This window comes from Gadus chalcogrammus, chromosome 16, assembly GCF_026213295.1.
Source record: "Gadus chalcogrammus isolate NIFS_2021 chromosome 16, NIFS_Gcha_1.0, whole genome shotgun sequence".
In the NCBI taxonomy this organism is placed as follows: domain Eukaryota; kingdom Metazoa; phylum Chordata; class Actinopteri; order Gadiformes; family Gadidae; genus Gadus; species Gadus chalcogrammus.
This window is the reverse complement of record NC_079427.1, coordinates 31,725,553-31,797,641: the sequence shown is the minus strand read 5'-3', so window position 1 is coordinate 31,797,641 and position 72,089 is coordinate 31,725,553. Positions and strand designations below refer to the sequence as shown.

Below are 72,089 nucleotides of genomic sequence, written 5' to 3'. Positions count from 1 at the left end.
TTGCACACCAACAAAGGTGGAAACAAACCTCAAAGTAAAAAATATAAAAGAATAAAAGAATAACTAACAAATTTCCGTAGACAGCAAAGAAAATAATTTACCTAAATAGTTTCTCTTGCATTTGATAAAGAGATACAGAAGAAGATGTGTTCCTAACGTTTCACCTATTCGGCTTCATCAGAGGATACAAGAAAAGAAAACAGAAAGAGCATATATAGGGTATGTAAGAGCAGGTGATGTGAATCAGTTGATTGAGATTGGTGATGGTCTGTTCTTTGTCCAATGGGTAGGCTCCATAAATCCGGGACCAGGATGTAGCAAGGAGGAGGGGCCGGAGAGTGGAGAGCTACCATGAAGGGGGAGTAGACCAAGGCACTTTTAAAGGTACTAAAAAAGAAAAAGGCATGTGAATAAATCAAGCATAAAGTTAAAATGATATGGCTAGGCTCTGGCAAGGTTAGGTTGAGTAGAAGACATGGGTCATGAAGAGGTCGCGCAGGTGACCCTGGTGCTCCTTTTCGGAGGAGCTGGCAACCAGGATGTCATCCAAATAAACGAAAACGAAGGGCATCTCCCTGAGCGCCGAGTCCATTAACCTCTGGAAGGTCTGAGCTGCGTTCTTGAGTCCGAACGGCATGCGCAGGAACTCGAATAACCCGAACGGCGTCACCACCGCTGTCTTGGCGATGTCCGAGGGATGCACCGGCACCTGGTAGTAACCGCGCACCAGGTCCACCTTCGAGAAGACCCGCTTGCCCGCCAGGTGTGCTGAGAAGTCCTGGATGTGCGGGATTGGGTAGCGGCCGAGCGTGGTAGCGTCTTTCAGGCGGCGGTAATCCCCACAAGGTTGCCACCTGCCGTCTGGTTTGGGAACGATGTGGAGTGGTGAGGCCCAGGGGCTGTCCGAGCGGCGGCTGATGCCCAGGCGCTCCATGTTGGCGAACTCCGACCTAGCGACCTTCAGCTTCACACCTTCACCGACCTTCAAAAAAATCGGGGTTAAGTCGTCGGGCCCTAGCGTAGACGGGTGGGCCCTTGGTGTCTACATGATGATCTACACCATGTTTCGCCGTGACCGCGGAAAAGGTAGGTCGGGATATACCGGGGAACTCCCTGAGCAGGCGTTGATATTCGTCCCCCTCTGAGAGGGAGCTGGAGAGCCCGCCGTAAGCCGCTCGACCGCGGCCACATTCAAACGAGTAGAACGTCTGTGCGTCCACCAGGCGGTTGTTTTTTACGCCTACCAGCAGATTGTGCGCACAAAGGAAATCCGCGCCAAGCAGGGGATCGGCCGTGAAAAAATCCCACCTGAATCGCTGGCCTCCAAAGCACAGGTCCGCAGTCTTTGTACCATATGTGCGGATGGGTGTGTCGTTAGCGGACCTCAACTGTGGACCGTGGACGCCAGGGGCGGTGTCCTCCACCGTAGCCGGTGTGGTAGAAATTACTGATTATATTCTATGGTCAACTGTGATTATTATGAGGTCTTTTATACCTAATAGTGGAAAACACACGGTGCCTAGGTGTCTGGGTTTAGAACAGATGGAGCCCCCCTAAAAGGAGCAGGGCTATCTTTGCAGACCATTTGTTGTCTATTTTCTGACCATTCAGGTTAAAGTGGATTTATGACTGAATGGAGGCAGACACCTCAAGGAGAAGCTGTTCTGTTTGTGTGTATAAAAAGACGCCGCAGTTTGTGAACGGCAGTGACTTTGCAAACCCACTCAGGCTGTTGTCGTTGTTGTTTTGCTGCACGATAGTCTTTTGTCAATTCTTGCTCCGGACCCCTCGTTTTCATTTTACTCTCTCTCTTGAATTAGTCTAAGTGTTTTAAATCTCGATTAATCCACGACATAATTTGGCGTCACGACCAGGAGGAAATAGGGACTCGTCAGCTGCCGGGCCAGAGGACGGGACGCGAACGGATCATACGACCAGAGCTCAAGGGTAAGTTGTCTTGCCATATATAGGATAGAGTCGTTTGATCTGTTCTTGCCCCGTCTGAACGCCGAGCAGCAGGTAAAGTGTCTCTTCGATCAAACGAACCAAAATTATAGATAAATGAGCGAGTGAGAGATACGGGGGCTCCGGGAGAGATTGACGTGCGCGCGCACATTGGCCATTCGCGCTCTGTGGTTCTAAATGACCAAGACGCTGTGTGTCTCCCTATTTTTGATACGAGTTGTTGTTATTTTAAGTTTTGAGGTTTTGGTCAAATAGACCTATTATAAAGTCCTGTGGCTGTATTCTAGAGGATCGAATTAGTGGGAAAGTTCCAATAGGACAGTAACAGGTCCGCAGGTCGATTGAAGTGCCTGTTGGATGTTTGAGAGTATCACAGAGAGTTGAGTTGGAATTCATTGCCGTTGATGAATTCATTTTTATTTTAGAGGTCTGCTTGGGATGTCGACTGGTGAATTTCTAGTTCCGATGTTGGCATTTTTGAGAAAGCAGATTCTCGCACTTTTGAATAGATAAGTTTCTTGTCTGTTGGAATTCATTGCCGTTGATGAATTCATTTTTATTTTAGAGGTTTGCTTGGGATGTCGACTGGTGAATTTCTAGTTCCGATGTTGGCATTTTTGAGAAAGCAGATTCTCGCGCTTTTGAATAGATAAGTTTCTTGATTGGAGTACCGTTTGAGTTGGTATTTTGAGGAGTCTCTTGTTTGTTCGTGATCTGGTCGAGTGTTTGTGTTCAGCCATTATTTTTGAAGGAATAGACTAGTTGTGCGAAGCATCGTTTGTATGAGTTCAATGCCCTAAACGTGATTCAATTAAGCTGCAGATATTGGATCTGGAGGTGGGGCCAGTCTTTAATTCTGATCTTGGTGCTTTGTGGCAATCATTCTTGTTTGGAATTCTGGTTGAATCATTATTCATCCGACTGTTCATGTGTTAACCAAAAGGCCAGTTTCTACACTCGGTCAACCTTTTATTTGTAATTAATTACAAACAATTCGGACATTTTTCAATATAAGATAAAGAAATTGTATGAACCGGCTTATTGTCTGTATTTAAGTCGTGTTAGGATTAAGTTACCTCGGAGGTTTTTACGACCCGGTTCATTTTTGTTGTTGTTGATTCTGTCATAAATAAATTAGGCGGACAGAGAATAGTTCATTTGTTTAAAGTAGTTGATAATCATAAATAAATTAGACGGATAGAGAATAGTTAATTTGTTGAAGTATTGAATAAATGTGTAAATCTTCTTTGACATCACCGCGCTGACTAACTGCACGTGCACGAGCAATCACACAGGGGACGAGCAGGAGCCTGCAAAGCAGGGAGGGAGACGAGCGCCGGGGAGGAGTTCACGTTTATAGCTTAGAGATAGTAAAGTATAGAAAATAACTAGCAGAATAAACTCAAATAAATTGTATTAATAAATAGTGTACTTCAGAATAGATAAATAAAGTAATAAAGTAATAATTAAAAATGGTACCAACAGCGGTAGAGATTTTGAGTAGAGACCGTCTATTGCTCAAAGGTGAGATGAAAAAGATCTCTGAGAATTGGGAAGAAAGGACAGAAGCAGCAGGTACTATATGGCCCATGGGAGGGACTTTTGATCCAATAATGTATCGGGACATGGAGGTAGTGATAAGGAACTACATAGATAACAGAAGTGGAAAAACGGCCTCAGCAAAGAGGGACAGGGAAAAGTTAGTACTAGCTTTGTTCTTAGAGGAAGGAGAGAGATGGCGAACATTACAGAGAGACAACAGAGAGAAAGAGATTGAATTTGCATTGTGCTTAATAGATTATTTGTGCGTTTGGTTGTACTCTGTAATTGGTTCCTGAATGTAACCCTTGTCCACTGTTTTAGAAAAAACGTAGAACCACCACTGGGATTGGTGATTCTGTGGCTCTTGGAGACTTTGCATCGCGTCGGAACACCATGTGGTATAGATCATTACATCTTGGTACACAGAGCACTGGTGAGACAACGGGTTGGATCGGAGAGGGAAGGTGTTTGGAGAAGGGAGAGGAATGTAATGACAGCAAAAAGGGCGGACACGGACCGACCCGGAGGTAATAAATCAGCGAAGAGGTGGCTGGGGTCGTTTAGCTCAGGAGGTAGAGCAGTTGTCTAGTAACCGAAGGGTTGCTGGTTCGATCCCCATCTCTCCTAGCTGAGTGTTGATGTGTCCCTGAGCAAGTTAAATGGTGATTACAGGATTTAGGAATAATTATTTAGACTCAAACATGAGCAATTAGCGTTAAAAATTGTCTGCACACCACACTCCACAGGAGTCAATGGGTTCAATGGCGCCTGGGTAAAGTGACTCATCAAACGAGGAGCAGACCCAACCCATGGACTCTGCGTGGATAGGTGGATGTTATTTTGGTGCTTGGACCTGACGAGGTCTAGGTGCTAAGATAACAACACAAATAAATTACTAAATAGAAACAATGTATCAATTCAGTGTTGAATAAACTAGTTAAGAACAACATAGAGGATTTGGGTTTGGTATAGTAGTGAATCAAAATATGGAAAACACTAAATGCAAGCAATAGGTAGAATAAAAGGTTTAATTAGGTCGTCCAATTTGAATAGATAGTGAAGGGCAATCGGGTAGGATTATGAAGAGAATTGTGATTTTGAGTAACGGTTAAAACAAAAGTGAGTCGCCCAATATTGAAGATGCAAGTTTTAATATTGTGATTTTTGTTTTCTTTCACATCTCCCTAGTTAAGGACAATAGGTGGATTGACGCTACATCTGCTGGGAAGGAGACATACATGCTATGTTGTCAAATTGGATTCGGAAGTAGTGGGTTTACCTTCAAATGCCACTAATACTGCTGCAACACTTTAATAATTTCAACTCTGATAAATTATCTTTTGTTTTATAGTCGCCCTGATGTGCATTCATGACGCACACATATGGCTGCGTAAGGCAGATGCGGCTGAAGACTCTGTCTCCATCCCTCCACTTTGCGATCTATACCACCATATAGGTGGGGATTGATCGTATCCCAGGTACGGCATCCTGCAGTAAGCCAGTATGGAAGGCTGGTTAGCCAACGACGGGTAAGATCCCACCTTGAAGCCCGGGACAACCTAATTCAGGCACAGTCACGATTACTTGGCAGAGTCACTGTGAGCACTGGCTCACCTGATCATGGAGTGACGGACTGCAACCATCATAGGAAAAGCCGGCTGATGAAAGGTGGAGGGGGAACAGGAGTCAGATATGTCAGCTCTGGCAGCAGAGGTCGTCTTGAAACGGGGCATGTCGCGTTTTATTTCATTTTATTTTACCTTTGTGGCATAGAAGGCCACTAATGCATGTATGTTTTTTCGGTTTAGTGCATGACTTCGGAACAGCGTGGTTTCGGGCGGCTGATGGTAAACCCACCCATATTGGGTTTAGGATTTGGACATACTGGTTTCGATTTCCCTTCCCAAAAGATTGGTTTCAGTTTACTGATGCTTAAGGTTAGACTTTCGACGTTGGGTGCACCAACGGCGTTATTAGATTTGTTTATCATTTAAAGCGCATGGTTTTGACCATTGCGCAAGGGGGGAGGTATTAGGAAAAATTTTGAAAACAAGGTTTTTCTTCACCATACTTGCAAATAATGATTAACATCCAGCTAAATAAGTGTGAAATATTTGAAAAAACAGTGTTCAACAGATGGGTAGAAGCAGTCCCATCAGAAGACCAAAGTGCGGCTACGGTAATCAAGGTTCTGACTAGAGAAGTCATGCCAAGGTTTGGAATTCCGTCACAAATTAGCTCAGGCAATAGAGCTGCGTTTATTCAGAAAACACTCAAACAAGTGATTTAACATCTGCATGTCAAACAAAGATTAGGCTGTGTCTACATTCCTCAAACCACAAGGTATGGTGCAGAGAGGAATCGGACACTTAAGACAAAGATTAACAAAATTAAATTAGAGTACTAAATTAAAAGACTAATGCACTACGACTGACACTAATGAGTTATCGCATGAAAACTAACAGAACGACGCATCTAACCCCGCATGAAATGTTTACGGGTCGACCCATGCCTTCACCTGTCATTCGAGGGCCTCATAAAGGACCTCCATTAGAACAATTGGAAACTGAATTAAGACGCTATTTGGGACAACTAACTGGCATACACAGGCTTATTTTTCAACAAGAGAAAGACAGAGTTCCAGAGTTGGAGAAGGAGCCACCAAGGGGGGTGGAGCCAGGTGACCAAGTGTATCTCAGGATGTTCAGGAGAAAGTGGAACTAGCCCAGGAGAGAAGGACCATACAAAGTCACCAGCGCAACACCAACAGCCATCCAAGTGGAAGGAAGTGCCACGTGGTATCATCTCAACCACTGTACAAAAGCTGCTCAACCCAAAGCCAGAGACGATCGTGAGGAGGAGGAGCCAGACGCAGACACACGTGGGGCTGACCAGCTGCCCCAGGACCAGATCCAGTCGAGCCAAGAGATACAGCAGCATGATGATGCTGAAAACGGGGAGCCTGTTTCTGATCCTTTACGGGTTGTGCCAGATTTCGCTGGCACAAGCACAGACCCCGAGGAAGGATGAAACCACGGGGACAACACAAACCTGGAAGGGCCAGGAATTAGGGGGTGGTAGGCCTACTGAAGAAAGCCAGAGAGGAACACAGGATAATCCGGCCCAAAATCATTCAGGACTAATTGACAACAAAGGGAAAACAGTCTTGTCTGCTCACATACCACCGCAAGACCAAGTCAATGACTTTGTGTTTACTGTTATGTCGGATGACCAACACCTATGTGCATTAACCCTCATGCATTAAATTATGAACATGCACATAGGAAAGATCGGTGTAAATTACATATCCAATTTAATCCAATGAAATGGTGTTTAACAGTAACGTCAGGAATGCATGTGGCTATAACAGAAAGTATAAATTAAATATGAGAGAATATATACTTCTTAAAACTGTGGCTTGGCAGAACAGACAGGCTTTAGATTGGCTTTTAGCAGAAAGGGGGGGAGTTTGTGATCTTATAGGTGAAATGTGTTGTACCTTCATTCCAAATAATACTGCCCCAGATGAATCATTTACACTTGCGATGAACAATTTAAAACGTTTAAGAAAAGAATTAAAGGAAAACGCAGGCCATGATCAGGGAATGTTTGGATGGCTTGAAACAAAGTTTGGTATGTGGGGAATGATGTTCGCAAAGATAGGTGTAGTGCTCCTAATAGTACTAACAGTGATGGGTCTGATCTTCTGCTGCTGCATTCCCATTGTCAGATCCGTAATAGCATCCAGGCTTTCTAAAGAGATGGCCCTCATGGTGTCTGGCATAGAGTCGTCGGGTGACTGGGAGAGGATGCTCTATGGGGAGATAGATTGGAGTGAAACTAGAGAGGAGACCGGAATGTGAGAATCAGACCCCTCATGTGAACCACAACCATTTCAGACAGTGTGAACAAATGGACATTGGACTAAAGGTGCGGCCACACCAGACGCGTATCTCGCGTACTTTTTACGCGAGATACGCGCGTAAAATGTTGCTTGACCATTTTGTGTCAAAAATGGTCACATACGCGCAATACGCGCCATACGCGCATACGTCACTCGCCTAGATGAGTCCAATGTCCATGCAAGTGAACGGAGCGTTCCCTCTTCGTCATAACTATCAAACCAAATGTTATGTTATGTTACTATTTCCAACCAGAATAAAGAAAGTTGTCGGCCGTGGCTGTGTGTGTGTCTTGCCCCAGGAAGAGGCTCCACACGGTAAAGGCTCCAACACTTGGGTGTGTGTGTGTGTGTGTGTGTGTGTGTGTGTGTGTGTGTGTGTGTGTGTGTGTGTGTGTGTGTGTGTGTGTGTGTGTGTGTGTGTGTGTGTGTTGCCCCAGGATAAGCTGCGCTGGAGTCCGAGGTAGGAAACCCAAACGCCGCCGTGTTTGGGTGATAGAGTTTAGATCGGGTTAGATTAAATAATCTCGGATATAAATAACAATAATCGGGTTAAATAACTTCACATGGTGTGTCTGGTGTGTTTCCAGCATTCGTAGTGTTGATCAGCAGATATATAGTCCGCCAAGACGTTGAGGTTGCTTAGTAACCAGAGACTCTGTCCATGCAAGTGAACGGAGCGTTCCCTCTTCGTCATAACTATCAAACCAAACATCCTTCACATTCACCGAGCGAACATTATGAAAGTAAAATGCACATTTCTCGCTAGAAATGTTTCCATAAAAGCATTTAATGGCGTAACTATGTTACTATTTCCACACAGAATAAAGAAAAATGTCGGCCGTATGCTTCTGTCCAAGCTCACTACTCTCTGCCAGTGACGTCGGGTCAAGCTCAACGCTGATTGGGCAAGGCGGCAATCGTCAGACGCGTATCTCGCGTACTTCGCGTAAAAAGTTCAATTTTTTGAACTCTTGAAATGTACGCGATATACGCGATATACGCGCGTATAGCGCGTATTGCGCGTAAATATTTACGCGCCACATACGCGCGTACAATGTTGCTTATACGCTTAATACGCGTAATACGCGTATTAAACCAATGGTTCCCTATGGAGAAAATGGCGATTTGAGACGCGAAGTACGCGAGATACGCGTCTGGTGTGGCCGCACCTTAATGGGTTTCAGGGCTGGTGGCTGCAACCAGAAGCAACAACCACGATGCCCAAACCCCCCACGTTATATAGTATACCGGTATATGACGATAATCAGAGCTATTCAAATCCATGCAAGCTTGTTGACAATCTTAGTTTTTAATTTTTATTATGTTTCACATTATTGAATGTATGTTATGTCAATTTTTTATGTATAATATGGTGTCAATTTGGCAAGGGCTTAGTAGCATATAGGCTTAGCAATAATTCAAGTAATTTGTTGGAACCTTATTGGCCCCAACAAGGGGGGATGTGTGGTAGAAATTACTGATTATATTCTATGGTCAACTGTGATTATTATGAGGTCTTTTATACCTAATAGTGGAAAACACACGGTGCCTAGGTGTCTGGGTTTAGAACAGATGGAGCCCCCCTAAAAGGAGCAGGGCTATCTTTGCAGACCATTTGTTGTCTATTTTCTGACCATTCAGGTTAAAGTGGATTTATGACTGAATGGAGGCAGACACCTCAAGGAGAAGCTGTTCTGTTTGTGTGTATAAAAAGACGCCGCAGTTTGTGAACGGCAGTGACTTTGCAAACCCACTCAGGCTGTTGTCGTTGTTGTTTTGCTGCACGATAAAGTCTTTTGTCAATTCTTGCTCCGGACCCCTCGTTTTCATTTTACTCTCTCTCTTGAATTAGTCTAAGTGTTTTAAATCTCGATTAATCCACGACACCGGCAGGAAGCGCCGGTGTCGCAAAGAAACTCGCGGCCGGAGAGTGTCCCTGATGAACAATAGCCGGGTTGACGTGCCTGCACTCATGGCCACACTCATGGCCACTAATGAGCGCAAGCCTTGGCGTTTCCCGTCGGTTTGAAGTTGCACGGGGACCGGCACCTCTTTGCCTGAAAATAGCACATACCATTGCTGGCACGGCCATCGGCGGCCACTGGGGCTCTGTTGGTTAGCCTGTCACTGTCCGGTGGGTAGGCACTGCGTGTTGGGGCTAGCACTTCGGGTGCGAAACTCTGAGCAGCCAGGAAAAAACGGTCGGCTTCCTCCGCCAACGCGCGTGGCTCAGTAATCCTCGTGCTCAGTAATCCTTGCGCCGTCCGGACCTGCGGTGGCATGTGTTGGAGGAACAGCTCCATCAAGAGGAAGTTAGGTTCTTCCGCACCCAGCAGGTTGAGCATCATCTCCATATGCTCAGAGGGTTTGCTGTCCCCGAGGCCCCGAATAGCCAACAACCGTTGGGCCCGCTCTGACTGCGACAGCCCAAAAGTCTTCAAGAGGAAGGCTTTGAGGTCCCTGTACTTGCCGGGATTCGCTAGGAAATTCGCCGCCCGGGTTGCAGTGGATCTCCCCAGCGCCGACACGACGTGGTAGTAGCGTGCGGTGTCGTCCGTGACGTCACAGATGGGGAACTGCGCCTCCGTCTGCGCGAACCACGCCGTTGGTGAAAACTCCCAGAACTCCGGCAACTTAATAAAAGCATTATTCGCCATGTTCGCCTTGGTCCCTGAAGCTTCAGCGAGACCTACGTCGGGGTCGCCAGTGTAGTGCCGAGAGACGGGAGGCGGAGGCGGAGTATCCAGCACAAAGTTTTAATGAACACAACACCATAAAACGTACATTCGGAAAGTCAAACCGGACTGAACTGGACGGTCGTTCCGTCTGCTAAAAGGGTCCGTGCTAAACACGACCCCCACCCATAGTTCCGTGGGTGAATTATGTTAACCACCACACTACTTACATTTACTCCTTAAATATAGGCCCATCACATGTTGAATATAGCTGTTAAATTAGGTAGAACAGGCAAAACAGCACAGTTTATTTGATTTCAATGAAACATTAGTTTACCTGTTTGAACTATATTATTGTACTTCATCTTCATTTGCTGCCAAGTCCTCTAGGGGCAAATCGGATTGTTCCTGCGTAAATTGACAAACACACACACACACAATTTACATATTGAATAAGTGGAAGATATTAAACTTTCCTCTTATTTTATTTTATTTTACTAATTTATTTTACTCACGCATTGACTTGTTCAGCTATTTCCTGCCCAGCTCTCTCTCGCGCTCTCGCTGCCGCAGCGGTATTGCTTTTTTTTTTTTTTAATGGGTAACTGCTTGGCTTACGCGTTCATTAGAATTTCCAATTCCGTGGGGGAAAAGTAAGTGGATCTACGCTTTTGGTCCATGTTTGATCATTTTATCAGAGATCCATTGATGATGGCTCTTTATAGTCAACAGGCACGCCCTCTACCCAGAGTGAACACACTCAGAATTGATTAACCCAAAGCTGATCACCTGTTCTGAAACCGAAAACCCAGAGTTGCTTTCCAACCCTGAACTCTGAGTCAACCAACTGAAACAGAGCTCTGGAGCTCTATATATAATATAACATAATAATAATATTATATGCAGGTATTAATATAATCTAATATCAGGGCCAAAAGCTATGTGCGCCTCGGATGATATTATGAATAATAAAGACTGTCTGACCATGGTTGAGAAGAATTGGGGGGAAGGCACTTTGGCATTGACTTTCTGAAGTCCATGAACCGCGACATGGAGAAGAAATGGATTGTACTCCGGGGGCTGAGCGGCCGGACTGCCTCCGAGCTGAACTGGCGCCAAAGCTAGGTGGCTGGCAGCTCCAGCGGACGAGCAGCTCCGGCTGGGGTAGCTCGGCGGCAGTCCGGCAGCTCAGCTCCGGGAGTACAATCCCTTTCTACTCCATATCTCCTCCTCCCGACTTCCCTTCGGGGGCAGCTCCAGCGGGGTGAGCTCGGCGCCAGAGAAAGGGATTGTACTCCCGGAGCTTAGCTGCAGGGCTAGCGCCGAGTTCCCCCCGCCAGAGCTGCTCGTCCGCTGGTCAACAAAATCTTAGCAATACTCTGATTGGAGGGGAGTGGGGAAGTGGGAGGTAATATTCAAATGTACCCCCTTCCTACGTAGGAGGGGGCGCCGAAACTCGCTCGTTTGGTAGCTGGAGGCGGGCTGCTTCCAGAAATGCGTATCTCACTCAAAAAATCATGCACAGACTTATTTCAACGTTTGTATGCGTGTGGGAGCACCATATACCCACCACAACACCCTAAATCCCAGGAAAAGTGCTGTTTTCATAATTGGTCTATTTCCCTTTAACAAATAAAGTGAGTTAAAAGTGATCCGGATTGTACTATTTTCTTCAAGAATTCGACAGATATAGGATGTCTGTCTATGTTTGTATATCCTTTAATTATACCATGTCCGCTAGGAGTGCTCCTAACTCGCGCTAAACATTTTACGTAGGAGTTTTTTCTTAAAAGTTATTCAAAAAACCGCTGAGACCTACTCTTACTAAGGATGAATCACTAAGAATGAACTAAGAGTGACGCGCCGTTGCTATGGATTACTCTCGTGCACGAGTTTAGAAGTGGTCAGTTCGGTGATTGGTTGTTCAGACGAGCCCACTAAATCACCGAAAAACAAGGAAATAGCCTAGGCTAGAAATGAATTCCTATTAAGTAGTTATAGTGCAGTTAGCAGAATACACGCATGATGACAATTTTGTGCAGACCACGATAATGACGTTGTAGCCTGCACGTTCAACAGAGAGAGAAAGCAAACAATAAAAATACGTAAAATTTAAAAGAAAATAAATGTTATGAACTACACAATTGTTGACTGATTTGTGCCAAGGTGTTTACCTAAAATGTGTATTCAAAGTGATCCCTAAATGCCAGTCCACTCGGTTCCACACGGCCAAATTCATTGTCATGTTGATCGCCATCATCATCATCATCATCGTCTGGCTATGTTCCTCCGCTTGCAGAGGTTGTTTAGAATGGCACATACAGTGATGACTGTGCTTGCCCTCTCTGGGGTGAGGCGTATTTCGCCGTGGAGGACATGAAACCGACGTTTCATCTGCCCAATTCCTCTCTCCACAACATTTCGTGTATGTTTGTGTGCTCTAGCATATATGGAGGAAAACGGTAAACAATAATAAATATGGATTCGACAAATAAAAGGCGTCAAAGAGCCAAAACGATGTGTTTTACGCATAGGACTAAGCGTAATCTGCGTAATCCCTTACATGTTATAGTTTAACTGTGCTCCCGGTTGTGGATTGAGGTAGGGTGTCAAGAGCCAAGTCTTGCATGGATAGCCACTGTCACCCAGCAAGTGACACCCAACTGATACATCTCAAAAAGCTGCCTCAGACCGCTCTCCATTAAAATGCGCGAATCATGGGTAAGTGAAGCTCCAGGCCACTTTGCAACAACATCCAGTAGGCTATGTTAAAATTTGCACCAAAAACAACCTGCGTGTTGATGGAATGCACTTTCTTCCTATTGACGAACACGTCCTCGTCTTTTGATGGCGCAATTATTTTTATGTGCGTCCCGTCAATAGCATCGACAACACCGGGCATATCTGCAATTGCCATGAAGTTGGCTTTGATCCTGTGTAATTGTTGAATGTCCAAAGGAAAGTTTATGGCACGGCTTACTGATGGTTGCGATATTTTTAAATCGTCGGAATTGCAAAGTTGCATTTCCCCTGTTGCTAAATAACGTAGTGTGGCCAAACATTTCGGGACTAATCGTATTATTCCTGCTAGTCTGGGATGTTATTGCATCGCGCACTAACTCCATAACAAGTTTAATACCCTAACATTTCGTCTCGCAGCCATTTTACGATTCTTCGTGAATAGGTCTTACTGAGTTAGGAGTCCTCTTGAGGACTTTTAAGCTCTCCTAGACTTAGGTGCTACTTTTAGGCCTAAAATACTTTGTGAATTGCTCTTAGTGAAAAAAGTTAGGAGTCCTAAATTTAAGAGTGACACGCCCATTATTTTTAGGAGTTACTCCTAAATTCGCCAGTTTGGACCTACTATTAGCCCTAAGATCCTTTGTGGCTACGGCCCCAGAGCAACATCATTCCTTGGTTGCCACCCTGATTTACAGGGCTTTCATTCGGATATCCTCAGAAACTCCACGGATTGTAGCCCATACAAACACTCGAGAGCTCGCCCATGGAGGCTACTCCCCCGCTGCACAGCGAGGGGTAATCGAGCCGGCTGCCATCGCCGCTTGGAGAAGAAAGGGTTCCGTGCACCCTTACCTGGACTAGTACTGGCTAACGTGAGATCACTCAGCAACAAGCTGGATGAGCTTCAACTTTGTTTGAGGACGGACAAGGACTATTCCCATATTGCTGCGTTCGGCTTTACGGAAACCTGGCTTCACTCCAATATTCCTGACACGGCGGTGAACCTGCCCGGCTATCAGCTCTTCACCCGGGGATTCCACCGGACGCGTTACGGCAACGTTACGGCTGCGGCACGTCTTGGCCGCGACTTTGCCCTGCTTGCATTTCCACCGGGCGCGTTACGGCAGCGCAACGCTGCCTTGCGAGCCAGCCGTATTCCCGCGAGATCACGAGATCCCGCGATAATCCTAAACCTAATGTACTCACCTTCCACTCCCAAAACTACTGCAATTAAATGCCAGGCTTTGTCCTTTCTGACATTGTTCTTATAAAAAGGATGATTTGAGACCCTTTGATTGATTGACTGCTGACCTGGTGCCACCGGTTATGACGTAATAATGTTGGTGTTTTATTTATTGTGTTTTATTTTGAAAATTGAGCGGAATGCTCTATGGCTTTTACTTTTTCACTTCCTGCCCTGATCGATCTGCTCTGTTGAAATTGACGCGGTTCAGCAGCGGCTCGCGGCAAAAATAGGAATGCTACGGAATGATAGCGCTGCGGTGCGGCACGCCGCTCTTGGGACGCTGCTGAGACGTTCCGCAGCCGCGCCCGGTGGAAATGGTCTCATTGATTAGAGTGGAACCTATCTGCTGCGGTGACCGCGGCCAAGACGTGCCGCTGCCTTAAGGCGGCTGCATGCTTCAGCATTGGTGTTACGTTGTTGCGCAAAATTTACTCAAAGCAATTCATGCTCCCTTTTAGGTTGCGCGTGTTGCGCGTGTTGCCAAGCAATTTACCGCCAGAACAGTAGGTGGAGTAATATGTGGAGGAAAGTTTTTCGTTGAAGACGACCTCAAGAATGACGTCTTTGTCTGTGGGAGTCGTTGGTTTGTTTATGTGCCAGATCGTGTTCTCCCCATACACAGTGAATGATGGCAACAGACAGAGGAACAGGGGTGATGAAGTTGTTGATCATTGGGGTTGTATAAATGTGCATATCTCTCTACATTTTAAAACGAAATAATGTGTTGGCAGCAAAGTTAACTTCACTTCACGTTAATGATTTTGTATATGAGCCTGCCGGGTGATACTCCAGACAGGAAGTAGTAACCAGACCAGCAGACCAATCACAGCCTTGCAGGCTGGGCGGCTCGCGTAAAAGCTTACGTAAAAAATGACGCAAGTCTAGAAAAATCGCCCGACGCACGCAAGACGTGAGAAGTCACGCAAGGGGTGCGCAAGGGCGCGCAAGGGCCTCTTGCGCTTGCGCTTACGCTTACGTAACTGAGCATAAATCAGCCTTTAAGGCCTCCACACACCGGCGCCGCAGCGCAGCGTCGCGTATTTTACGCGCGCCAAAAGCACGCCCCTAGCACCAACAGGAGGCGGCGCGACCATAGGGCGCGACGGCCGCGCTGAAGTATAAAATCAGGAAGTCACCTGTCAATCAACCGCAGCAAAGACACGAAACGCAATGGGTGAGTAGCCTATTGTAGCCTAGTTTATTTATTTTCCATCTTTTTGGCTGAATAATTGGAAAAATGTAGGCTAATCTGCGCAGTGAAAGTATGTTTTCAAGCATCAGATCAACTTAGTTTGTAGGGCACTTTATCGTTTTATTTACTGTCATTTCTTATTTATTTTATATTTTGCAATTATTCATCTACTGCATCAACAATCTCAATAACTGCAGGACCTTCTATTAAGCCTTTTTAGTATATAGTGCAGTCACCTTTTAAGGCCAATTGTTATTGTGTGTATTTATTGTATTGAGCTCCTGGATGGCTTTATTGATCCCCATTGGGACCAATACAGTATCTATCTATCTATCTATCTATCCATCTATCTATCCTTAACATAGCCACACATTTACATGTATGCAGCCAGTAGTTATCCATTTTAATTGAGCAAGCTCTTTTACATTTTATTGAGTTTTTTTTATTTCAACAGAACAAATAACTGTTGCCAGACAGAGGGGGGCTGCCCTTCTTCTCCTGCAAGGAGCAAGGAGAAGACGAAGGGTTTGGGTGCACCCCATCAATGAACGGAGACAAGAACAGGGGGTATGCCACAATCTGGTCCAGGAGCTCCGTGCAGATCCTGAGAGGCACGCCAATATTTCAATTCGCTACTAAGTGTGCAATGGCAGAACCATATGGTGCAGCCTATATGATGACCTATAATCTAGTTATTATCCCTCTCTGGTATACTCTTTTGCATATATATACTTTTTTTTTATTCCTCGGGATAAATATAGTGATGTTATCGCTGTACTGGATTCAGTAGCCAGTGTATTTTATTTGAGTGCTCGAGACACTTAATGTTATTTTTCCCTAAATCCAGAGAGACAGTTAATACATGATCTGATACCAGAGAGACAGTTAATACATGACAATGCATTTTTGAGCTTTGCCTGTGTTTCCTTTTACTTATCTATTTTATTGTATGAGAATGTTTCTATGTGAAGCACTTTGAGTCTACTTCATGCATTAAAAGTGCTATATGAATGAAGTTGCCTTGCCTTAAATAAAAAAATATATATTACAAGTAATCTGGTTTCTACCTACATGGTGTGATTATATGTGACTTGATTTCGTCTATTTCCCATTATGGTTAATGGTTTGGGTACTTAGTCCACCATTGTTGATTTCTTACCTGAATATCCAATCTCCAGAGCTATGGCTCGCCAGGCAATGACCTTTTTGGAGTTGTCTTTGTAATGACGGGAACTTTGGTCATACAATTCGACATATTTTTCCACCTCGACGACCAGTCTCTCATCGTCCATTCTCGTAATTGTTTATCACAAACGAAAGAGGGCGACATCCAGTGGTGAGGGGTAGATATGGAGGTGCCTACGGGACCCGGGATGTACAAACCAGCTTTTACAAAGCGCTTTTTCAGGGGCGGCGACGCTCGGGAATAGAACATTGTCTCGAAGAGTAGTTGGGCGGCGCGGCGCGGAACGCTGCCGCGCGGCTAGTCGGCGCCTGTGTGTGCTAGTACACCCGGAATAATGGGGGCAGAGTTTTTGACGCGACGCTGCGGCGCCGGTGTGTGGAGGCCTTAACGCGTCCGGTGGAATCAGGCCGTAGTGGTGCAGTGATTTAACTCATTGCTGAATTATGTTCCCCAATCTGGAATTGCTGGCCATACACTGTAAACCTTTCTACTCGCCTAGGGAAATATCTTCCATAATCCTCGCGTGCGTCTACGTTCAACCACAGGCGCACGCTGACACAGCGCAGCAGCTTTTAGCTGATGAAATCACGGAAGTGGAGTGGATTTTAACAACACTGATCTGAGATCTGAAATTCCGAAATACCATTAGTTGGTGCGCCAGGTAGAACGGACTCTTGATCATTGCTATTCTACCATCAAAGAGGCAACTCGCGCTTGTGCGCACGCGCCACTAGGCAATGGCAATCATGCTGTGATTAAACTCATCCCCACATAACGGTCTCTCCTAAAATCTCTACAGAAATTGTCACCCGCTGCAACTGAATCACTACAAGCCTGCTTTGACATTACAGACTGGGAAACTATTAAATTGGCATGCAAGAACTTTGATGAGTATACAGACACATGCTTGTCCTACATCTACTTCTTTGAGGAACACTGCATTCCCAGATAATCTATTGTAATTTTTAGAAATAATAAGCCATGGTTCAACACAGAAGTAAGGCTACAGAGGAGAGAGAAGGAGGCGGCCCACAGGAGCGGAGACAAGGCTGCCTACACCAAGGCCAAATACGCACTCAGCAAAGCCATCCAGCATGCTAAGGGGCTGTATAAGGCCAGAATTGAACAGGTCGGGGACAAGTACATCAGAGCTGTCTGGAAGGGCCTACAATCTGCCACGGGCTACAAAAAGCCCCCCCCCACCAGCCTCCACCGACCCAAATCTACAAGATCAGTTCAATGTGTTTTGCACAAGGTTCGAAGCCCCGCGTGGGTCCCCCCACTCCAACCCCCCTGCCCCCCCCCACCCCTGCCACCACCTCACCTGCTCCACTGGTCATCACGGAGCATGAGGTTCGGAGGCTCTTCAAAGGTCAGAACATCAGGAAATCATGTGGACCAGACATGTATTCACCTGCTACCCTCAAGCACTGTGCCCGCGAGCTGGCCCCAGTGTGTACGGACATTTTTAATCAGTCACTAGTACTATGCCGAGTACCTGCCTGCTTTAAATCTGCTGTCATCATTCCAGTGCCGAAAAAGCCCAAGATCACCTGCTTGAATGACTACCGACCAGTCGCCCTCACCTCTGTAGTCATGAAAGCATTTGAACGCTTGGTCCTCTCTTATCTCAAGGCATCCACCGACCACCTCATGGACCCCCTTCAATTTGCATACAGACCAAACCGCTCAGTTGACGATGCAATCAACATTGCACTTCACTTCATTCTACAACATCTGGACAATCGGAACACCTAAGCAAGACTCCTGTTTGTGGATTACAGCTCTGCCTTTAACACCATCATCCCCGACCTCCTCCACAGCAAACTGACCCATCTGACGATTCACCCCCTCCTGTGTTCATGGATTACAGACTTCCTCACCAACAGGACTCAGTATGTCAGGCTGGGCCCGCATCTCTCACAGCCCCGCACATCTAACACCGGTGCCCCCCAAGGTTGTGTGCTGTCCCCCCTGCTCTTCTCCCTGTATACCAATGACTGCACCTCTGGAGACCCTTCTGTCAAAACCATCAAAAATGCAGACGACACCACCATAATAGGCCTCATCTCCAACCACAACGAGTCAGCCTAGCGCAGAGAGGTCAGCCTCCTGGAGTCCTGGGGCCTCATGTACTAAGACTTGCGTGGATTTCATACTGAAACTTGGCGTACGCCAAAACCCAGAAACTGTCTTACGCACAAATAAATTCAGATGTATCAAAGTGTGCGAACGCATGGATCCAAGCACGTTTCTTTTGTACATCTCGATCAACGTGGAATTGAGCGCACATGCCGAGGTGCCAAACTCCTCCCTGTCCACGCCCTCATTTAAATATGCAATTTCATTTAAATAGGCCTCTGGACCTGAGATTCACCTCTTAATCCGATCACCTGGCACCATGAACAGAGGCAAAAAACGAAACTTCACGGAGTCTGAGCTCGAGATTTTGCTCCACGAGGTAGAAATGCGCAAGCATATGCTATTGGAACCCTGTCAACAGGGATAAATGCAAAACAAAAGAGAAGTGAGTGGGAGTGTGTTTGCGAGGCCGTCAATGCAGTGGGGTCTCAGCAGTGCACACACTCTGAAATTAAAAAAAAGTGGTCAGACCTCAAGGTGGAGGTGAAGCGGAGAGTTTCTGCCCACCGCCGAAGCGTGACCGCAACAGGTGGGGGGACGGGAGTGGGGGAACTCTCCCCCTTCGATTTGAGAGTGGCCGCTTTGATCGGTGACACAGCTCTCACCGGAGTGGTGGGAGCCCATGAAGGGGACACCGATCATCCCCAAGGTAAATATGCTGAAGTCATAAATGCTGTAATTATACTGGTCATACAATTGGCTGCTTGCAATACACATAAGTCGTGCGTAAAGATGCCAGAAGAAAGGCCAGCAGAGCCTGTTTTTCCTCCGCCGCCTGAAAGGACTACAGATCAATCCCCCCATCATGGTACAGTTCTACAGAGCGGTCATTGAGAGTGTGCTGACATCTTCCCTCATCGTCTGGTTCGCCTCTGCGTCAGCCCGTGCAAAGGCCAGGCTACAAAGAGTCGTCCGGGCGGCAGAGCGGATCATCGGCTGCCCCCTGCCCCCCATCATGGACCTCCACAGCTCCAGGAACATTAACCGAGCTGTGAAGATTGCGGCTGACCCCTCCCATCCTGCCAATAGTCTGTTTAATCTTCTCCCCTCTGGAAAGCGGTACAGGGCTATTATGTCCAAAACATCACGTCACCTCCACAGTTTTCTCCCCCAAGCAATAGCCCTCCTAAATAACTCTTAAACTTGGACACCATTGCACTTTCATTTTATTTAACACTGCACTATCTCCATTCCTATTAATTTATTGCTCATAATGGTACTGTTTGTCCTTTGTCCTATTGTGTTTTTGTCTTTCTGTTTTACTGTGTGTTGCCTGCATGGAGAAGAACAAATCAAATTCCTAGTATCTGTATACATGGCGAAATAAAGTTGAAGGCTATGACATAAAACCGGAAAACAGATCGTTCTGGAGACTAGACTTCATAAAAACTAGCCTACAAGTATGGATTCCTGCAGGGACCTCTTTGCACTTCTTTGCTGAATCAGATTAATCAGTTATTAGAACTGCTTGCGATGGTTGAACATGAACGAGAATTTATCAGGTGATGTTAATAATTGTAAGCTAATGTATCGTAATGCAAATGTTAGAATGGGTGTTAAAGATCCCATGGCATGAAAATTTCACTTTCTGAATTTTTTTAACATTAATGTGAGTTCCCCTAGCCTACCTATGATCCCCCAGGAGCTAGAAATTTCGTTGGGTGTAAAACAAGCGCCGCTTTTTGAAAAAACGAAGCTCAGACGCGCCGTTTTGGAATTTTCCCCGTATGTCGTCATAAGGGGAGATTCTACCTCCCCTTTCTTTGCCTTGCCAGCCCAGAGAATTCGGCCCGCCAATGAGCTATGACTGTGCGAGCGTCACATGTGTGTGAGTGTGTGTGTGTATGATTACTAGGGGTGAAACGGATCAGTGTGTCCACGGTTCGGTTCAGATAACCGTTTTGGGCCTCGGTTTCGGATACGGTTCGGATTAGGATCATGTCCGTGATAGTAAAAAGGCGGACTTTTTTTTGACGGAGGGTTTGGGGGAGAAACACAAAAATGAATGAGACCCACAGGCTATTTGCAATGTGTTAATTGACTGCAATCAGACAACTTGCAAGGCTTTTTTGTGCAATAAATGTTCCCCTAAATGCATTTGAAAACATGGTGCACTGACACATGTAAGGGATAACGGCCGACGAGGCTTAGAACTCTGGCGACGAGCGCAGCATGAAGCCAGAGTTGCCTCTACCTGTCCATTATTTCCATCGAACCGGTCGACCTCGAAGGCCGTTATCCCGCTTATCACCCGTTTGTATTTATCTCCCGTATATTTAGAATATAATTGTATCAATCACTTTCTTTAAATTTAGGAATCGTGCGCTTGAACTTCAGAAAACAACCTATTACAGCTACCTCATTGGCTCGGGCAGCACTGGAGAGAATGCATTCCGCTGGGTCCTAAACACCCTTTTGTATCGGACGTAGGCTACAGTCGGCAAAATACGCTACATAAGGCAATGCCTTCATGAAACCGAAATCCGCGGATCTCCAGAATGCTCCGAACTGTGGTAAACGAACCGAACGGATTCGGATACAATTCGAATCCGCTGCAGGCCTAATGATTACACACATTGTAACACAAGTGTAGTACACTTTTGGCTTTAGTTTGTAGTACACACACTAAAGCCAACACACACCGGCGCCGAAGAAGCGTGTCAAAAAGAACGCCCCAATTATTTTGAACGTACAAGCCCACACAGGCGCCGGCTAGACCTGCGGCAACGTGCCGCGCCGCCCCACTAGGCTTCACGCAACTGTTCTATTCCCTAGCGTCGCCGCCCCTGAAAAAGCATTTTTTTTAAGCTGTTTGGTACACCCCGGCTTGATATGAGGTCCTGTACATATAGAGATTGTTGATGCACTAGATGAAGAATACCACAATGCAAAAGGAATGAGCAATGAAAGTAAATAAAGTATGTAAAGTGACTAAACCGTAAACAAAGTGTTTGACAGTACATGAAGTAACTATGAATTAATGTGACTATCATTGTAAGCACAAACAGAGGATCATTGGCATCAGGGCCATATATGTAGTCATACAACAATTGGTATAATGTTATGGTAGCCTTGCCTATACCGACTAAGTTTGTTGATCTGCTGCTTTCAAAACATATCACAACGGTGCTGCAGCGCGCCGCTTCCTATTAGTGCTAGGGGCGGCAATTGACCCGCGTGAAATGCGCACCCCTGTGCTTCGGCCACGGTGTGTGGCCGGCTTGACACGTTGGTTCTTTGACGTCTCTGGTAATTCCTCAACGGGACTGTAGTTGGGGTCGTATCAGCCATCGTTGAGCCCCGCTGCCCGCTGCCGCGAGGCACCATCGCCACAAGACACCACCGCCCGGCAGCGGGCAACGGGCAGCGGGGAGCCGGCAGCGGGGAGCGCGCAGTTCAGTCTACTTCAGATCGATGTGGAAGTGGAAGAACCAGAGACGTCAGAGAAACCAACGCAGTCGTTTGGGATACATAATATCGTCTGGAGGCGCACACAACTTTTGGCTGTGATAATATATATTATATGATATAGATATCTATGAAATAGATATAATATGATATTATGGAGCTCCAGGACTCCAAAGGCTGTGTGGCCTAGCCATTGCGATACATCCACTGTAAAGAGAGCGCATGGTACCGTGGCAGCATGCTGCTCAGGGCCACACCCCCCACCCTCCTTGACCCACCCTTTCTCCTCCTCATTTGCATTAAAGCTACAGACACCGAAACTGTGCGTTTAGGGAAAGCTCAATGTGCGACTGGCTCGTAGTGGCTATAATTCTGCACCACGGCTGAATTTCGGGAACTTCTTCAAATACTGTGTTAGGGGCCCATTAATATCTACATTAAAGAATCCAAAAAAGTAGCATGCCTCGGGACCTTTAAGTTTGCCTCTTAGTGCTTAATGCAAGTTCACTTTAATCTATCAATGAAATGGGCAGCCATTGTTGTGACGTGAACTCAGAGGACTCGGGTAGCTCTACTTCCGCACGAAACTCCGAGCGAAAACTCCGACCCAACAGAGTGTTCAAAGCACTGTCCTCCGAGCTTAAGGTCCGAACCTCCCGGAAACTCTGACCGTTTTGAAGGCGGCTTCATGTACTGTCCACCAGAGCCATGGGAGGCTGCTCTGGACCATAATAGAGTGGTGAAGTCACGCCATGGGAGCTATGAGATCGAAAAATATGAATGGGTTACGTTAAGTGTCGTACTATTGTACGCCCTTACTCATCGTGTCCATTAGAGGGCAGTGTTGACTTTACCTTTGACACCTACACTACCTGTTCCGGTGTCTGAGTTACACGTGATGATGCCAAGGAGAGTGGCAGCACAGCTGCGTTACTCCCGCCTGTCGATACAATAAATATGCCTACAAGGCTAAAGGTAAAATGTGTCTGATGAGAGTTCGATTTCATCTCCACTGCAACGCACTAAGCTCATCCGGTTACAATGGAGAGAAAGTAATTATTTTACTTTATATGCCCTGGATAAAACATGTTGTTTGTGGATTTAAATGATAATTTGTCATGCAAAGAAAACTAAACATTTTGAAGTTTGATAATGTTAAAAAATATAATTTAAATCCACAAACAACATATGTGTAATGCGGGGCATATAAAGACTGCGACCAGAAGATAATTACTTTCTCTCCATTGAAACCCATACATATTTTCGATCTCATAGGTCCCACGGGCTCCCTGGAAGGGGCGTGACTTTGCCACTCTATGTCACAGTGGGCGGAGGCCAACGCGGAAGTGATAACAGACTGAAGCCCCCTGTAAACCATGGACCTAGCTGTAAACTTGTGTTGGTCATCGTTGTTACTAAAGTGAACACTAGTGAAATAGTTAGCACACTTGTTCTTTAAGACAGCAGAAAACGTTGGAGACTTTGTGATCACCTCCTTGCAGATATCGTTTGAAACAGTTAAGGTAAGTAATACTAGTTAGACGAGTTAAACCTTCGAGTTAGATCTTCTGGGTTCTATACAGGCCCCATACAGATGCCAGATAATACCGTTTTATTATAGACATAATAATATTTTATTTCTAGGGAGATAGTCGCAGTTTTGATGTTGCATTGTAGACGTTGTAACGGACCTGTTCTATGTTCATAATTAGAGAGGTGTTGAAACAGGGTTTGCGTCTAGTTTTGATGACTTATGGTGTGTTCCTGAATCCTCGGACGCCAGCCTTCCGAGTTGCGTTTGACGTCACTTCCGGTCTCGGAGCATTCATAGCGTTCCTGTTCTTCTTTGTGATGGTGGCATGAAATTGGCTAGTCGTTGTTTATTGTTAGCTACATTAGCCTCTTTAGCAAACCTGCCCGAAAACAAACAACACAACTTTACATTGTATTGCATGCACAGCAAGACCATGGAATGTATAAATTGGTGACCGGAATAAAGTAGCAATGTAATCAAGTGTGTAAGAGCATTTAAAATCGACATTAAGATGACCTACGAGGTACAAATACAAAAAAAAAAATCTCCTCACTGGCGCAGCCATTTTGTTGAGAGCGTCATCACTGCTGGTTTATGCTGCTGCTATCCATTTGGATGGTACGCCGGTACGAACGACCAGCTTTAGCGAGAACGTGACGTATTTCCCTTGCTTCCAGTTTGTCATTTGTGTTTCTGTCGAGCCACGAGGGGGAGTATTAGCAGGCAGGGCTCTACACTAACTTTTTTTTTCAGGATCACTCGTGCCCCTAAGCAAAAAAAATTAGGAGCACAGAAAAAAATAATGGGGGCACAATAGGTTTTTGTTTAGAACATTTATTACAGCACTAACTTACTAAAGCAAAATGAAGACAAATAAATAGACAAGATTACATTTAGGCTACACAAAACAGCACCAATTTTGGCTTTCACCGTACCAGGGTTATTGGGCTGGGTGCGATTTATATAGAAATTGGGACAGCGAGAATGCCTAGTGGACTCGATGTGTTTCACCACAGAATCGCGTTTCAGATTAGGGTTCCCCGTTATAAACAGAGGAGCCTGCCATTGCCGATGGGGCTTCCTTACAAAATGTAAAGAACATTTTCATGTTCTTAGCATCATAAACTAGCCACCCGAAATCCTTCAACCAGTCGGGGGTTGAATTTGTAGACTTTATCGTCTACAGTAACAGCATTAACTTTCTCCACGCAGTCTATTCATAATATTGTAATGACCACGGATGAGGCAGTGAATGAAGTATTGATTAGACAGCGATTTAGATACCTAATAAACTGATGGAACACACAAGACTGGTAACCATAGCAACGTAGGTAAACAAACCCTGCTAAACCCTCCCGTAGCGCTCCCCGCGCTACGGCCATCCGGAGGCGCACAGAGCTTTTGGCCGTGATATTATATATACAATACAATAATATTATATTATATACTATTCTATATAGAGCTCTGGGAGTCGCAAACGGCAACAATCACTTTCTCCTCCATGCTGCGGTTCACCCCGGACTGCACTGCAGGGAACGGTTGGCCGGTTGAAAACTGATTGGCTGTTACGTTACGCACGTCACTCAGTGGCCACACTGTTGAACACTGATTGGCTGTCATCACGCGAATGTCGCGGCAAAGTTTAAATATTTCAATCCACCTGAAATCCACGTGAACGCGCTCGCCCGTGCCGGGCAAAAGTGTCGCGCTGCAAATGGAATCGCTGCTATGTATGGAATCGTTTCGCCCCTTCGCGTTTGGTGTGAACGCACAGTATAGTGCGCTGTGGCGAAGTCACTCGCACGCGTGCTCCTGTTTTGTGCCCTGGTAGCTAGGGCTGTCAACGAATATTCGAAGTTCGAATATTTGTTCGAAATGTATCCAAAAACGAGAATTCGAACGTGAAAATTAATATTCGAATGTGAAAAAACACTCCCGCGGTACAAGCGCCTCTATCTGCTTTGTGAATGAGCCTCTGTCGGTTCCCGATGTCCCTCATAATATTCGAATGTGAAAAAACACTCCCGCGGTACAAGCGCCTAACTGCTTTGTGAATGAGCCTCTGTCTGTTCGCGATGTCCCTCGTTTTAAAGTAAGGAAATGCCCAGCAGGAAGCCGCCGCCCACCAGCACTCTCAACGAGATGGCAAACATAGAACACATAGTGTACAAAGTAATCTGATAGGCTACAGCGTAATCTGATTAGGCTACTACTGTACGTGCATGTGCGCGGGAAGTTTCAACAAACCACTGCACTGTACAGTGTAATCTGTAACTGTAGTTACTGTACGTACTGTACGTGATCTGATACTGTACGTACTGTACGCACACATACCCGGGAAATGTAAACAAATCACAGCAACGCAAAAAACAAAAACAGCTACGTCATGATTATATGTGAAAAACCGTTATCAGATGAAAAATGGCTGAAAATACAGAACACGTCGCGGCTGCATCAGAGTCGGGGAGGGAGATCATAACCCCCCGCAACCTTACAAGTGCCGTGTGGAGGTTTTTTGGCTTTTGGGCTCAGCGGGGAAAAATTGTTGAGCCAAGGCATAAGGTGATTTGCAAGCTGTGCAAAGTCGAATTGGCCTACCACTCGACAACCAGCAACATGCGGGCACATCTGTCCACGGCGCACCCGGGTGAGCTTGAGAGCGGACCAACGGCCAAACAGCCCCGGCTCGATTATTTTCTGAAGCCCGCTGCCACAGGCTCGTTGGCCGCACCGAGACAGGAGGCCATCACTGAAAAGTTGGTGAAATTCGTCTGTAAAGGCATGAGGCCAATAAGTGTGGTGGAGGACGTGGCATTTAAAGAGTTCTGCCGAGAGATGGAGCCCAGATACCACGTCCCTAGCCGTGGGACTGTGACATCGCGGATCGCGGACCTGTACAAGAGAACTGTAGACCAACTCAAGCTGTCACTGCAGGGGAAGGACGTGGCTCTTACCACGGACGGGTGGACCTCATTATCGACGGCATCATATGTCACAGCCACGGCCCACTGGATCAACGAAGACTGGGAGATCTTAAACAGCGTGCTCCAAACCAAAGAGCTGAAGGTCAGCCACACTGCAGAGAATGTGGGCCAATGTCTTGCAGAGATCCTGTGTGTTTATGGCCTGAAGGAGTCTGTAATTTGTGTCACCACTGACAATGCCACCAATTACATAAACATGGTTGAAAAACATCTGGAAATGGTTAATATACCATGTGTGGCACACACAATCAACCTGGCTGTACGGAAAGGGCTGGCGGTCAGAGGCATTGAAATCCCCATCGCTAGGCTGAAAGTGGCGGCTGCACATTTCAGCAAATCCTCAGCAGACAGCTACCTCCTCCAGCAAAAACAAGAGCTCCTTGGGTTGAAGGCTCAGAAGCTCATTAATGACTGCCCAACGCGCTGGAACAGCACGTACGATATGGTTTGCAGAGCATCAGCGCAGCAAGCGGCCGTGTCTGCCGTCATCTTTGATAAGAAGCTGTCTCGAATGGAGCTGTCGATGAGCGAATGGTCCATAATGGAGAAGGTGAGCTTCTTAAATAGTAGGCCTACTGCCTATCGTGAATGCAAAGCTGTTGTAATAAGCATACAGTGTGTCCAAACATGTATGGATTATAATCAATATAATAACATATAATATTATAATAGGCCTATAATTTTATAATAATTATAATCACCTATATTTTATTTAGGCTACTTTTATAGGCCTAGGTCTATTTAGCCTACCTTATTTATATATATATATATATATATATATATATATATGGTGACGCCAATGGCCTATGTTTTATTTACTTGTTCATTGCAGGTGCAAGAGATCCTGAAACCATTCAAAGTGGCGACGGAAGCGCTGTCTACGGATGCCTATCCAACAGCGTCGGCTGTCTTGCCAATCATTCATGTTCTGCTTGCACAGCTCAAGCGAACGCCAAGCGAAGAAGAACCGCCAGCGCTGCTTGAGATGAAGGCAAAAATAGCGACGGATCTCAAGAAGCGATATGGCGAGGAAAGGGTCGCACGTAGGCTTTTGAACAAGGCCAGTTATCTGGATCCTCGTTTCCACCAACTCCGTCATTTGGAAGAGGACCAGAAACGGCAGGTGCATCTGGCAGTTTTGGAGGAGATGAAGGCAAATGTGGGAGGAGGGAGGGATGAGGCTCCCGAAAGACCACGCGAGCAGCAACCCAAATCTGCGTTGACGGCCATGGAGAGTCTCTTCGGTGGTGTGTGCGACACCCGCCCAAACCAGGAGCAGGACATCAGTCTGCTGCTCCAAAAAGAGATGTCCATGTATGAGCAGGAATCCCCCATACCCCCTCAAGAAAATCCACTCATGTGGTGGAAAACGTCGGGCGGCAGATACCCTCACATTGCCCAGATGGCAAAAAAATACCTCTCTATCCCCGGTTCTTCAGTGCGCTCGGAGCGCGTCTTTTCCTCCGCTGGCAACATTGTAAACAAAAAGAGATCAGCCTTGGCACCCTCCAACGTAGACTATCTGGTCTTTTTGGCGAATAACTTGTGAGCGCGACGGTGGCAATGCACTAATATGACAGAGTAAATTGCAGTCATTTGTTTTGTTTGTTTTTTTCGCTGTTTTTTGTTTTAAGAATGTTAGAAGCCAGCTTGTTTTCGTTTAAGTGCTTCAATTTTAAGGACGTGTTTGTAAAAGTTTGTGATTTTTTAAATTGTAGGATATTATTACTATTACTATATGTTCACTTGCTCGGAGCGCTCCTTCTCGTTAAAAAATATATATTGCGCAGAGTTTAGGTTGGAGAACGGGACATTGATTGTTGTTAACTTCTTTGTTAAGCACTATTTTGTTAACGTTGTAAATGTGTTTAAATAAATTATCAATGATGTAGGCCTATCTTTGGGTTGTTTTGTCCCGGGTTCGAATTAGGCTATAACTTATAACACCAAGCAAGCCGCTCTCGCTGTGTAGGGCAAATTGTGGACTGAGCATGCAAGCCAATTTCATTACTGCATAGGGTGGGTTAGGTGCAAGTAGGCTATATCTGGAATTCCCCAAACCGATTTATTTGGTTTCTGCGGGGGGGGGAAATAAATCCTGCGACACACTTAGCAAACAATAAGGCAGTGAGGCGCAGTTGTCCATCTTAGTTAAATTGTCTCACATTCAAAAAGCCCTTTCCCACTCCGCAGATGACGGGGAAGCAGTGCTGCTTGCGATGATCGTTCTTATAGCCTAATGTTTTTTTTTTCATTGAGAATAACCCAGCAGTTTAGCCACGGTTGCACTACATTACAAAATCTTATAGCCTACGTCAGGGGTGCCCAACCAGTCGATCGCGGTCTACCAGTAGATCGCCGACAGATCCCAAGTCGATCGCGAGGGGTGAAGAAAAAAAAAAAAAAGTTTTTTTTTTTTTTTTTTTTTTTTTAAATGAAATTAAATTTGCGCGGGACATATACGCGCGGTAGCGCATGTGCTGTTAACAGCAGTTGAAAGCCGTCAACAGTAGTTACACACTCCTAAACGTTGGCATGGCTGAGGGGAAACAAGCTAAGACCTACCATTTTCACCCTGAGTGGGAGGAAGATTATTGATTATCGTTGAGAAGGTGCCGTGCGCAGACGGAATGAAACCCCCACTGAAGTCCGTAGGTTCACGATACAAGCCCCCCCTCCCCCGTCAACAATTGTTCTCTACCCCCCCCCCCCCCCCCCCCGGCTTGAAGGTAGGTTTGCTGGTAGATCTCGGGAGGTTGGCTACTTGAAAAGTAGATCTTGGGTCAAAAAAGGTTGGGCACCCCTGGCCTACGTTCATCATTTTTGTTCCTGTCGATTTCAATTGGTTGTCTGTGCAAGACAACAGACATGGACATTTATTCTTTCTTATTCACAACTGTTCTGAGCTGGACTTACACAGGCTATGCCATTCAATAAGCATCCGAAGTAGAGCTCAGGGAGCTAGTAGTCTGGCTGGTGAAAGCTGCTATAACGCAATGTTCTCGGCAAAGTCCGAGACAGCTTTTTTTTCATGAATCCGAACGGTGCGTAGTGCTGGCCCTTTCGCTGGCATGGTGGAAGACGTAGGCGACATGCATTTTTTTCTTTATCGATTTTAATAGGCCTTCTCGATAAATGGTAAGCAAAGCAAGGAACGTTACCACTAGCATACTTTGTAACATTCAGAAGCGGGCGTCTTCTTCAGATTACTATAGTTTGCGCGCTTGCAGGTGTGGTGGTGAAATGCAAGCGATACAAAGTTGTGGCTTTTCATGATTAGGCCTTCACGTTACTGGGCTGTTTATAGGATATATATACCCCCTTATTTGAACCATGGTTTTGTCGCATTATTGACATATTGACGGCAACTGCGTAAAATAGGCAACCAGATATTCGAATAGTTCGAATTCGTGATTTTTTTCCAAACGAACATTCGAATGTCATTTTTGAGCAATTTTGACAGCCCTACTGGTAGCAGGCTATTCATCATTAGCAACATAGCCTCTTTGCCAAACCAGCTTGAAAACACAACTTTAAATTGAATTGCACACAAAGCAAGACCGTGCGATGCATAAATTGGTGACCGGATTAAAGCAGCAATGAAATCATGTGTGTAAGAGCATTTAAAAATGACATTAAAACCTCCAACGTGCTAGGTGCTACAAATACAAAGAAAATGCATCTCAACCCCCATTAACGAGGGGCGCAGCCATCTTCTTTGCGAGTTATACAGCTCTACTCGCTCTACTTTGAAAGCGACGAGATCCTACGACTAAAAGGGGGTGTGCCTCAGTTGAATGCCGCAAGAAAGCTCGGAGATTTGCAACTTACCACTTGCACGTACCGGCGTACCATCCAAATGGATAGCAGCATCAGATTTTCGAAAGATGAAGAGAAAAAGGGGGCCTGCCTTCAAGAAATGTTGCAAGAAAGCTGGGAGATCTTCTACGTTCGACTCGGAAGTCTGGCGTTCGAGGATTACCTGTACATCTACTCATCTTATCCAACTCAACCAGAGCATCGCAAAGACTCAGAGCCTGGCCAGCACGTAATACAGGTTAAAATTAGGGATGCACCGATCCGCTTCTTTCACCTCCGATACCGATACCGATATCTGAGGTTTAGTATCGGCCGATACCGATCCGATACCGATATAGAAAAACAGGGCGAAATTATGGCTACAAACTAAGTTTCATTGAGGGGAAAAGACTGGGATCATGAGACTTGAATTTTTTGAGGTGCTTTATAAGGTTTGTGGTATTAAAGCTAGAAGGTTTAGTACCACCCCTCGGGACATTTACTTTGCATATGTTGCATGTAGCCGTGGAGCTTGCTGGCTTAGGTAAAGTGAAATAGCTCCAGATAGCAGATCCTTTTGCTTGCTCCATTTTGCAATCACTGTAGGCTCCGCACGGCGTGTTGCTTGTTTATGACGTCACTCACAGCGCACAGCATAGAAACTGAATAGATCAGCCAATAGATAGATAGATACACTTTTATTAATCCCGTGAGAACATTTTCGTGGGAAATTCAATTATCAAAGCAGCAAGGTAGTAGGAATAGGATTCAAGTATGTACATAAACGTAAAAAAAAAAAAATATATATATATATATATATATATATATATATATATTTTTTTTTTTAAATATGGATCGGCCCATTTGTCACCGATACCCGATCTGGAAATGTCTTCAATATCGGTACCGATAACGATACAAATATCGGATCGGTGCATCCCTAGTTAAAATGTAGGTTAAACTAGTAGTGAGCACGGGCTATGTTTGCATGGCATTGCAGCATATGTCTATTTTGCATATTTTTAGTGCAGTGGGTAGACGGTGCGTTCCCACCAAACGCGAAGGGGCGACAAGACTCCATACAAAGTCAACGTAGAGACACGAATCAGGCGAATCTTTCGCGTGAGAAAACCTGCGACAAGTTTTGATTTGTCAAGCGACACTTCGCCCTGCACAGGCAAGCACGTTCACGAGGATTTGCCGCGACATTCGCATGATGACAGCCAATCTGCGTTCAACAGCGTGGCCAATGAGTGAGACATGCATAACGTAACAGCCAATCAGCGTTCAACCGGCCAACCGTTCCCTGTAGTGCAGTCCGGGGTGAACCGCACCATGTAGGAGAAAGTGATTGTTGCCGTTTGCGACTCCCGAAGCTCTATATATAATGGTATATAATATAATTGTATACATAATATCGCAGCCAAAAGCTCTGTGCGCCTCCGGATGGGCGTAGCGCGGGGAGCTCTCGTAGGGATTGGGCTTTGCGGGGTTTGTTTACCGGCGTTGCTATGGTTACCGGTCTTCTTTGTTCCAACGGTTTATTAGGTATTTAATAAATCGCTGTCTAATCAATACTTCATTCACTGCCTCTTCCATGGTCTATCAGGGCTCCAGACTAACTTTTTCCATGGGTTCACTGGTGCGCCAACATTTTTAATTTGGGTGCACCAGCACGTATTTATGGTGCACCCAAGTTGTGAGTTGTTGAGAGGGGGGGGGGGGGGGCGTTGGACCGTGCCTGCCTTGCGCTGAGTTGTTGAGGGGGGTGACAGCGTCTGGGCCCCCGGGCAGCTGCACCGGTTGCACCGTCGATATTTACGCCACTGATTAATAATATTTTGACCATTACATAAATGCCTTCAGTAAGACCTGGGGGGTATACCACGAACCTCGCTGAACATACCCAGGCTTTCTTGGGAAAACTTGGCTCGACAGAGCCGCAACTCGCAATCAGAGTTAAATGGTACCACGACGCTCACTTTAGATTCAATTAGTTGAACCAGGTTTTCCGCTTTAGGTCAATGCGCGTTCACATAAAAGGGGCGTTTCTCGCGTCATTTGACTCACCCTTATGCAAAATAAATCGTGCGAGAGCGGTGTATTTCATCCAAGGCGAGCAGTGTGTTATAATGAACTCCTACGAAGAATTCAAAGTTCAAATCACAGCCACGGGGAACACGGTTGCCCATAATATGGCTAGGGTGGCGTGCTGGTAAAAAAATCTGCATATTGTCTAAAAAATATTATGTATCATCATCCCTTTTACCCCCATATATGTGGGGCCCCATGTTTGCTCCTACGAACATGGGGCCAAGTCAAAATAAATATAAAATATTATTCAATGTGGTAAGTTGTAAGCATCCATTTGAATAATTTCAGGTGAATCTAGCCTATGATTTGGTTTTCCGACTATGGAGGTGTAACCCTCTAACAATTCTCACAGCTATAATATGAATTTGTAGAATAAAAAATGCCTAGGCCTAATTGTGTCACTGACATAGCGGTTATATAAGGGATAATGGACAACACGGCACTGGACTATAGGTTAATGTACGTTGTACGTGCGGGGCCACCTTCGAACTTGAAACACAGACACACTGCGCAACACTAGCAGCGTTTACATGGCACATCTGATCCGCATAGATGTCTATGCGGAATAGATCTGTTCCTAAAATGTGATCCCCTACTGTAAACCTGGCAGTAACACAAGTGTCCGTTATGTCTCTTGCGCATACCTTTCACATCTCTGGACCGGCGGCGACATAATGGACGTCTTATCACTATTTGGCATTGTGAATTTGATTTTAATGAAAGCACAGCAGGAGAGAGCTTTTCTCTGCCTGCTCCTTCAATTAAGAAGGAGGACAGCACAGCTAAGTCTGATCTTTATATTTACCCCCACCTTCGCCGCAAACAAGAGGAATTTGAATGCGAGTCCGCAGCCAAGACTGGTGGGAGAGAGTGGTCTCTCCAAGTTAAGAAGTATTTTAACGTTCAGCCTGCAAAAGTACAAGTAGTAGCCTACTCATTTACAGTTATCTCGGACACCGAGGGACACTACGATACGCGAACATTTCATTAATAAACACATCTATGTCCCGCCGCTTAGCAACCGGACACGCTTACCGGACTACTTGCGAACGAAGACGTGAATCAGGCAATAAATCCACTTTCCTTGACAGCGGTTAAGTTCGGTGTGTATAAAAGTACCAACGGAGCTCAGTGGACCAATTGCGAACTACTGCAGCTGCTCCCCAATCTGTTCGGAATAAGTGTATACATGTCGATTAAAACGGACTACACCACCTCTTCTATTCGGCATATAATTCTATGCCGAACAGATAATTGTATTCCGAATGAGTGTCTTTGTGTAGCATTGACTACATACGGTCCAACAAGGAGGATCAAATAACGAATACCCTCTGATGAGAATCTGTATCTCTCATAAAGAATATCGTCAGACAATGCCGAGGGATCGGTTCTCTCCCGAAAAACCCTCTGTCTCCGGAGAGACGCCTGTACGATAAGTGCGCCGAGGTCCACCGGAACACCCACAAATGGTGACGCCATTATCGGAGGAGGGGCTAGGAAGCTGCGCACGCCGATATAAGTAGCCGATCTCCGGGTAGACTAAGCTGAAAAGCTGCTCCCGACCAGGTTTGGTTGCGAGCGTAAGTCACCATGGTGATACAGCGACGCTTAAAGAGATCGACTTTCGTGGTACAGCTAACCCAGGCTTTCAGCTCAACATACCTCGCTAACCCTCTAATCGAGCTTCGTAGTACAGGCCACTGGATTGGGCTTCACGGGTTTGTTTACCGGCGTTGCTATGGTTACCGGTCTTGCGTGTTCCAACGGTTTATTAGGTATCTAATAAATCGCTGTCTAATAGTTCATTCACTGCCTCTTCCGTGGTCATTAAAATATTATGAATAGACTGCCCTGTAAAAAAATAAATAAATAATAATAATAATAATTATACCAGATAAATGTTCAGTCGCACCGGTGCGCCCAAATACAATATTTGGAATATTTACATGTGACTGCATACAAATGTGTCCACAGACATGGTAACTAACGTATGATAGTAAGCATTATTGGCCCTTAACACTAATATTCAGAAAAAACACTGCCTCAAAAGGCTATTGGCTTAAGCAATACAAGTAGAGGCATATACTTGAACTTTACACCCTGAACTTTTAAACGTTGCAAAAGTGCAAAAACATAATTATATATTTATGTGGCATTCAGTCCAATGCTGAAAATATATCTGTGGCATTCAGTAGGCCAATGCTGTGGTAAAGTGTGTAAAGTATGACCAAGTGTTTCTTTCTGTTCAATCGATCGAACGTTATCAATCCCCTGTAGGAGAAATTTGTTAATGTTTGTCCCTATAAAACAATAATGGCAAAAAAAAAAATACAAAACCTGACGGTAACTGCCGCTTTTCCACCGCACATGTAGCTCGACTCGACTCGACACGACTCGACTCGACACGGTAGCAGCACGGGTCGTTTTCCACCGCAAATAGTACCTCCTGGACGTGGGCGGGGTCGGCTGCGCGAAAGGGCCGTGACGTATTTTTGTACGCGACGCAAACAACACCTGCGCAACCCACACATGGACAGAACCCACATAACAACAATGGAGGACATCGATAACATTACTATTATTAGCTGGCATGTTGAAGAAGTTGAAGAAGTGGAATATGTTGGCTGCGGCGCTGCTATGGCTGTTACCAGCATGGTTGCCATGCCGCTCTCGTGACTTCGTCACACTCTCTGGCCAATCAGTGGCCGGCCGTCTGCCGACGTCACATTTTAGCATCGGCTCAGCCGCTTGGAACCTAGAGCGAGGCGGTACTAGAAAAAGCAGCCACTTCAGGTACCAGATACCATGTTTTCGCGGTGGAAACGCCAAATATGCGAGCTGAGTCGAGTCGAGCTGGTACCATGCAGTGGAAAAGCGGCATTAGTAAGTCAAACCGTCCAATCTGAAGGCTCTACTTAACCACTCCCCCTACTCAGTTCCACCAATGCAAAGCGAACCAAACTGAGTAGGGGAGGGCGTAGCCTAACTAGTTTGTGGACGACCCAGAGAAACACAACGCAAATTCAATGTGAACATGTATGAGGTAGCGGCTTTTGAAATTCCGCCACACATTTTTTAAAAGTGTATCAAAAAGAGGGCATGTCCGGGCAAAAGAGTACGTCTGGTTACCCTACGTACGGGAAACCCATTTGATTCCTACATGTAACACTGTTAAATAGCGGCCCAAATTGGTGGGCGCTATCCTGGTAATTTCTCTGCATGAGAAATACGAAGTGTGGTGGCGTGTGAGCGTGTGCATGGGTTGAATTGCGTGTGTCTCACGCCGAATGCGTGAGACACGGCAGCGAAGCGGCTGTGTTCCGGCAGCGAACCTGCTGTGTTCCGTACTGCAATCCCCACTGGAAGCGGCACGGACACGTTCCGACAGATGGCTCAAGACGTGCATAATTATAATAAGTATTCATACAATATTATTCACAATATATATTCAAACCATATATATTATAATATACATTATAATATATATATATATATACATACATAGGCCTACCTTATAATCAACCATACACATTACCCATTAAATACGGTAGACCTATGATTTGTAGATGTCATGGCAACGTCCATTCGCGACACTGGACTTGCGAGGCATCGACGCGGACTTTCAATTCTTCTTTGCCACTGATTAGCTATTAATACCATATTATAGATGGACTGTATAATATTACAATACCCTGTGAATTGCATAAGGATCGATGTGAGCTCATGAATATTCATGCGCAAAGGCAAACTGATTGGCTGTAGTCGTGTTCTGAGACACGGCAGCGAACCGGCAACTTTCAGAAATAGAAGAGGCAAGTATCGTAAACGAAGTGCCGGTTTGGGGACGGTTCCGTGCCGTGCCGGTGCCGTATCCAGTGGAATAGCCTACGTTCACTTTAATGGTTTCTATTATTTTCGGCGAGCGATTCGCTGCCGTGCCGCTTCCGTGCCGATTCCAGTGGAAATTGGCCTTAATGGTTGTGGAATTGTGCAGCTCCGTATAACGAATGTATTAAATATGCAAATTTCATCGGACCTGACTGGAAAGTATTACCCGACACAGTGGAGGACGTACGTTCATGAAATTGTGTTCGCCCATTAACAGATCCAAGCTGATGTTATCCCAGCATTGTCAAACCTACACAAACAAAAAAGGTCTTAATTGTCTTCGTCAGGGTCTTAATGGTCTGCGTCACAGTCTTAATGGTCTGACAGGTTCTTCATGGTCTGCGTCAGGGTCTTAATGGTCTGTTAGGGTCTTAATGGTCTGACTGGGTCTTATTGGTCGGCTTTAGGCTTGGCACCCGTAAAATGCTGCTCGCAGCTTTAATTATTATAATATATTTTTATTATTAACTTGCACTGTTTTAGTTTCTTTTTATGAATTACTTTATTTCATTATAAATATTTATTATTGTGATCTATGCTGCCATTATTATTATTTTTATTTTGTCTTATAAAAGTTATGTATACAAATATTTCGACTTTATCTTGTATTGTTTCTACGGCTGGAACCAAGCCTAAGATGTGTCCTGTTGTGTACAATAAGATGGATTCAAAGTAATTCGAAATTCTGATTCTGCGTACACCTGGCTTGTAGATGTGGCTCTTGAGTGTTACATGTATGTCTTGTACACCTGGCTCTCATTGAGAGTGTTACTAGTATGCCTTGTACACCTGGCTGTCATTAGGGCTGGCCCGAATGCCATTTTTCAGGCTTTGAATACTTGTTGGTTTTTCCGAGCGAATATTCGAATACTCGTTCCAGAAAAACACACCATCAAAAACAACATTAACAATCCCTATATACTCCCTGGAACCGATTTTGACAGTATCTGCATATTTTGTTGAAGATTTAATAGCTTTTGAACGTTAATTAGTAGGCCTAAGTAAGTTGGAGTTACTTAGTTATTCCCCGTGGAAGCGAACAGCTGTTGTACCGTACCAAATCAGCTGTCCTCTGCCATCTCAGCCCTTGCGGGAGCTTTTCAATTAATTCTGGAACGTGCATCTTTTCAGGGAATTTGTAAAATAAATCCATAACAACTACCGAATATTGATTGTCTTATGTGTCCATATTATATCCATTATATTGACCGGGTATTCGCAAGACGCTCACGCTCTGCAGCAAGCCAGTCACAGTTGATTGGCGCGGCGCTGTACAGCGAACGTAAACAAACTAAGCTAAGGTTAGCATTTCACTAAGCATTTCTTTTCCTCCCGAGATCCCGCTAATGATGTTATAAAGTAAAGGGAAACAAGATATCTATTCTTCCTCCACCTCTCTCGCTTCTCTGCTTGGTGTCGCTTATAGTTTGCCTCCCTCGCTCTGGTAACGTCACGTAGGCCTACGTGTAACAACGAAGCTCCAAATACTGATTTAAGCTTCGAATACTAATTTTCCGAGTATTCGAATATTCGAATAATTCGGGCCAGCCCTAGCTGTCATAGAGTATTACATGAATGCCTTGTACACCTGGCTGTCATTGAGTATTACATGAATAACTTGGGTTTCTGTGTCAACAGCAAATGTTAACGTGAGGGAGCTGACCTTTTATTATAATGTCGTGTTTAGCGTTGTCGCTCTAATAGACTTGTTTTCCCCTTTCTTCAGAATCTGCCACTAGAGATATGACTCTACAGTGGAAAGCCGTGGCCGTGTTCCTTTATGGGGAGATTGGCATTGTTATCCTGCTATGTTTGCCCTTTATTTCTGCTACAAGGTAAGGTGTGTGTGTGTGTGTGTGTGTGTGTGTGTGTGTGTGTGTGTGTGTGTGTGTTTCTTAGTTTGATCAATTGTGTATGATTTATCACTTGGTTATGAATCTTATTGTGTGGTTATCATATGTTACAGATGGCAGAGCATATTCAAGCTGAACATTTGGAACAGTGTGGCGAGGTTCTGGAACAAGGGGTTTCTGGCCATGATCATCTTTCTTATTGTTCTCTTCCTTGGTAAGAAACCAATCAGATTTTTCATAGGTCCCCAGTTCTCTGAATGAGTGAGTGGCAGTGCTTTGTCACTGTTTATTGGATTATATAATCCATTCTTAAAATGTATCCATATGTCAGCCATGGGATTTTTAGCCACCGCTGCTACAACTTCAGTCCATCGTGCTCGGCAAAGAGTGATGTGTGTTAATCAGAGATGCCATGTCCCCTTAGCATTGTTCACTATATCTGTCATCAACACCATGATTAATTTCACCTCTTTGGAGAGCATGGTAACTCTGCCTTTTTTGCACGGTACTTATACCGGTGCATCAGATTGGTTGACATCAAGGAACAGTTAACCTTGTTGGTTTATATCCAATTGTTGGTTGCCATGACCTAACCACTGACGTTCAATGGAAATGTAGCGGATGGTCTTGACGAATCTTGTCCTTTGATTGTTGCCGTTTTGTTGTAATTTGTTTTACTACTGGTATTGCTTTGAGAAAACGTTCCTGTACAAACAAATGTTGCATTACGTCATGTTAAAGTTGTATATTTCCATTATTTGTCCCTTCAGACGCCGTGCGAGAAGTTAGGAAGTACTCCAACATGGAGCCTGGCAGAGATCCAAAGGTTGGCGCGGTCCGGTATGACCACGTGTACATGAAGCTCTTTGGAGCCCAGCGGAACCTTTACATCTCTGGCTTCTCGCTCTTCCTCTGGCTGTGAGTCTAGACCACTGAAACAAACCCACCCATCCTAACGCTTCCATGTTTAGCTTTACCCATCATCACTGAAAGACATCTTCAGTTCCTCTTTCCTCTTCTTAAGGACGGTATTTACAACTGGACTTTAATATGTTGGATACTTTTTTAAATTCTGCTTATTATTCACCGTACACTGCTCAGTGTTTCCCCCAGTACTGTATGGTTAAGGCCTTAACAACAGTAGGGCCCCGCCTTTACTACCAATGTAAAAAAAAGGGTTAGGGTTAGATTAAAAAAGAAAGAATATATATATATATATATATATATATATATATATATATATATATATATATATATATATATATACAGTATGTTTTTTAATAAATATTTTTTAATTATTATGCAATAACAAAGTGCAAAACACTCTTAGGGAAAGAAAACATACTTCTATCAAGTACAAAAATTAAAGATTAAATATAACCGCAAGAGGTGATTAACGGGGTCCGAACAAAATTAAAAGTCAAGAACACACTAATGGAAGATATATATATATGACAATTAATTATGAAGGAAAGATGTTGATGAAGATGTTCCACTTAATGCAATACTGTGCCTCGGCTTTCAGGTGAGCTGCAAAGCAATGGCCGAATGTCATGTTCAGCTTGTTCATAATACTTTTATCAGGATTCGAACTCTCAACCTAAGGATCACCTGTACAAGGCATTATCCCATTGAGCCACTGATAAACCTGAACTGCAGCCTCATTCACATGGTCAAAATGTCTATTGATGAGCATAAAACATCCAGAAACCTCCCAAGCACACATTTCTCAAGTGAATTAAGGGCTTTCTTAAAAGCATATTCCTGAAAAATCTTTGAGATTTTTGGGAAATTAAACCTTGATAGTCAAGAACACTAACGGAAGAAATATAAATATGACAGACTTAATTATGAAGGAAAAACGGTTAACGAAGAAGTTCCCCTAATGCCATACTGTGTCTTGGCAGTCAGATTTGTGGAAACGAATGAGTCGGAATGTTGATTGCCTGATGAATTTCTCATCAGGAACACTGTTCAATGTTGTGTTTCTTAAATGACTGGCAATGACAGAATGTCATGTTCAGCTTGTTCATAATGCTCTAAACAGGATTCGAACTCTCAAGCTAAGGATCACCAGTACAAGGCATTATCCTGTTGAGGCACTGACATTCCTGAACTGCATAAAGCCTCATTCACTTGGTGAAAATGTCTATTGATAAGCACACAACATCAAGAAAACTCCAAGCACACATTTCACAAGAGATTTAAGGGCTTTCTTAAAAGAGCACAGATCTGAAAATTTGCACTGTTAATGGTATCCACCTAATAATAGCCGTATGCTAGTTATACAATAAGAAAATGCTCATATAGGCAAAATGGGTTGAGACTGTGGAAGTTTGACTTTTCTATGAAATTGTGGGAAAAGTAAACATTTTTAGATCAGAAGACCAGGGTGAAAAAGATGCATCTGATTTTAGAGATTAACATTATGAAAGAATTTTGAGTCCAGGTCAATCTGGTGAGGAGAAATAAGCCTAATTCATTCTTTTTTACAATACCACAATACCTTTGGGTGCAGGACCACAAATGTGGGTTCATGGGTAGTGGGGGTTATTGGTAACCATACCTGAACATTTCAAGAGTTTTAGATTTACGGTATAGGCTGCAGTAGGACTTTTACAGAATTTGAGGGAAAAAAAACACGTTACAGAAACAATAGGGGACCATGCAGCTTCGCTGCTCGGACCCCTAATAATGCATCGGTAATACTGTACAAAACAATAGTCGTGCCATAAAGCTTTTTGAATGGAATTGAAACGACGGCATCAGGTGGTTGTATATATTATTGCGAACTGGAACCCTCACCGAAGACCCCCTGCTCCTTGAACACTTTGACTAAGTCATTAGTCAAAACACAAAACACTGGAAACACTGCTGCTGGACTGGTGTATCCATTTTTTGCTATTCTGTGTATTTGTTTTATTTGTATGTAATATTCCTGTGTAAAAGGTTACCATGGTGTATCGATTTACATAGTTTATGTTTAATATCACCTGGCTTTCAGGTGTTTAGGCTTTATGGTAGTTTGTTTAGTATTTCCCAGTGCATTGTCTCAAGCTTTTCAGTGCTCAGTTTAATCCTGCATTTCTCTGTGTGCAGGACAATAAAATACTTAAACTTGAACCAAAACAGCAAATCATATCCAGCGAATGATATCCAATAACAATGCGACACACCGGAAATATTAAAGCCAAATATGACAATGGACATGTGATATTTTGCAGGGTGGTGAGGCGAATGGTCACCCTAATAAACCAGCTGGCCACATTGCACCTCACCTCCGCCGCCCTCCAGATACAGGCCGACAGCAATAACCAGGCAGTCATAAAGAACATGGAGAACAATGAGCTTCTAAAACAAGTAAGGCGGTATACATTTATCCTGGTGAACGTCTAATAGCTAAAGATTTTCCCAGTCAGACCCGTTCTTGATGCATGTTGGTTGGATGACTAGAGCTGGTTGATCTTTGAAAAAAACGTAAGCACAATTGTTTTGGGCGATATTTAATTGGTTAAACAATCATAAAGACAATTCCTCATTGATATTAAGGGAAAATAATGTTTTTATTGTAATTTTTGAAGAGAATGCTTGAATATCTAGAGATCGCCCAGATCGTAATCCTGATCTGAATAATTCAACCGACCATTTATGCTGATGACTATATGTGATTCAGACCCTGACTGAAGGGAAGGGGGATAAGTCTACCACAGAGGGCAGGGAGCAGTTGAAGAAAGAGGTGGAGATGCTTAAAGAAGAATTAAAGACCTCAGGCGAAGGTCAGTACACACATGCACACATCTAGTCCCTGGCATGTGTTTTTCAGCTCTTTGTCATTACGCTATGAGTCTGGATAGCGACGCAGATGCTGAAAGTTGGTAAGTGGCTGTAAATGTGTGGCTGAGATTTCAACCACGTTTCCTTCTCAGCGCTGAAGGAGTCCCAGTCAGATGCCGAGGCGGTGAAGAGACAGTCAGACGGATTGGCCAGAGAGTATGATAGCCTTCTGAATAAGCACCAACTGCTACAGGTGACTGACACCCGACACAGGGCCTCTGCCATCCACCCACCCACTGATATTAAGCTTCTGACCTTTCCTAACCAAAGTATCCGTTAGACGAAATAACAAATTACAAGTCACAGCAAACTTGTTTAAAACCAATAATCCTATCATAACACTACTTGATCCATTATATTAGGTTTGAATGCTTTTACGTAGAGAGCGTAATCGCCTCTATTCATTAAATCTTGATCTGCTGGAAAACGCTGAAAATTCACCCTACTCCGTCCTCGTAAGGTCATCAGAATTCTATTACTTCCACCAGCCACCTACGGATTAACAAACAACATTTGTGTCTCTTTATTCTTTACCAGAACACTGAGGACAGTGAAGACAAAAAGGACAACTAGTTTTGATGGACACTGGCTTCAATGCAAACGTTACAACAATATGACCAACGAACCATATGATCCAACACACGACGTCTTGGGTCAAGAGAATCAAAAATCCAACCATTATCATCTTGGACGCAGAGCTACCGTGCATGATATTGTTTTCCCTGGCATAAGATAACAATTGAGCGGAACGATTGCATTCTGTGATGCGATGGCTCTTGCTGTTATGAAGTACAATTAGTATAATGCTGGGATAAGGGCGAGCCTGGCCTGTTAGGCAGTGTTCACACTGATACATCCAAATAAATCTGAGAGTTTCTTGGACCATTTAACCAAGGTCTGATGCTAGAGCACTTGTGACGAGATACGGTGTCTCATTCTATTTATTTTTGTCATATAACCTTTATATATTGGCATCATAGTTCACAAGGCTTGATTTACTATAAAAAAGGCCAGGGCCTAGTTTCCCGATAACGATGGATCTTCGCTCGTACGATCATTCTCACGATGGATCTTGCGAACCATCGTGAATTTCTTTGGACCGTTTCCCGAAACTCCTAACATGAACGCGCGTTCACTGCACTCACAACGTTCGTAGGTTTGTAACTGTTACACAGTGCTGAAATGGGCTCCGTACTGAGGGAGACGCAGGAATGTCGCAGAAAATGGGGTTAAAAAGCGTTAAAATATCTCCCCATCAAGGCCAACAGCAGAATAGCCTACGAAAAGAATAGACTGCAATCATTTGAATGCTAAAGATATTAAAACACAATTGATTAGGCCTAGGCCGACATATGTATTGGTCCTAATCCTGAATGCACTGTGCGTACATTTTTTCACGGCATTTTCCCCGCTTCCATAATACAAAAATCAAAAATAGCTTGTGTGACAACTAGGTGTTGATTTCTGAAACATGCTTTGCGCAGCAAAGAGAGTCGACTTTATCTGATTCCGCATAACGTTTCATTGATTGGCGCGCACTCTCTCGTTACATTTAAAATGCAACGTTCCATTCATTCATTTGCATTCAAACGCAGAGGCTAGGCATTGACACACAGCTATTGCTGTCCCGATTAGGAGAGCTTGGTCTAGATCCTGCCCATATTGTTGGGCAGGAAGTAGGCTATAGTTCTTTTTACGCTGCCAAGCCGGTTCGGTCGCAACTTGGCACGCCCGGCGATTTCACCTTCTTATCTCAAGTTTCCTGTGTAAAACCGAGGGGGTCAACCCCCCAGCGTCACGACGCAGGCTTTCTTGGTTCACTGGAGAAGGCAGGGCTGCGCACGGAGTCCAGACCTCTTTAGAATAATTTGTATTATTGCATACTCCCGAATGTTAAACATTTTTTATGAATGCAATAATGAGTTCACGACTGAGTGTAGACTACAACTTACTTCATCTCAGCCTCACCGAAGCGCCTGCAGTGTTTAATGCAAACAATCGCAACAAAAAACGCCTGCAGAAATTATCCGACACCCGCTGGTCTCCTAGTAGCCTAAGTCTTCTGTCATTGATCAATATGAAGACATTTTAACCACGATGGTTGAATTAAAATCAGAGGGAGACAGCAAGTGCAGCTCGAAAGCGACCTCCCACACAAGAGAGATGGAATCATTTGATTTTATTATATGCCATGTGATGTGGCGTTTGATCGTTACATTTCGACTGTGCATGTATTTTTGGAATTTAAAATTGCTGCAATAAATTATGTTGTTGTTGACAACATGTCTCTATCTTTGCTGTTTAAATCTAACAGTAGTCTATGAGTAATATATCGGCGGTAACCACTGTTTTTGGTTGCGAAATTGTGCCAGCTGGGCATTCCGTGGTATTGGATGTGTTTTAATAAAACATATCCAATACACGGAATGTCCGCTGGTGACGCCACTGAGGCTATAGTAGTCTAACGATGCTCTTAGCATCCTACGAGTACCCCTGGAGTCCTCGTTAGGTACGAGCGTTTTCACGACGTTCGTTACCAAATATGCTTTCGGGAAACGGTGTGAAAACTGTACGATGCTCGTACGACGCACTTCACGATCCACTTAGGCTAACGATGCTTTCGGGAACTGGGCCGAGGGCTGAAGTTTTATGTTATTGAAGCAATTCTTTTGCTACTTAATTATCTTTGGCGAAAACCTGTTGCGTTTATCCATGTTAACCCACTGTGAACTATGCAATGGCAATTCTTTTTACCTGATTTTCCACGGCTTGAAAAAGTCTTACTATGATGTATTTTGTATCCAATGTATTTTTTTATCCCAAATTCAACATGCTGTATTTGAAAATGTATATTTTTATTTAATTCTTATTTTATATATATATATATTAAATAGAATGAGACATTTCAGACATTGTGTTTTTATTAATATTCATAGCCTCCCTCTAGTTTTCAGTATTGTAAAAAATGACATCATATTGAAAGAAATATGAGCACTGCCTTTGAAGTTAGAAAAAAGTTAAGCAATTTGTTACACATAACGATTGTGAATAAATTTAATATCACATGAGTCAGTGGCTGTATGAGTGAAATGATCTCTCTGACTATCTCTGTCAGACCATTGATGAAAGGGCATAGGTTTTATATTTTGCTTTTTCTCCCCTCGCCCCTTTTTAATCATTTAATTAACAGATTGAGATTTAATTAGCTAATTACCGATTGATCATCGTCCTTTTGTATATTCAGTTGTGACACTGCGTCTGGACTACATTTTGTGTGTGTGTGTGTGGGGGGGGGGGGGTTGAAGAAAAAGTCTTTAAATGTATTACCTCAAGAGTAACGCTTAAAAAATATCAAAAGTAAGGAATATTTTTAATGTTATGGAAATACCTGTAACTACACTTTGTAACTATATGAATAATAAGACAATATTTAATATAATGGGAACCCTTGTTACTGTCGTGGCAATTCCATCAGATATTGCGTCTAATGGCCGGTTCAGACTACACGATTCTCAGACATTCCTCCACGATTTAACATGTCAGACTATACGATCTCGGAGCCAGGAAAATCGGGCCTTGTCGTAAGACCGGCCACACTACAAGATTCGAGGGTGCGATGCTCTCTACTTTGTATCATTCACGTTTGCAAGATATTTTGAACGATTTAGACCTAACATAAATGCTTTTTACATTTTTGTCATAAAGGTTCAAATAGTTTTTATATCTGCTCAATGCGGCAATTCCTCACAGTAGTTGCGTTGCGCGTGACATGAACTATACAAAGTAGACGCAGCAACAACGTAGCCTAGCAACAAAGCAATCAAACAATGGATCCCGAGTACCTAGCACTAGGCATTATGCTGGCGTTCCCCTGCACAGAGACGAAAAAGAAGAAAAGATTGTGGACTCGTTCTTGGGTTGAAAATGCAGGGACGTTGCTGCCACATTTCCACCAAAGTTGTCTCCATTATATTGCTCCATTTCTATCGTTTTCTTTATTAGCATTCTTCTTGTTATTGATCGCATTCATTTTTGCAGTAGTTACTCCTACTCAGCGTAGTGCAGTGAAGTCAGTTGGTAAACACTGCGCGTGAGCTCCAGCTGGGCCCTGTACCACGAAGCACGCTTAGAGGGTTAGCGAGGTATCCGAATGTCTTCTACTTCCGGAAAGATTTTGAGTAAGCATCGCTAGCTTACTAGACGTACTCAACCGCCCCAGAATGCACTGCGTCTATTCAAAAGAACAGTGGAAGCAATGGCGCTACGCCTTTACCCAGCTAATAAGCTTGGGTCCAAAACCAAAATTTCTAAGCGTATACAGTAAATATTCCCATTCTATTTGGTCAAAGGCTTTCTCAGCATCTAAAGATGCTGCAATCACTGGCAAATTACTAGAACTTGCTTTTAATATAATCTGACATACCCTCCTCATGTTGTTCGAAGACTGGCGGCCTGGGATAAAGCCAACTTGGTCTAAATGCACTACAGATGGTACCACCTTCTCCAGACGGAGTGCTAGTATCTTGGCCAATATTTTATAATCACAGTTTAAAAGGCTTAAAGGGCGATGGTTACCCATCAAGGCAGGATCTTTGCCCGGTTTAGGCAACAATGAAATAATGGCCCGGCTCATAGAAGGGGGCATGCATTCAGATTCTAATATTTCATTAAATAACAACAGTAAATATGGTGAAAGCTGATCTATAAAACACTTATAAAACTCTATTCCCAGGCCGTCATCCCCTGGAGTATTTCCTGAAGACATCTTCATGATTGCGATCTTAATTTCGCTCTGCGTAACAGGTGCCTCCATATTAGCTCTATCCGCAGAACTGACCGTGGGGAGGTTAAATCCTCCAAAAAAACAATCTATGGCTTCTTCATTACAGTTATTCTCTGTGCTATATAAATTTGAATAATAATTCTTAAAAGATTCATTAATTGTAGCTGCATCACACTGTAGCATGCCATGCTCATCTCTTATAGCGGGAATGATCTGTCTGTTTTCTATTTGCTTAAGTCTGTTAGCTAGCATTTTCCCTGCTTTGTCTCCGGATTCAAAGTATGTTTTCCGCAAACGGAAAAGAGCAAATACTGTCTCCTCATGTGCAAGTTTCTGCAAATTCGCCCTAGCAGTAAGGAGTAAGTTCCTCAGATCCAAGTTGGATGGATCTCGCATATGCAGCTCTTCTAGAGTCTTGAGTTCGAAGTTTAATTTTGATTTAATCTCTCTGCGTTTTCTATTCTCTCCCGAAGAGAAACTAATTAACCAGCCCCTGCATGTCGCTTTAAAAGCCTCCCAGACAGTGGCGATACTTGATAGAGTATAAATTTATCTAAAAAAAAACCTTAATTTTATCCTTAATGGGCAGTGTACAATTTTCATTTTTGAGTAGCATTGTATTAAGTCGCCACTGTTTGGATTTGAGCGGGTTGGTTGGGGGGAAAAATGTGACGGACACTGCAGCATGATCACTAACTAAAATACTATTAATTTTGATCTCAAGAACATTCTGGATCAGATTTGACGACATCATTATGTAATCTATCCTGGAGTAGGAATTATGAGCCCCGGAATAGAAAGAGTACTCTCTAACATCTGGGTGGACTAGGCGCCATATATCAGTTATACCAAGCTCAGATTGGAATTCCCTCATGGCTGTTGATATGTTTTTATCTGAAGGGAGAGGTTGACTCGATCGATCCACTATAGGGTCACACACAGAATTGAAATCACCAACTATAATAAGATAGACCGTGCTATCGTTGGGCACAGAGAGGCAAAGAATTTAGATTGTAAAATATTTGGTGCATACGCATTTACTAATGTTACCTTTTCATTCTGTAGCCAACCTGACACAATTATATATCTTCCCTCTTGATCAACATGTACACTAGAAGATTTAAAAGGCATGTTCTTAGAAATTAAGATACTGACTCCTCTGCTAGCTTTTCCTCCAGGGGAGGAAAATAACTGCCCCACCCAGTTCTGTCTTAACTTTTTAGCTTCAGTCACATTCAAATGAGTCTCCTGTAGCATAGCGATATCACAATTTAGAGATTTTAAGTACACCAAAATCGTGTCTTTTAATTTTATTCTTGATGCCATTTACATTCAGACTGATCAAAACTATTTTGTTCAATCGTGTATCCATCTAAAATAGGGCAGCAAACATATCAGACTCAAAACTGGTACATATGCGACTCCGAGGGGGATGTAGGCACAGGACACGCACCGACCCCACTGGGGGATTAAACATAGAATAATCAGGTTTCATCGTTGCATCAAGGGAGGGCAAGGGGAACATATAATCAACAATAAAAGACGGCACAAAATACAACACAAGCTTGTTCAAAACAAAACATTAACATATAACATAAAGGCTGACATTGCGAGGGAGAGGAATATTCGCCCTCATCGCCAGCGCGTGAAGATTGTGAGGCTTCGTTCAGGCCGGCCCCAATTTCATAATATTTTTCTAATCTACACCTTCATTAGAGCCCCACCCCCCCCCCAAAAAAAAAAAAAAAAAGATACTGCCTTATAGTCATCGAGGAGAAAAATAAGAGTAAATAAAGGGGGGCCTTTTCACCATCCCTCAACATAATGTATATTAGCCTCAGGCCAGAAATATGATACAACATGCACACAAAACAGGATAGGCCCACGGCAGGCACAGTCAAAAACTCATTCGTTCACTCTTGGATGTAACTTTTAATAATAATTAGTAAATGAGAATAACTAAATAAACACCTTACAATAGTGTATTCAATCAAGTAAATAACGCCCTGTCTGGACAGCACACTTTCCTTTTTCTTTCTTTAAATTAGGCTTTGACATTATAACCAATACAACAATAATATTTGATTATGAGGTATTGTTACGTATTTTAAGAATCTAAGCTACCCACACATAGACCCAATGAAGACCAAACATATTAGCCGTAAATACCATACATAGCCACAAGGGGAGCCTTACTGAAGGCTGCAATAGATACTTTATCCACAGAGGGCAGCACCACAGACCAAGCGAGGAAAACCGAGGATTACGTCCCACCGGTTTTCTCCAAGTCTTCCGGTCCTCCGAGTCCATAAGAAAGCCTCCACATCGTGGAGACAGGTAGAACTCTTCAGGCAGCGCTAGGACATTCGTGGGTTAAAGTCTTAGACCAGCTAGGAGAACACTCTCGCACGTGCTAAGGCACATCTTCAATCTCACTTAACTTCAGAGCATCAGTTTACCATACCGAAAATACTTTATACAAATAAAGTCTCTTTAAAGCTATTCCTTTGGATTCGACCCCTCTTTCCTTGAAGAACATTGCAATTGGTGAGATGGTGTTGATCCTAATTTGACTATGTTTTCGGTGTGGTAAATGGTGTTTATGGTTTAAAATATTATTGTATGGTCATCTGAGATGACCAAGGAGGGACTGTTACGTATTTTAAGAATCTAAGCTACCCACACATAGACCCAATGAAGACCAAACATATTAGCCGTAAATACCATACATAGCCACAAGGGGAGCCTTACTGAAGGCTGCAATAGATACTTTATCCACAGAGGGCAGCACCACAGACCAAGCGAGGAAAACCGAGGATTACGTCCCACCGGTTTTCTCCAAGTCTTCCGGTCCTCCGAGTCCATAAGAAAGCCTCCACATCGTGGAGACAGGTAGAACTCTTCAGGCAGCGCTAGGACATTCGTGGGTTAAAGTCTTAGACCAGCTAGGAGAACACTCTCGCACGTGCTAAGGCACATCTTCAATCTCTCTTAACTTCAGAGCATCAGTTTACCATACCGAAAATACTTTATACAAATAAAGTCTCTTTAAAGCTATTCCTTTGGATTCGACCCCTCTTTCCTTGAAGAACATTGCTATAATTCTTTCTTTCTTTAAATTAGCTCTTCCAGAAAAGCAAAGGCCTTATAATCATTGAAGAGAAAAATAAGAGTAAATAAAGGAGGGGGCGATTTCACCATCCCTCAACATAATATATATTAGCCTCAGGCCAGAGAGTATGCAGTATGATTCAACATGCAAACAAAACAGGATAGCACTTTTATTTTTCTTTCTTTAAATTAGCCCTTCTTAACTCTAACTGAGGCTTTGACATTATAACCAATACAACGATCATATTTGATTATGAGGTATACTACCTACTAACAAAGGGAATGCACAAGTCTTATAATGTTAGTTTATTCAACGTCTTTTTCAATAGACCAAAAAGCTACCTTAGCTTCTTGTGCGCAGGGGTGGAGAGATATTACCGTCCGTTAACATCACTGTCACTGTGCAGGATAGGTTTAATGACCTTGCTGTAGTGGGTCTCGGCATCTTTGGTGCTAGAGAAAGACTTGGTCTCTCCTTTGAAGGTGATCAGGAGTGTCCCCGGGTGTCTGATACCATGACGTACCTTCGCTTCACGGAGTTTCTTTCTCACGTTGAACATGGCTCTTCTCCGAGTTTCCTCTGATGTTAAATCCGGATAAATCCACACCCTCATCCCGCGAAAGTTCATGGATCCCTTCTGTTTGGAAAGATTTATAATGGCTTGTTTCACTTGGAGACGCTGCATTCTGACCATCATGGCTCGAGGTGTGTTCTTGTCTGGGCCTACTCGGTGCGCGTTCTCTACTGTAGGATCCCCAGGAAGTTCATCCGATCGGAACATTTTCTTAAAAAAGGAAGTCATCAATGCAGTGGGATTTCCCTTTTCAATGCCGTTGTCTAGCCCAAATACACGCATGTTCAATTCCCTGCTGTGCATCTCCAAGCGCTCAATTTTATCCTTCAGTTTAGTGTTTTCTACTTATAGACCAGTGGTAGATTCCTCGAGGTCAGTAATTCGACTGTTCATATTAGACAGGGCCTCGTCTACTTCGGCTGACTTTTCTTTGCATTGAGTGATGGTTACATCCATGGCGTTCAATTGGGACTGCACCTTCTCTATTGCAATACTCATCTCCTATCGTATTGCGGATCGGAACACAAGGCGTTCAGATGGATTTTCTTTTCGAATAATAGTGCCGATAAGATTTGCAAGCTCTGATTGATTTAATTGAGCTGCCATTTCGATGGTGCGATTTCTCAGAGTTCTGGTTGCACTACTCGTGATGTGAACAATCTTTCCTTTAGTTTTCTTCGGTGACATTTAGCGACTACAGCACATTAAATGCATTTAACAGAGGTTTTGGCTCAAATGATTCTGCAGATTAGAATATCTAATTCATCCTAAATTGTTTGTCAAGGGGCACAGTGTTCCGTGCTTACTTCATACCACCGGAACCGGAAGCTTTTGGCCTTGATAATATGTATGATATGATATTATTTAGATATAGAGCTCCAGGACTGTAACGCAAGTGTTGTACACGTCCTTGTTATTTGGATAACCGTTCTGCTTTTGGTGTTATGGCGCATAACACGTCGGACTCTCGTCTCTGGTATTTCTACAACGAGACTCGTAGTGGGGGTTATCTCAGCCATGGTTGAGAATGAATTGGGGGGAAAGGAACTTTGGCTTTGACTCCCTCAAGAATATGAACCACGACACTGAGGAGAAAGGGATTGTTGGCGGCGAATGTCTCCCGCTTGAGTCCCGCTTCCCGCTGCCGATGGACCGCTGCCGAGGGACCACCGCCTCGGAGCTGCAGGAGGCAGAGGTGCCTAAGCGCTGGCTGGCCACAATCCCTTTCCCCTCCTTGATCAGTCTACTTCACATTGATGTGGACATGGAAGAACCAGGAACGTCGGAGAACCCAACGCGGTCGTTTGAGATTCATAATATCGGCTCACACAGCTTTTGGCCGTGATAATATATATTATATGATATAGATATCTATGTAGGCTACATGATATTATTTAGATACAGAGCTCCAGGACTCCCGTGTGTTCTAGAATATTTACAGAACACGGCTAAAGGCTGGGAGCGCCTCGCCATTGCGATATATCCACTGTAAACAGAGCGCATGGTACCGTGGCTGCAAGCTACTCAGGGCCTCACCCCCACCCTCCTCCTTGACCCGCCTCGCTCCTCCTCATTTGCATTATAGCCAGGGGCGCCGCTAGGGATTTTGGGCCCCATGAAAATAATCTTTACAGGGCCCCCAACACAGCGGCAACATTTTTTGATGCTATTTTACATACAATTATGCATTTTAATGGTATTTTTTGACTATTATTACCATATTTGTGAAAGAAGAACAGCATGACAGTTGATATGTACAGTAGGGGAAGAACTGAGCACTCTGAATACAATGGAATTCATTTTGAGTCATTTATTTGCTGCACCACTGATTCTTAAATTGGAAATAAACTCTTCCATGAAAAAAATAGCAATTATAATCAGTGGAGAGAAAAAAATCTCAGCAAAAACAAAAACGCCATCAGAATACAAAATGGCCATATATGATTTCTCATTTAAGTAGAACTTAATATATGAAAGAATGGCAAATATATCATATAACGTTGCCGACTGAGTCAAGCTTCCTTTTGCAACCTTTCAATCACTGGTCCTTGCTCAACTCTTCTCACCCAAAGCCCAACGCCGAGCCTTCTCATGTGCAAAATCACTTATCAGGTCTTTGAAGTCCAGCTTTCTAGCCAACTGACTCTCAATTGACAGCATGGCAAGACTGCAAAGTCTTTCCTGAGACATTGTGGACCTCAAATAGTTTTTTATCATTTTTAGTTTACTGAACGCTCTCTCACCACCAGCAACAGTAACTGGCAGGGTGCAAAATATGCGCAAGGCGATGCACACTTCTCCAAAGATGCTTTGCAGCTGCAGCTTACAAATTGCATTCAGGAGTTCAAGAGGGGACAGGTTAGGGGGGAAGTTGGCTGCATATACACTGTTTAGGTGTCTTACTTGATTTTCAAAATCAGGAGTAAGATCACTAGAATACTTTGTGATCAGTGGTTGGCACACAGAAGAGATTTTGCCCTCACTAATCTGCCCAACTTTCAGAACAGCAGAAAACAATATGTGCAATGCCCCGGAACCTAGTGTCCAAGTCACTGATGATACGGTCCATGGCTGTATAAAACAGTGTTCCGAAACACTGTTTCTGAACTCTCCTGAGTTGTCTCCTCTTCAGCGGTTTCATCATGGAATCTCCGCCTTTTCTTCTGGCGGCTGGACTCCTTGCTTAACTGAGGTGTAACATTCATTTCCCCAGCTATCAACTTTGCCTCAGCTAGGAGAGTGTCCCATGCATCTCTTAGAGACTGCATCTCTTCTGTCAAGTCTCTGATATTGGCTGCTTCTATGTCAAGTGATATTTTTCCTGACTGGAGAATAACATTCCTGTTGTCAATACTTTGCAGTACCTTCAGCCAGACAGTGAGAAGAACAACAGCATCAAATGACATGAAGTATTTCCTCAAACCATTAGCTTCTGATCTTGCTTCACTGGTGAGACTGCATGTCATAACTATGCTATCAAGGGATTTGAGGACAGAAGGTAGGTGCTTTGCCACAGGTTTAACAGCCTCAATCCTTGCACTCCAGCGGGTATCAGATAGGCGATGCAATGAGCAACCTGTTTGCTCTTTATAGATGGCCCAACGCTCTGGGCTGCCACTTACAAATGTGTACAGGCGATTTATGCAGCCGAAAAATGTGGATACCTCTGGGCTTGACTGTGCAGCATGCACACCAACAAGATTTAATGTGTGGGAGGCACATGGTGAATAAGTAGCCATCTTGTTTTTCTTCAGTATTTGAGCTTGGACTCCCTTTATTTTCCCTGACATGTTAACCCCGTTGTCATAGCCCTGCCCTCTGCAATCACCGATGTCTATCCCATGGTCACGAAGAACTGCATGAATCATCTCTGCGATCTCACTCCCCGTCTTTTTGTGAAAATCCCTGAATTCAAGGAACCTCTCCGTAATTTCCCAATCATCTTTTTCTTTGTCATATTTAACATACCGTAGTAGCACCACATTTTGCTCAGTATGGGAAATGTCTGGTGTGGCATCACAGATGACAGCATAATATATGGCATCCTCCCGTTCCTGCAGAATTCTTTTCAGAACTCGTCGTCCACATAAGTTGATAAATTCATTCTGGCTGTCAGAGCTAAGATAATGTGTTAGCCTGGTTCCTTTTCCTTCTTTTTGTTTTTGTTTGTTGTCCCTGATTTTTTTTAAAGTGCTCTTTCAGCAGAGGATCATAATGTGACAAGAGCTCCAGTGTGCCTAGGAAATTGCCATTATGAATGTCATCTAGGTCTTTGGTTTTGCCCCTGAAAGGCAGGTTTCTTGAGGCCAAGTGTAGGGTTACGTCTAAGAGTCTTTCCAAGATGGCTCTATTTCTGTTTGCAACTCCTTATTTAACAGAGAATCCACACCTCTATCTTTCATTACAGATCCTTGCAGATTTTTCCATCTTAAGTAGCAATCTCTATGTGCCTCACTCCTCTCATGGACTGGGAATTTATTGTACATTCGACGCCACTTCACATCACACATTTTATACCCATTTTGACTGGTCAGTGCACTAGTGGAAGGCTTTTTCTGTACATGGGAGAAAAGCACACATGGTATGCAATAAAGTGAATTATTACTTTGACTAAAAGTCAGCCAGTCTCTGTTTACCTTTTCTCTTTTATTTGCTGCCTTTCTATAATTCAGGTAGTCAGGGAATGGCTTCCCCTTTGAATCACATGGCATTTCTACTTCTTTCTCTCTCATGGCCAATTTCCTTACTATCTTCTCACTATCCTGATCAGTTAAAGCTGCTGGCCAGAAACCAGGGTCATCAGTCAAATGATCTTCTTCCCTTTCAAAGACCTGAACATCAGCTTGTTGTTCTTCCTGCCTCTCTGTTGTCTTTCTGGCTCTTTCTGTATTCAGTCCATTCTCCTCTGAATTCCTTTCAACTTCTTCGCCCTCACTCTCTGTCGCCTGTGTTTCTGCACTCTCACTGTCATCTGTACCCTCTTCCATCTCTTCCTCCACTTCCTCCACATCCCTCCCTGACAAACCAGAAGAGGGTCCTGGACCTGGCTCTGTAGAGTGTACATGACATACATTAATTATATAGGATTTCCTATAATATAACTATTTGTAATAGCATAGTCACCAACATGTAAACTTCTCTGATTGGACTGAGAGCAGTCACCCCAGTCTGCTGCACCCACCACAGATGTTCTCCTCTGTTCTTACTGCACGTCTTCTATTTCATTTTTGAAAAGGGTTTATGCTTTTTAAACCATTAAAATTGCCATGACGTACCTCCGTGAAGCGAAGGTACGTCATGGTATGCCTTTTATTTAATTCATTTTAATTAATGAATTACCTTCATCTTTGTATTGTTTTGAGACTGTAGTAAAATGTATTATATTTTGTATTATATTATTATTATTATTTCAACACACACAGCTGCTCACCTCCTTCCTCATGTGGGGGCACTGGGGCTGATTCAGGGGCAGGGGGAGTTGGGGGCTGACAGACAGCTGCTGCAGCTTCTGGTGCACTTGACTCTGTTCAGAATGAGGCATCATTTTGACAGAGGGGAGATCAACTATTATTGAATAAGAACAGCTTGATAAATGTTTGACTGGATTGATTATTTAACTAATATAGCAGTAAAATGTAAAAATCCTGAGTTTTCTTGAGCTAACATGGTGAGAAAAGTGAGCTAGCTTATAGACCACAGACAGGGACAAAGTTTCCACCACAACAAACCCACCTTTTCTTTGGAAATACTGGGTGACATATTGTCCACCCTTCAACTCCTTCTCCTCTCTTAATTTATTTTCCTTTCTTTTTTGGCTGCCTGATTTTTGAGGCATACTGCTGTCTCCTCCGCTTTGCCCGCTGTGGCCGCCGGTGCGCTACCGCATCTGATCCTGTCAGACTGAACCATTTTACGTAAATAGAGGGGGGGAAGGGGGGGCCCTGCAGGGGTTGATGCTTCCAAAACAAATAAAGGAATTGTTACCAGGACATGGAAAATAAAACATGTGTGATTATAGGTTAGTTAATAACTTATAATTTCATCATCATTAGGTGCCTCTCTGGGCCCCCCCTCCATCATGGGCCCCTAGAATCCGTCTCCTTTACCCCCCCCTTTTTGGTGCCCCTGATTATAGCTACAGACACCAAACCAGCGCATTTGCGTGAAGCTCAATGTGCGACTGGCTCGGAGTGGCTGTAACTCTGCACCACGGCTGAATTTCGGGAACGTCTTTGAATACTGTGTTAGTGGCCCAATAATACCTATATTAAAGCATCCATAAAATAGCAAGTCATGGCACCTTTAAACATTGGACTCGCCTGCAGTGTTTCGGTCATCTTGCCATTGGTAAGTAAAAAAAACATGTGAATAAAGTGCCTAAATGTAAGCTACTTAACATTTTTGTGAGGGGATCAATAATAGGCCTATAGTGCTTCTCCCCCCCCCCCCCAACCCACAATATATTACTTGTCTCATCAGATCAATTTGATTAAAGTTGAAAATCGAAAAAGTTTTCCTTTTATCGAAGCAATATTTTTCTGATTATTAATGTCATTGCAATATTATAACTTATTATCACAAAATAATAATTGAATAATTGTAATGTTTCCCTAGTAAAGTTTTACAATATGTGTATGCATTGTGTTTCTTCTTCATTTTCAGAGAGAAGTGTAAGAGACCAGCGAATCTAAATAGCCATGGGGGTGTGCAAAAGATTGGTCAGTGTTTTTTCTTTCTCATGGAAAAAAAAGAGAACTAGCAGCTGCTCAAGAGGAGCTCAAACTACCCCATCACAGGTTGATCACAGATAGGCCTTTCCCACCAAAAATAACCAAGAGCCAGTTCAGGGCTGGTGCTAGGGCCAGTTCAAAACTGATTCCAGCCTTAACCCAGTTATGAACCAGTTGCTTCGATTTGAGAACAAGATACTACTCACACATCCAGTTCTACAACAGCTGTAGGTAGGGGAGATGCTCATGCTGCAGCTGCACCAGCCAAAGTACAGAAGAAGACACTGGGCAGCTTTTTTAAGAAGTCCCACTCTGTTGCTACCTCTGGTCTTACAGACGAGCAGGCTATTGAGGCTGAACTGACCAGCTACCTCCTGGCACCTGATGCAGACAGTGAGACCGAACCGCTGGCATGGTGGCAAAAACCACTAAACAACTTATCCCAGAATGAGCATCCTCGCAAAACGCTACCTGTGTATTCCTGCGACAAGCTCACCCTCGGAGCGTGCCCTTAGCACTAGTGGCAATATTGTGACTTGCCACAGGGCAGCTTTGAAGCTAGATGCTGTGGACAGACTAGTCTTTCTGGCAAAAAACCTGTAACGTGATTGTGATAAACCAATGATGAAGCTTAATGACTGGTTTAAACTGTTCAGCTTGTTATTTTTGGGTTTTCTTGTAAGTCTACCTCTACAAACATTTGAGATTGTTGCCTCCCTGCGAAAGGAGTTTGATGTGATAGTCACTCACAGATCTTTAGTTTTAAACAGATTATTTTATGTAGCATAATATCTGGTTTTACAATGTTTACATTTTGCACTCGTTTTGCACAATTCTGCACTACGTAGTTCATATTTTATATATTAAAGTTCAGTTCATGTGCCAGGGCCTTTCTTCATCCACTTTTTTACTTTTTATGTATTGGTTGTGCCTCTACACGATTTAAGATGTTTTCTGAAGCCCTAAATGTGATTAAATGTTCCCTGGCTTATCATAAATATGATAATAACCATCATGTCCCTCACCTAATGTTTATGTCTTTCACCTGTAAAGAAAAAATATATATAAACGTATATATATATATATTATATCGTGATTAATATCGATATCGATCGATATCGAAAGAATAATCGTGATCATATTTTTTGCAATATCGCCCAGCCCTAGTTGGAGTCCTTCGCGCTGGCCATCCATTTGAGTGACGCATGGTCTGACGAGCGTGAACTCCCGGCCCAGGAGATAGTACCTCAGCTTGTCCAGTGCCCACTTGTTGGCCAGGGCCTTTCTCCACAGTCGAGTAGTTCTTCTCGCTGGGGAGGAGCTTTCTGCTGACTTAAATCACTGGGTGTTCCTCTCCCCCCTGGACCTTGGAGAGTACCGCCCCCAACCCCACTTCCGACGCGTCGGTGTGGACTAACAGGGGCAGAGAGAAGTCAGGGGTTATTAGGACTGGCTCCGAGCAGAGGGTTCGTCTGAGGTCCCCGAATGCTCTCTCGGCCGCCTCCGACCACGTTACCCGGTCTGGTAGGGCCTTCCGGGTCAGGTCATTTAGGGGGCTGGCCAGCCAGGCAAAGCCGGGGATAAACCTCTGGTAGTACCCTACCAGACCAAGTAATGCCTTCACCTGTTTTCTGGAGGTGGGGCGGGGTCAGTCACTGATGGCGGCGACCTTGCTCTCTTGGGGTCGGACGTTCCCCCGTCCGACTTGGTACCCCAGGTAGGATGTCTCCTCCAGTCCCAGGCGGTACTTTGCGGGGTTGGCGGTGAGTCCGGCCCTCCTCAACTCTCCCAGGACCGCCCGCAACTGTCAGAGGAGGACATCCCAGCTGGTGCTGTGGATGATAATGTCATCGATGTAGGCTGCTGCGTACGCCTGATGCGGCCGAAGGAGCTGGTCCATCATCCTCTGGAATGTGGCGGGCTAGCCGTGGACGCTGAACGGGAGGGCCGTGTATTGGTATGATCCCCCCGGGGTCGCAAACGCCGTTTTCTCCCGGGCGGTTCGGTTGAGCGGCACCTGCCAGTACCCCTTGGTGAGGTCCAGGTTGGTGAGGTAACCGGCGGGACCGAGTCGCTCTATGAGGTCGTCGACCCTGGGCATGGGATAGGGGTCAAAGTCCGAGACCTCATTGAGTCTCCGGAAATCATCACTGAATCTAAAGGTTCCGTCGGGTTTGGGGACTAGGACGATGGGGCTGGACCAGGCGCTGCGTGACTCCTCGATGACCTGGAGCTGGAGCATCCTGGCGTCTTCCTCCCGGATCGCGTTCCTATGGGCCTCCGGGACCCAGTAGGGGGGTACGCGCACCGTGACGCCTGGCGCCGTCTTGATGTCATGCTGGGCCCCCGTGGTCCTCCCGGGTATCTCTGAGAAGACGTCCTGGTGTTGCAGGACGACTTCCTCGAGGTCTTGCTTCTGGGCGGGGCTGAGGTCCTCTCCCATAGGCACTACTGGTGTGTCGCGTCGGGCGGCCAGGACCAGGGGTGCCGGGGCCGGTGGGTTAGCTCCCGTTCGCCACTGCTTCAGGAGGTTGATGTGGTAGTGCTGGGTGGCTTTGCGTCTCCCGGGTTGCCGTACCCTGTAGTTCACCTCCCCGACCCGGTCGACCACCTCGTAGGGCCCCTGCCACTTGGCTAAGAACTTGCACTCTGCCGTCGGTATGAGTACCAGAACAAGGTCGTCGGGCCGAAATATGCGCAGCTGGGCTCCCCGGTTGTAGACCCGGGCTTGGGCTTGTTGGGCCTGTCGGATATGGTTCCTGACGATGGGCCAGACCTACGCCATGTGGTCCCTCACCTGCTCCACGTGGTCCACCATGGTGCGATGGGGGGGTGGCCGACTCTCCCACGCTTCATTGGTGAGGTTGAGGAGTCCCCTTGGTCTTCTCCCGTATAACAGCTCGAAGGGGGAGAAACCCGTGGAGGATTGGGGCACTTCCCGGACTGTTTCAGGGTTTTATTAAAGCGCTCCACGAGCCCATCAGTCTGGGGGTCGTAAACCGATGTCCGGAACTGTTTGACCGGGAGGAGGCTGAGCAGTTCTTTCATCACCCGTGACATAAAAAAAGTCCCCTGGTCTGTGAGCACCTCCCTGGCTATCCCTACCCGACTAAACAGGAGCATCAGCTCCTTAGCGACCGCCTTGGCAGTGGCGGCGCGGAATGGTAGGGCTTCCGGATACCGGGTAGCATAGTCCACTAGCACTAGAATATACCTATGTCCCCGGCTGGTCTTCGGAAGAGGCCCGACAATGTGTAGGGCTAACCGGTCGAATGGTACTTCGGTTATAAGCATGGGGATTAACGGGTTCTGAACCAAGGGTCTCGGGGCCGTACTCTGGCAGTCGGGGCAGGCCTGACAGTATTGGACTATGTCTTTTTTCACCCCGGGCCAATAGAACCGGTCTAAAATCCGATCTCTGGTCTTGTCCATGCCTAGGTGGGGTCCTAATATGTGGGAGTGGGCCATGAACAGCACTTTGCTAACATAGGGTTGAGGTACCACCAGTTGTTCAGTCACCGCTCCTCCCCGATACAGCAGTCCTCCCCTTGTGCTGAAGTGAGGGTTTGGCAGGCGACTCACCGACTCCCTTGCTTGGCCGTCGTGGGCGAGGACGTGACTCCAGGCGTGCTTCACGGCATCATCCTACAGCTGGGCACTGGCGAACTGTCCGGGTCGAGTCGTTCCTCGTCGGAAGAAAATCCGAGAATTCAGTGAGAGGCGAGCTCTCGGCCTCTCCTGGTGGGCCGGTCTGTTCGGTGGCCGTCGGAGTGTCCGGAGTGTCCGGGAGGGGTTCCGTGGGTCCCAATCGGGGGGTTCCTCCCGTCGAGTGGCCTGGGGTGCCCGGAGCGGAGGGGCCATCCTCCTCGGGTCCGTCGTCCTCTGTGGACGATTCGGCTGGGGCTGAGTGGGCCACCCTAGCCCTGTAGGTGAGTCTGCCGGTTCGACCGTGTCATCGCGGCGGGCCCTGCAGTGGTTGGTGACCCGGTTCGGGGTTCCATAGTCTGGAAAATATGGGCAGTCTCTCCAAATTAATAGGGGTACGGGGAGGCGGGGTACGATCCCGGCCCATGCCGTGTACATCCCTCGAGGGGTCCGCACTACCACATGGCAGGTCTTGTACGTGCGTGTGTCCCCGTGCACACAGGCGACCTCTATGTGTTCCCCTTGCCGTCCCCAAGCTGCCGGTGTCCAGGAGGGCCTGTGTGTCCTGATTCCCTACCCGCACTGGGAGGGTTGGGAACCCGGGCTTCTGCTGCGCCCAACATGTGGTCAAGAGACACGGCCCTGACCGTCGACAAAGGCCGACGGCATGGATACATCGCGGCTCCCGGGACACTCTCGGGCTAGGTGTCCGTTCCGCCCGCAGCTGAAACACCGTCGGTCCTCCCGGTGCTCCTTGGAGAGGGTCGGCGGTCCCGGTGGGGGTGTTTGGGGTGCGGGGTGCGTTATTCGGTCCTCGATGGTCCCGGGGCGTCTCGGTGGGCCGCGAGAGGTTCCATATGCTAAGACTCAGTTGCTGAGCCTCCTGCCAGTTTTCCAGCTGCTGGACCAGCTCAACTACCGTGTCGGGATGCTTGATGGCGAGGGTTCTCAGGGCGTCGGCCGGTGTTGTCTATCGGCACCCGGTCGATGAGGCTGGGTCCCTCTCCGTCCGCGAGCCACATGCGAATCAGCCTCCGGTGTTGGGAAATTTGGGTCCGCACGGCGCTTCGGCAGTACTGGCTGGCGCTCTCAGGCGCCAGATCTTGGCTGGCCTGCTGTGCGGGTCCGGTGAGAAAGGGGGACAGGATGTGGGCCCACTGGTCCTCCGGCCAGCTCTCCCGACGTGCTGTGGCTGCGGCCAGGTCTTGGTCCCGCTGTTGACGCTGGGCGGCGGCCGCGGTGGTGGCCCCATCCGGACTCTGCATGGGCGGGCGGGTTGGTAAGCCGTGATCCGTAGCGTGATCAGGATGCCTGCATTCTCCACCATATGTGGCGACCCGGCCCAAGGAATGTCTCTCTCACGTAGAAATCACCACACGCCAAGACCCGTTCAAAGCCGGGTGGGGCGTTTATTCATTAAAGGTCCCATGACATGAAAATCTCAATTTATGAGGTTTTCTAACATAAATATGAGTTCCCCTAGCCTGCCTATGGTCCCCCAGTGGCTAAAACTTGCGTTTGGTGTAAAACGAGCACTAGCTGTTCTGCTCGCCTTTGAAAAAACGGAGGCTCAAGCGCGCTGATTTGGAAATCTGTGCTCATGACGTCATGAGGAATCTCAGCTCCTCCCCTTACTCTGCGTGGCCCGCCCAGAGACGTTGGCCCGCCAATGAGACTCGACCGTGCGAGCGCCACATGTGTGTGTGTGAATACACACACTGTAACGCAAGTGTTTCTTGTCGGTTCTTTGACGTGTCTTGTATTTCCACAACGAGACTGTCGTGGGGGTTATCTGAACCATGGTTGAGAAGGAATTGGGGGAAAGGAACTTTGGTTTGACTCGCTGAAGTACATGAACTGCGACATGCCGCCGGTTGCCCGGCAGCGGGCAGCGCGCGGTTCAGTCGACTTCAGGTTGATGTGAAAGTGGAAGAACCAGAGACGTCGCAGAACCCGACAAAGTCGTTTGTGATTCATAATATCGTCTGGAGGCGCACACAATATGTTATATGATATAGATATCTATGTATTATATGATATTATTTAGATATAGAGCTCCAGGACTGTAACGCAAGTGTTGTACACTTCCTTGTTATTTGGATAACCGTTCTGCTGTTGGTGTGATGGCGCATCACGTCGGACTCTCGTCTCTGGTATTTCTACAACGAGACTCGTATTGGGGGTTATCTCAGCCAAGGTTGAGAATGAATTGGGGGGAAGGAACTTTGGCTTTGACTCCCTCAAGACCATGAACCACGACAAGGAGGAGAAAGGGATCTTTGCCGGGCAGCGCTTATGCACCCCCGCCTCCGGCGGTGGTCCCTCAGCGGGGCTCAAGCGGGAGACATTCGCCGCCAACAATCCCTTTCTCCTCCATGTCGTGGTTCATGTTCTTGAGGGAGTCAAAGCCAAAGTTCCTTCACCCCAATTCATTCATTCGTGTTATGCGCCATCACACCAACAGCAGAACGGTTATCCAAATAACAAGGAAGTGTACAACACTTGCGTTACAGTCCTGGAGCTCTATATCTAAATAATATCATATAATACATAGATATCTATATCATATAACATATTGTGTGTGCCTCCAGACGATATTATGAATCACAAACGACTTTGTCGGGTTCTGCGACGTCTCTGGTTCTTCCACTTTCACATCAACCTGAAGTCGACTGAACCGCGCGCTGCCGGCTGCCCGCTGCCGGGCGATGGTGCCTCGCGGCAACCGGCGGCATGTCGCAGTTCATGTACTTCAGCGAGTCAAACCAAAGTTCCTTTCCCCCAACTCCTTCTCAACCATGGCTCAGATAACCCCCACGACAGTCTCGTTGTGGAAATACAAGACAAGTCAAAGAACCAACAAGAAACACTTGCGTTACAGTGTGTGTATTCACATTGATGTGGACGTTGAAGAACCAGGAACGTCGGAGAACCCAACGCGGCCGTTTGAGATTCATAATATCGGCTCACACAGCTTTTGGCCGTGATAACATATATTATATGATATAGATATCTGTGTAGGCTATATGATAATATTTAGATATAGAGCTCCAGGACTCCCGTGTGTTCTAGAATATTTACAGAACACGGCTAAAGGGTGTGCGCCTCGCCATTGCGATACATCCACTGTAAACAGAGCGCATGGTGGCTGCAAGCTGCTCAGGGCCACACCCCCACCCTCCTCCTTGACACGCCCACCGAAACAGCGCATTTGGGGGAAGCTCAATGTGCGACTGGCTCGGAGTGGCTGTAACTCTGCACCACGGCTGAATTTAGGGAACGTCTTTGAATACTGTGTTAGTTGCCCACTAATACCTATATTAAAGAATACATAAAATAGCATGTCATGGGACCTTTAATAACGGAAAAACCTGCGGGGTCTGTGCCCAACGCAGGAAAACCAAAAATCATACAAGTGACTGTGAGCCACGGTGGTGTCCAGGGAATTGTCTCTCCGGCCGAGCCGGTCTCTACCCTGGCGAGGGAGGTCACTCCCGTCGGTGATGCCGTCCCGGGAGGTGCATGCCGTGTCGGTGCGCGTCTCTCGTGGCCACTGGGGGAAATCCGTTATATCCAGGAGTCTGCCTGTCCGTATCAGGTCCTGGAGGTACTCTGCTCCGCTCAGAATCCCGGTTCCCTTCCCTGGGAGAACAACAAACAGCCTTTTAAAGGGTACCTGATCTTCCTCACCCTCTGCCGCAGGTGTTCTCCATTGTGTTGATTGGAGTTATGCAATGGATGCTCACTGGCTCCGGCTGGTGGATATCGGCGGTATACGCCCTCCACCAACTCTCCCTCGGGCCGGGTTGCCACAATATGTATTTATAGATATAGATAGATTTTGATATATCTTCGTCACATGCGTGACAGTTGGTGTTTTATGCAATGTATCCATATTTTTTTATATAAAATAGTGCAATAGTATGGTGGCGCTGAGCATTCACCAAATAAAAAAAAGCTTCACACCTTATCTAGCCATTAGCACACCAGGATCTCCTAATTACGACATCAGCATCTCGTAATTACGAGAAAAGATCTTGTAATTACGACATCAGGACCTCGTAATTATGAGGAAAGATCTCGTATTTACAACATCGGTATCTCATAATTATGAGAAAAGATCTCTTAATTACGACATCAGGATCTCGTAATTACGAGTAAATATCTCGTTATTACGACATCAGGATCACCCCTCTCATTCATCAATAACGTGGCTGGCTGGCTGCAGGATGGCAACGATGACGCTATCCGACGCTATCGTATTTTATTCCTTGCTCGGATTGAGGCATTGGGAAATATTGATGTTCCTTAAAAGTGAGGAGGGCATTTCTATGAGTAGCCTATGTCAACATTGCGCAGACATCTGAAGTCATTGGGACTGTTCAGGAGAAAAGCCAAGTCGGACGTGCTACAAGTGGCTCTCTTCCTGCAGGAGCAGTTGAACCAGTACGGGATGCTTCACGGATACAAATTTATGAATCTGAAATGCATCCAAGCAGGCTTGGTAGTAACTCAAACAAATTTTACGGCACCTGAGGGGTATTCCATCAAAGTCACCAACGAAAGCGGGATTTAGTTGGTTGAGCCCGGTTCGAACTAACGCCAACTTCAACTTGAGGCTAAAGCAGTTAGATCAACCCAGTTCGGCCGCGCCTTGCTCAGGTTAGTTTAAGCCAGGCTTTCGTTATCGTGGATTACGCGCGCTCACGACATATGTAACCAGCCCAGAACAGTGAATGTCGAATCATGGATCAAATGTCCGAAAAGGACAAAACGGGATCTTTTCCAGCGGCGAACAGAAGCTGCTTGTGTAGGTCTATGAGGAGTACAAGCATATAATAACTCAAAAAGGGAACACCTTAACCATTAATAAAAACACGGAGGCCGCCTGGCAATAAAGATCTTTTGAATGAATGAGTCGTATTAGGCGTAACATATTTCAATGTAATATTGACCATAGATACAGGGAGATAGTCATGAGGTAACGTGTCGTACTTGCACCCGGTCGTCCGGGGTTCAATCCCAACCTGATTAGTAAATTAGGAAGGATTACTATACATTTATTTTCCATTTCTTTGAATATTCTAAATTGACTGACCATAGTATTTTTTTCAACAGAAGTGTTTTTGGCTGCCTGCCGAGAAACTGACCTGAATGGAATTTATGTGGCTGCAATTTTCAATGCAGCAGTGCCTTCATCATTGTGACAAAGGCTTATCAGTAACATTAATATTAACATTAACTTTGCAAGTTATATTTGGGTTCTAGGCAGTGGTGTAGTGGTCCCTGGAGAAGTGGGTATACTCTAAATGTTTGCCCTTTATTAACGCAGCCCAGAAAAACGCCCTGCTTTAGAAACAGTGACATGTGAGACTAATCTATTTAGTTTACCCAAAAATCCTTCAGTAGTATTTGCTCATTGTCACATAATTTCTGCTGCTTGATCTCAGGGAGGAAGGATTATGAAATTACTAAACCAATACTGGCCCACAGACTAGTGACAGACAACTATGCATTTTGAGTGAACTATTCCTTATTCCTGGAATTACACCTGTTCTCTCACTTGGCAAGTCAGTCATTTATTTTGTAAACTGTGTCTTTGAACAGCTGATTTGCAACACATACCATGGGCCAGAGTGGGCCACTATTATAAAATTAACATGACTTGATCTGGAGCAGTTTGTAGGTATTACTGGTCACACAGGCAGCCTGCATGAATGTAAAATATAGATGAGGCAAACATGGTGTTCAGTAATTCTTTGAACATTTATTTAAATAAAATACTTGAGATCTGAATTTGACAATGAATCCTTGTTCATATTTCACCTACGATTAAAAAAAACGCACATCATTCTCTTCCACATCAATCATCTCGTTAGATATATATAATATCAATATCATATGATGATTGAACATCATCATTCAAATTATTCAACAATCGAATCAGTAAAGGCAGCGTATTAGCCAATAAGAGGCAGAGTAGCGTGGGTCATGGCGCAAAGAGCTTTTGGCCTTGATATTAGGTGTTTTGAAAGGCGCCTCTAAATTAAATGTATTATTATTATTATTATTATATTATATATACAATTATATTATATTATATACTATTATATATAGAGCTCCGGTAGTCGCAAACGGCAACAATCACTTTCTCCTCCATGCTGCAGTTCACCCCGGACTGCAGCACTGCACTGAGTTTGACGGTTGAACGCTGTTTGGCTGTTACGTTACATATGTCACTCAGTGGCCACGCTGTTGAACGCTGATAGGCTGTCATCACGTGAAATTCGCGTCAAAGTTTAAATATTTGAACTCGAGCGAATTTGTCGCTGCACAAATCCTTGCGAAAAATTCGCCCGATACGCGTCTCTACGTTCACTTGTATGGGATCTTGTCGCCCCGTTGCGTTTAGTGTGAACGCAAAAAAGTTAACAATTTGGTTTGCAGATACTACTGAATGGTGCGCATCTGGGGGGATTTAGAAGTGGGTATACGCAATGATGACTGAAAAAGAAGTGGGTATACGCCGTATACCCGCGTATACCCTGGACTACACCAGTGGTTCTAGGGATATGGTAAGACATATTTTTTACATAAAAAGTAAATTGTTAGGCCTAATTTCTCTGATATAAAGGAAATTACAAAAATAAGAATTCAATATCGTGCCCAGGACCGTACTACAGGGCGGATGATAGAGCTCTCACCCAACTGCTGGTTCCCAATTTTGATAGAATACATAATTTTGTCTAAAAATGTCTTCAGAAAATATCCACGATATTAATAGATAGCGATTCATTTATTTATTTTATTTGCATCATTTAATCTTAGACCCTTAGTGAAAATATAGGCTGTTTGTACTTCATACATGTACATTTATGACAAAATCGTGAGGACTAGGCTTGGCGGAACCTTCTGATGGTACAGTTGTTTCCGACAGATGGGACTTCTCTTAAACACCGCTCAAGTAAGCCTGACAGCCTGGTACCGACCAGGATCATTTGGTCGGATAAATTCCCATGGTTACTTAGCGGAGTTTCCCTTAAGCCTTTAGCTTGGTTGATGGAATACCCCCCTGCTCTTAATCCTAGATCCTCGAGGAGTACAACTGAGTAAACGCAATCGTCTAAGGTGTCGTCTTTACGTAAACCCAGGTCCAAACTTTTTGTGGCACGTCATCATACGACAAACTTGAACCTTATGGCATATTTATTAATGGTGCTGTTGATGGATTTTCCTGTATTGTCATACGGCTATATGCTTACACCACAAATAGCAATTCCCGTGTTATTGCTGGCTACTTCCTTGATGAAGTGGAAAATAAGGAGCGGCACTCCCACCCGAATCAGGTCAGACCTGGGTCCAGAAAACCGATCAGTAGAGCAGATGACGACCAGTTTTCTGAGAGATACCGGCTCAAGTAATCATAACCAAAGGATTGAACAATGGTGGGTTTTTTTAAGAAAACACCATGCACAATACTGGATGAATATCTTTCAAGATTTGAAGGAGCAGGACCACTTCTCAGGAGACTTCCTCGACAAAAATCGAATACAGTTCACATGTCTGGAAATAATTGAGGTAGCCTAACTTTTGTTATTCACTGATTTATTCTTTTATGGATCTTTCAATTTATTAAAAAATCTCTAATGCTTTAAAATACCTTTCTGTTTAGCTAAGCTAGTGGATCTGTGTGTAATTTATCATTGAAAAGCACTTTGAACTGCATTTCCTGTAATGTTCTTTGCAAAAATGTTTTATTATAGGCCTACATATAGGGGGATTATTTGTTTATCAGCATGGCGGATGCTCGCGCAGAATGATGGCAAAAAGAAAATTTCTTTGACCGGTTGCCATGGTTATCTCTGTGTGGTTAATTTGCAGTTGCGGTGTTAATTAGCGATTTTGTCAGCTTACTGTTACATTAAACTTTAATCAGAAAACGCGGATATATGCTAGTGCGTATGGGAGGAGTCGAGTTTGAGAACGAACAAGACGAATGACAGAAGAATCAGCACAGAAACTGCACTCGTAAGAGTTACAAACGACAACCTGACGACCATTTGCCTGCATGTAAAGTTCTGATCTGTTGTGGTGCGTGCATGCGTGCTTCCTCTGTGTCTGCAGCGCCTGCTTGCCTCGGCACGTTGACATAGCGATCGATTTGAGTGATGTAGCTGCTTGTTCGAAGGAGTGTTCATGTGTTGGAGCGCAGAAGCAGGTGTCACAGAAAGTCTGGCTGGTTGCAGGGTTCATGGTAGAAGACATGCTTCCACTGTCGACTATTGAATTGCCCAGAATTAGAAAAATACTGTATACCCGCGACTCGCAAACCAACATCCGACAGGAAGACATTTTCCCATTACCTGAACAAGTGTTATACCGACATGGAATCGAAGCTCAAAATAATTTTCGAGCCCTCCCTGGATCATGTGTCCACCACCGCGGACATTTGGTCCCCCAACAACAAAAGTTAGGCTACTTAGGAATGACGGTGCACTGGATAGACAGCATTACTTTAAAACTTGAGAAGGCTGCTCTTGCCTGCAAGAGGGTGAGAGGAAGACACACTTACAATGTCATAGCTTGCGAAATAGATCTGGTTCACTCAGCCTTTGGACCACATAAAGTAACAGCATGTGTCAGCGCCGCAGAAGTGCCCTTCTGTTTTAATTGTATGGGATAAAGTGACCTTTTTATATTTTTCATTGACCACTTTATTTTTGTTCTCATGTTTCCCAAAGCCTGTGTTTTGAAACTTGTGTGTTGCTACTGATTGACCTCACCATAGCCTAATTTATCCTGTTGTTAATGGATTTTACAGTGAGGCATTTCTTTGTGCAGACAGGGATATCGTTCTTTCATCTTTTCTATTAATCAATTTTTAATTAATTTTATTGTATGACAATGTTTAAATGTGAAGCACTTTGAGTCTGCCTTGTGTATGAAAAGTGCTAGATAAATAAAGTTGCCTTGCCTTTCATATGGTTTCATATGTCATTTTGTATAGATTTATACAATAAACACTAAGTGATGATAGGGCAATGATGTTTTTCCATGTATCTACAGTCAATTAAATAACGGGAAAGTAAAGTAATAAGTAGTGAAGTTACTTTTCAAATGCAGTAACTAGTAAAGTAATCTCATTACAATTTACAGAAGTAATAAGTAACAAATTACTTTTTTTGAGTGACTACCCCAACACTGGTTCCAGTCATACCTCACAAACCGGATAGAATGCAGTCATTTTTATTAGGTTAAACAGGGATTTGATAACGTTTTTAATTTAAAGACCACCCACAATTGGTCTGGCCCACCCACAACTGGAATCCTGACGCCGTGCCTGCCATGGAGCCCTATCTGTACTCTTGGGGTGTGTGGTATTTGATGGCGTATGGCCACCACTCGCTTTCAGGAGAACACACTCTCTATCTCCCCTGTGTGTGTGCGTGTGCGTGTGTATGTTCATGCATGTGTATGATGCCCCGGGGGGCAACGGGGAGGCAGCGGGGGTCCGGCGGGAGACAATTGCGGGCAACAATCCCCTTCTCCTCCATGTCGTGGTTCAGTTTACGTCAGATGGTGCCTCTGTTCTTTGATCTTGATCACCAAAATTATGCCAGGTGGATTCCAGTCTTTATTAGAGACATGGAAGGGCTCCCAGATACCATCCAGGCAGAGTTTAAGGAGGGACACTGGACATAACCCGAAGCAATCTGCGTTTCTCATCCATACCGATTGATCAAGCACACGAGCAGGTCAACAAAAGTGTGAAAGGAGTTGGTGGCATTATTGGTCCGACAGAGAATCCTTGAGCTGTTGAAGCGTTGGGTTGTGACTGGACCAGAAATCAGTCGTGTTTTATAATCAGTTTATCACTGTAGATGAAAACAAATATTGCGAAGAACGTCCTCATTAAGGGGAAGGATATGCATCGATTTCAATGGCATGTGAAACACTGGTGGAGGTGCTGCTGAGCAATGTAAATCCCTGAGGTGGTCGGTGATCTATCCACCAACTTGAGTCTACAGGAGAAAAGCAGTACACCAACTTCAGGAAGAGTGTACTCGAATCATATGACACACTTTTGACCGCACCAAACAAGCAAAACATTATGGTTGTTCAATGAGACAAAAACAGAAAAGAAGAACATAAATAAGCTGATAATGCAGCACTTCAAACATCCTACTGAGCTTTATAGGAAAGCTTTCATTGTGCTAGACAGTTGTGGGGGGGATTTGGAAGGGTTCTTTTGTCAGAAATCTTGCCCATACCCACCTGCAGTATCATCTGAAGAAGCGCTCAACTCTTACACCAAGTCAGATTTGTTGGTAAACATCATGAGTAAGAGTAGCAACATCTCTATCGATGAGGAGTGCGGCAGGTGTTCATGACTTCAATGTCTTGATGGTGGAGTGCTGATACATTCTCTTCCTGGTAAACTATTTGAGGGTATATCTTTGACTCATATTTCGACAAGGTACTCCGCCCAAGAGTTCACTATGAGGACCAGTATCGTGAACTAACAATCAACGGAGGCACAGGGGAAAAGTGAGGAACAGGCACCCGACAACGTCTATCTGGTATGGTAAATCCCAGGAGATTGGCAGAAATTCCTGGCACATGTTGACAAGACGGTGATGTTCTCATTCCTTTCAAATAAATTGTTAACGGATTGTGGCAACCCGGCTCCGGATTACCACCGGATTGCCACTCTGTAAGCCCTTGGGACGGGTTGGAAGTCAACCACCCCCAGATGGCGCCATTAAGGACATTGGAGCTGCTACCAATTAAGGAGATGCGGAGCACCTGAGAAGCAGGTGGAGAAGCAGGGCAGAAATAGCTTGCTGCTCCACTCATTCAGGGCTCTCTCAAGACCGGTCCTCTTGAGTGATGTGACTCCTCCCAGGTTTTTTGTTCTTTTGTGTTTTTCAGTAAGAGACCTTGGGCCCTATTTTAACGGTCTGAAACGCAAGTGGGAAGCGCAAAGCGCAAGTAGCTTTGTGGGCGGTTCTACGGCGCTATCGCTATTTTACAGGCGGATAAATTACGCTTGCGCCGCGGCGCAAGTGTCAAAAGGGTTGGTCTGAAGCAGCCTAATTACCCGTAGGTGTGGTTTGGGCGTAACGTGCAACAAACCAATGAGAGTGCCAGCTCCCATCCCCTTTAAGAGCCATGAGCGCATTTGAATCGGACGAGTTGATATTTTGACAGCGCGTCTGCAGTCTCCGATGAGACAGATGCACATGAATTTCAAACTGCAAATGGCTTTGTTTATTGCCAAATAATATGGCCTAATTCACACATGGAATAAGGGGTTTTCTTCCACAACTTCAGAAATACTGAGTCCTCAAATAAATTTCGGCAAAGAAAACGTATGATAGGCTATAACATATGATATGCGGTAACTGTGGTTCTATTTAATGATGTACGCAATACATTATAAACATTGTTTCTTATGAGTATTTTATGCTATCCTAATATGCATGTGTCCCCGCGGTAATAGACATTGCCATTGATTGTATTATGCGTTACGTGTTTAGTTTGCCCAAGTGAAGGAGTTCAAGTACCTCGGGGTCTTGTCCGCGAGTGAGGGAACTATGGAGCGTGAGATTGGCCGGAGAATCGGAGCAGCGGGGGCGGTATTGCGTTCGCTTTACCGCACCGTTGTTACGAAAAGAGAGCTGAGCCGCAAGGCAAAGCTCTCGATCTACCGGTCGATCTTCGTTCCTATCCTCACCTATGGTCATGAGGGTTGGGT

General features: G+C 44.9%; 1 protein-coding gene across 1 annotated transcript; it reads left to right on the top strand.

The window, feature by feature from the left end:
* Window positions 1-23,337: 23,337 nt before the first annotated feature.
* On the top strand, window positions 23,338-45,257 carry bcap29 (B cell receptor associated protein 29). The gene is made up of 8 exons (XM_056611922.1): window positions 23,338-23,525; window positions 38,027-38,135; window positions 38,267-38,367; window positions 38,924-39,071; window positions 41,378-41,513; window positions 41,827-41,929; window positions 42,080-42,180; window positions 42,525-45,257. Exons 2-8 carry the CDS (start codon window positions 38,044-38,046, stop codon window positions 42,558-42,560), a joined length of 717 nt encoding a protein of 238 aa, XP_056467897.1. The 5' UTR covers window positions 23,338-23,525; window positions 38,027-38,043; the 3' UTR covers window positions 42,561-45,257.
* Window positions 45,258-72,089: the final 26,832 nt, after the last annotated feature.

What these genes read in the sequence shown, in the direction of transcription:
- bcap29 (XM_056611922.1), top strand. Translation starts at nt 38,044, where the DNA reads ATGACTCTACAGTGGAAAGCCGTGGCCGTGTTCCTTTATGGGGAGATT. An exon ending in TCTTATTGTTCTCTTCCTTG is followed by an intron (nt 38,368 to 38,923) that starts GTAAGAAACCAA and finishes TTGTCCCTTCAG; the next exon opens with ACGCCGTGCGAGAAGTTAGG. An exon ending in ACAATGAGCTTCTAAAACAA is followed by an intron (nt 41,514 to 41,826) that starts GTAAGGCGGTAT and finishes TATGTGATTCAG; the next exon opens with ACCCTGACTGAAGGGAAGGG.